This window comes from Amblyomma americanum, chromosome 2, assembly GCF_052857255.1.
Source record: "Amblyomma americanum isolate KBUSLIRL-KWMA chromosome 2, ASM5285725v1, whole genome shotgun sequence".
Taxonomy (NCBI): domain Eukaryota; kingdom Metazoa; phylum Arthropoda; class Arachnida; order Ixodida; family Ixodidae; genus Amblyomma; species Amblyomma americanum.
Window position 1 is genome coordinate 78370570 of NC_135498.1, and position 72089 is coordinate 78442658.

Genomic DNA, 72089 nt, shown 5'->3' on the forward strand with positions numbered 1-72089 from the left:
CATTACTCCCCTCTCAAAGAAGCATCAACCTGATGTATAATAAAACAAATAATGCGACTAGTAAGAGAAAAAAAAACGGATCTTGCGAGAATAGAGCATGGAAATGCAGCGGCCTTTAGCCGCATAATACGGCTTCAGACGGACTACATGGACAACTTCTGGACGTACGCGGCGTCGCTGGGCTGCAGTCCTTGCGTCCGGGATGACTTCATAATCCAGCTCACCTAGCCGACGAAGAACCTTGTACGGGCCGAAATAGCGGCGCAAAAGCTTTTCACTGAATCCACGGCGGCGAATGGGCGTCGACACCCAGACTTGGTCTCCTGGCTTGTATTCCGCGTTGCGTCTTCGTAATTTGTAGCGTCTGGCGTCGGACCGCTGCTGATGTTTCATCCGTAATCGGGCAAGCCTTCGAGCTTCTTCTGCGCGTTGAAGGTAGGCGGCAACGTCGACGTTCTCTTCTGTACGTTGGGCAGCATGGCGTCTACCGTTGTCGTTGCCTCCCTGCCATGGACGAGACTAAAAGGCGTTCTGAGTGGTCTCCTGCACTGCGGTGTTGTAGGCAAAGATGACGTAAGGCAGGATGACATCCCAGGTTTTGTGTTCGGCATCGACATACATGGCGAGCATATCGGCGATGGTTTTGTTCAGGCGCTCGGTCAGTCCGTTGGTCTGCGGATGGTATGAAGTTGTCTTCCGGTGGCTGGTTTCGCTGTAACGCAGGATGGCTTGCGTTAGTTCCGCCGTGAATGCTGTTCCTCTAACCGTGATGAGCACATCGGGGGCGCCGTGTAGAAGAAGAATGCATTCCACGAAAAAATTGGCGACTTCTGCTGCTGTTCTGTTCGGTAGGGCTTTCGCCTCGGCGTAGCGGGTCAGGTAGTCGGTGGCTATGATGATCCACTTATTTCCAGATGTTGACTTTGGAAAAGGGCCAAGCAAGTCCATGCCGATCTGCTGAAAGGGCCTTGAGGGAGGTTCAATGGGGCTACGAAATCCTGCTGGTCGTGTGGGAGGAGTCTTTCGTCGCTGACAATCTCGGCAGGTTTTCACATAGTGTGCGACATCGGCAGACAGTCGGGGCCAGTAATACTTGTCTTTAATGCGGCGGAGGGTGCGAGTAAACCCGAGATGTCCAGCGGTCGGCTCGTCGTGTGAAGCCTGTAGAACTTCTTCGCGGAGACAAGTAGGTACAACAAAGAGGTAGGCTGTTTTGTTCGCTGCAAAGTCCATCTTCACGAGGACCTCACTCTGCACACAGAAGTAAGACAGTCCTCGCTTGAATGAAGCGGGGAGTGAAGAAACCTTGCCTTCCAGGTACTCGATGAGGCGTTTGAGGTCGAGGTCCGAGCGTTGCTGCTGGGCAAAAGAGCTGGGGCTGATGGGTCCCATGAAGGCGTCCTCATCGTCGTCCGGCGGCGGTGTATCTACAGGGGCTCGTGAGAGGCAATCGGCGTCAGAGTGCTTGCGTCCGGACTTTTAAACGACGGTGACGTAAAACTCCTGGAGACGCAGACTCGATCGAGCGGGTCGGCCAGAGGGACCCTTCAAATTGGCGAGCCAGCACAGCATGTGGCGATCGCTGACCACCTTGAATGGTCGTCCGTACAGGTAGGGGCGGAATTTTAACGTGGCCCAGATGATAGCAAGGCACTCCTTCTCAGTTGTCTAATAGTTAGCCTCGGCCTTGGAAAGGGAACGGCCAGCGTATGAGATGACCTTCTCCAGCCCGCCGCCTTTTTGAACGAGAACGGCAGCTAGGCCCACGCTGCTTGCGTCGGTATGAATTTCTGTATCGGCGTTTTCATCAAAATGTGCGAGGATCGGTGGGGACTGTAAACGACGCTGAAGTTCCTTGAAGGCTTCTGCTTGCGGTACTTCCCATTTAAACGGCACGTCTGTTTTCGTCAGTTGGGTCAGGGGCTCGGCGAAGCGCGAAAAGTTTTTCACAAATCGTCTGTAATATGCGCATAGTCCGAGAAATCTGCGCACTGCTTTCTTATTGGCCGGTGGTGGAAACTGTTCAATAGCAGCTGTTTTCAGCGGGTCCGGGCGTACTCCCTCCTTGCTAACGATGTGGCCTAGAAACAGTAGCTCTTCGTAGCAGAGTGTCAATTCTCTGCCTTCAAGGTTAGGCCAGACGACTTGATGGCGTCTAGTACTGTTCAAAGTCTTTTGAGGTGCTCTTCAAAGTTAGAGGCGAAGACAACGACGTCATCTAAATATACAAGAAAAATTTTCCACTTCAGGCCTGCCAGCACGGTATCCATTACTTGCTGAAACGTCGCTGGTGCGGAACAGAGACCAGGTGGCATCACCTTGAACTCAAACAGCCCACCCGGAGTGATGAATGCTGTCTTCTCGCGATCTTTTTCGTCGACCTCAATTTGCCAGTAGCCGCTCTTGAGGTCCATCGATGAGAAATATTTGGCGTTGCAGAGGCGGTACAGTGTGTCGTCGATGCGGGGGAGGGTGTTCACGTCCTTCTTTGTTATGTTGTTCAAGCGGCGGTAATCCACGCAAAATCGAAGTTCGCCGTCTTTCTTTCTCACTAGAACAACCGGTGCCGCCCATGGGCTGTTTGAAGGCTGGATGACGTCGTCACGAAGCACATCTTCGACTTGGTCCCGGATGGCTTGTCGTTCTCGCGGTGACACACGGTAGGGGCTTTGACGGGGAGGTCGGACGTGTTTTCCCGTTATAATGCGATGCTTGGCAATTGGCGTGTGTCGCACCTTCGGCGATGTCGAAAAACACTCACTGTAGCTTTGAAACAGATTGCGGATCTGGTCTTGTTTGTTCCGGTGCAGGGCTGGGTTGATGTCGAAAGTGGGCGAGTTCTCTTGGTCAGGCGAGTCTTCTGCGGAGGGGTCGAAGAGGGCGAAGGAGTCCCGTACGTCGGATATTTTGTCGAAGAAAGCAATCGTTGTTCCTCTTTTATAGTGTCGGTATTCTTCGCTGAAGTTAGTCAGCAGTACTTCGGCCTGGCTAACGCGGAAATGTGCGATGCATCCTGCGATGCTGATTCCTCGGTCTAGAAGCAACTGCATGTTGCCCTCGATGATGGCTTCAGCGTTGATGGCTTTCGTGGCGCCTACGGTCACGATAATGCTTGAACGGGGTGGGACGCTCACTTCTTCCAGGATACTCAGGGCAACGTGATTTTCCCGAGTTTTTATCGAAGCGATGGCTTCGTCCGTCGAAAGCGGGATCAGCTTGGATCGCAGGTCGATGATCGCCTGGTGCTCGTTAAGGAAATCCATACCCAAGATCACTTTGCGGGAGCATTGCAGTAGCACAACAAAGGCCGCAGGATAGGTATGTCCTTTGACAGTCACTCGCGTTGTGCATCGTCCGGATGGCGTAATGAGGCGGCCCCCTGCGGTGCGAATTTGTGGACCGTCCTAAGCCGTTGTGACTTTTCTTAGCAGCGCAGCGAATATTCCATTCATCACCCAGTAATCGGCTCCTGTGTCGAATAGAGTGGTAACATTCCGGCCGTCGATAGTCAATTCTAATTCGGAGGCCCTGGCTCTTGCATTGCATGTCGCTCTCAGCGTCGGGTCACGGGTTCGTCTCATATGCGAGTCTCGGGTGGGGCGTGTGGTCGAAGCTCTTCTGGGTGGCGGCGTCGTTTTCAAGACAGTTTGCGTCCTGGTCGGGGTTCTCATTGTGTGCGGCGTCGGTGCAGGGAGTGTCGGTTCTTCATGCGGCGTCGCGAGTGCAGCGTCTTCATCGGGCGTGGTCAGAGGAGGATCTACGGCGTTTCGCTCGTGAGCAACCTCACCTCGAGAGGTTGCTGCCTTTAGTTTCCCCTACGGGGGCTGGCAGACCTTCCTCGTACCGCGGCTGCGTAGCTGCGGCGTGGCGACGCAAGGCGCGAGGTTGACGGCGATGGTGAGCGCGAAAAGCGGTTCGCGTGTTCTCTTCTCGACGCAAGTACTCGTCAATTTCCTGCGGACGCGTCCGAAGCGTGGTCGTGGGGAGTTAACGGCATATCCTCGAAGAATGATACGTCGGTACGGGCAGTGACAAAGAATATGGCCGGCCTCACCGCAATGGAAGCACAACGGCCGGTTGTCGGAAGTCCTCCAGGCGTCGCCTTTCCTGGGGCTTGAGAGTCTCTCATAGGCTGGGCCGGCGGGGGCTGGGAGGCGGTGTTGTGGAACAAGTGGCTCATCTCGGGGAGGATGTGGGGGTTGTCGTTGGGGCTGAGCAGTCCTTACTGCAGCGGCGTAGGTCATAGCCTGGAGTTCTGTGGCCGCCGGGGTGCCAAGTGCCTGTTGCACTTCTTCCCGCACCACATCCATCAGAGTCGCTGCTTGTGGCTTTGGGGAGGATGGCACGAATTAGCGTAGCTCCTCTCGGACGATTTCGCGGATAACTCCGCAAGCTGTCGCTGGTGGTGGCCGGCGTGTCCGAACGAATTTCACAGACAGAGGAAAGGCGATTGTACTGCCGAGCTCGGACGTCGAGGGTCTTCTCAATCGTGCAGGCTTCTTGCATGGATTCATCTACAGTTGTTGGCAGCTGGCGGACGAGGCTGCCAAAGAGTTGTTCTTTTACGCCACGCATTAAAAACTGAACTTTCTTTTCCTTGGTCATATCGGGGTCGGCGCGGCGAAATAGGCGCTTCATCTCCTCGACGTAACCGCGGACGGGCTCATTCGGATGCTGGATCCTGGACTCGAGGAGTCGTTCGGCTCTTTCTTTCCTCGCGACACTGGTGAATACCTTCAATAGTTCTCTCTTGAATAGCTCCCATGTCGTAAGGGACGACTCGTAGTTCTTGTACCACGGGCGTGCGGAGCCATCCTATGAGAAAAACACGTGTCCAATTTTTGCCGCATCATCCCACTCGTTGAATGACGCAACGCGCTCAAATTGGTCCAACCATTCTTCGGGGTCTACGCCTAGGGATCCATTGAAAGTTGGCGGCACCCGCGGCTGCTGCAGTATGATCGGTGTCGACATCTTTGGCGAGCTTGTGGTGTCGTAGCAGCGTCTTTTCGCTGTCTGGAGCGGTCCTGCAGTTTCCCTAACTCAGGCTCCTCTCCCTGGAGACGTCGGCTTGCTCGCTGAGCTGCTGGCTCGTCCTCGGGTGCGAAGCGCTGAGGGCTGGCTTCACGAGTTGAAGGAGGCGTCCGGAACATGGAAGGCCACCCAGCACCCGCACCAGATGTCACGTAGTGGTGACGGCAGTCGATGCAGCGATGAAGACGGACAAAAGGGTCCTCTAAAAGAAAACTGTTTACTGGCCTGATTTGTACCCAAAATGGTGCTGCTGTGCAAAAGAGCTTGGGCTGATGGGTCCCACGAAGGCGTCCTCATCACCGTCCGGCAGCGGCACATCTACAAGGTCTCGTGTGAGGGAATCGGCGTCAGAGTGCTTGCGTCCGGACTTGTACACGGCGGTGATGTCAAACTCCTGGAGGCACAGACTCCATCGAGCAAGACGGCCAGCGGGGTCCTTCAAATTGGAAAGCCAGCACAGCGCCTGGTGATCTCTGAGCACCTTGAATGATCGTCCGTACAGGTAGGAGGGAAATTTCGACGTAGCTCAGATGAAGACTAGGCGCTCCATCTGAGTTGTTGAATAGTAAGCCTCGGCCTTGGAAAGAGAACGGCTAGCGTATGCGACGACTTTCTCAATCCCGCGGCTTATTTGAACGAGGACGGCGTTTAAGCCCACGCAGCATGCGTCGGTATGAACTTAATTATCGTTGTTTTCATCAAAATGTGCGAAGATTGGTGGGGACTGTAAACGGAGATAAAGCGTTTGGAGGACTTCTTCTTGCGTTGCTTCCCATTTGAATGGCACGTCTGCCTTCGTCAGTTGGATCAAGGACTGGGCGATGCGCGTAGTGTTTTCCACAAATCGTCGGTAATATGCGCATAGTCCGAGAAATCTGCGCACTGCTTTCTTATCGGCCGGTGATAGAAACTGTGCGATAGGAGCTGTTTTAAGCAAATCTGGGCGTCCTTCCTCCTTGCTAGCGATGCGGCCTAGAAACAGGATATCTTCATAGGCAAAGTGGCACTGTTCTGCCCTCAAGGATAGGCCAGACGACTTGATGGCGTCTAGTTCTGTTCGAAGTCATTTTAGGTGGTCTTCAAAGTTCGAGGGGAAGACAACGACGTCATCTATATATACCGAGACAAATTTGCCACTTCAGGCCTGCCAGCACTGTATCCATTAGTCGCTGAAACGTCGGTGGTGCAGAACACAGACGAAATGGCATCAACTTGAAATCTAAGAGGTCATCCGGAAAGATGAACGCGGTCTTCTCGCGATCTCTTTCTTCCTCAATTTGCCAGTAGCCGATCTTGAGGTTCATCGATGAGAAATACTTGGCGCTGCAGAGCCGGTCTAGTGTGTCGTCGAAGCGGGGGAGGGGGTGGACGTCGTTCTTTGTTATGTTGTTCAAAAGGCGGTAATCAACGCAGAATCGAAGTGCGCCGTTTTTCTTTCTCACTAGAACCACCAGGGCCACCCATGGGCTGTGTTATTCGTGGATGATGTCGCGAATCATTTCTTGCGTTTGGTCTCGGTAGGGGCTTTGACGAAGAGGTCGGACGTGCTGGTCGGGTATAATGCGATGCTTGGCAACTGGCGTTTGTCGGACCTTCGGCGATTACAAAAAACACTCGCTGTAGGTTCGAAGCAAATTGCAGATCCGGCTTTGTCTATTCCATGGCAGGGCTTGATTGATGTCGAAAGTGGGCGAGTTCTCTTTGTCAGGCGAATCTTCTGCGGATGGGTCGGAAGGGCGAATGAATCTCGTACATCGGATATTACGTCGAAAAAAAACAATCCTCGTTCCTCTGTTAATGTGCCGGCATTCCTAGCTGATGTTAGTCAGCAGTACTTCTGCCTGACCATTGCGGGAATGTGAGATGCCTCTTGAGAGGTTTATCCCTCGGTCTAGAAGCAACTGCATGTACCCCTCGATGATGGCTGCCGCGTTGATGGCTTTCGTGGTGCCTACGGTCAGGATAACGCTTTAACGGGGTGGGACGCTGACTTCTTCCTTCAGGACACTCAGGGAACGTGATTTTCCCGTGTTCTCATCGAAGGAATGACCTCGTCCGTCGAAAGCGGGATCAGCTTGGATCGCAGGTCGATGATCGCCTGATGCTCATTAAGCAAATCCATGCTCATGTGGGTGCAAAAACTATTTTCTTCAGAACGCATGTGCGAACGATTCCGGGCTAGATGGCCATCAACTTACGGCAACCTCGGTGGCTGACGGCGGACGGCTCACGGCAACATCGGTTGCCCAATCGATGGCCCTGGTCTAGACGACAGGGTCCGAGCTGGCCAACACGGCCTCCCACTGCTAGAGAGAAGGATCGCGCATAATATCTGCCGGTGGCGGCTCTATGTTAAACCTCCACAATATGTGGACATAGGTTCCCAGTACCTGACACCATTTTCATCACGGCTGAATGTCCGGGTAGATATTGTTTAACACGTATGGGTTATAGTAAGACCTTGTCTGCTATCTTCGCCAGACGCATTCTTGCGCCTTCATCAATTGCTTGTCCGCGGCCGTGTAAAGTCTTCGCTCAAGTGTGCAATGGTTAGTAATGTCGTGAAACGACACAAGCTGATCTATCCTGGACATCGCCGGAACGTCCGGCACACCTGCTCGGCTGACGAAACCTCGAGCATCCATGTGAGCCGCCTCGTTCCCAGTGTTTTCAGAGTTTGCCGGCACCCAGACAATTTCCACCTCCGTAGTCCCTCACTCCCAGGCCAGATTTAACAATCGTGCCGCTGTGAAGGATATTCTGCGCCTCACCAAATTTCGGATAGCTGCTTTAGAGTCGTGAAAATCAGGTCAGGTTTAGTATTAGCTATAGCTAGCGCTATCGCCGCCTCCTCTGCATTTTGTGAGGAAAGGGCTTTGACTGATCCAGAGTTGACCAAGCGTCCCCGCCCATCCACCACTGCAACTGCAAATGCGTCCTTGTTCTTACACTAGGCGGCATCTACGTAGACTGCTCCGTTGTACTTCCCGTACTTATCATGTAAAGCTCTGGCTCTTGCCTTCTTGCGGTTATCATGATGTATCGGATGCATATTGTGCATTTCTCGTTTCACCTGAATTTTTATGTCCCCGGCTTGAGCATTCATTCCAATGCTGATCCTCTCCAATACGTCCCTTCCTTTTCTCGTTTTTGAAAGCCTACTGAGTTGCATCACCAAGTGCGCCTCCCGTAGTTTTTCCAGGGTGTTGTGCACAGCTACTCCCAGCAGCCGTTCGGTAGACGCATTGTTAGGCAACTCAAGGGCCGCCTTATATGTCTGCCTAATCATAGCCTCCACCTTGCCTTTCTCCAGCGCGTCGATCTTCATGTAAGGCGTTGCATATAATATTCTACTGAGCGCAAATGCCTGTACGAGCTTACACAAGTGCTTTTCCTTCACCGCATCACTTACGATTGGCGATTCTCCTAATTAGCCTCATGGTAGCATTGACCGTATTTTTAAGCCGTTCCAAGGACCCCCATTCTTCCTGTTAATCTGCATATGCAGACCCAGGATCCTGATCGCTTGGACCTCAGCGACCGGTGCACGAGCAACTTTCACCTCTAGCATTGGTGGCGGCACATAGCGTCTCGCATGTATCCCTCTTCGTTGATCTCTAAGTACATAAAGCTCTGATTTGAGCTGAGAGCACGAGAGTCCTGCCCCCTCCCCCCCCCCCCCCCCCGCTATCTCCTCCACAATATCCACTGCCTATTGTAGAGTTTCCTCCAATTGTGCGCTGCTTGCCCTTGTTACACATACAGCAATGTAAATCCCATAAATTGTACGTTTATGTCCCGATATTCCTGGCAGCCTCAGCGTTATCTTGATCAAGGCGAGATTAAACAGAAACGGAGATAAAAACGACCCTTGTGGTGTCCCCCTGCTCCCCCAACGGGAAGGAATCCGATTTAACTTCTCCGACGACAATCTTCGCAGTCCTACCCTCAAGAAATTATCTGACGTACTGGTAGGTTCTACCCGCCGGTGCTATGTCCGATAGGTTCCTTAATATTGCCTCACGGGTAACATTGTCAAAGGCCTTAGTGAGGTCGAGCCCCAAGATAGCGTTGATGTCCGTGCCATACGCAGGATCAACCACGTCCTTTTTGAGGCTATATCATAACGTCCTGCGTTGAAAAATTAGCCCTGAAACCAATAATCGCTTTAGGCATCAACTCATTGTCCTCCACATAACTGTGAAGCCGGTTGAGGGCCTCGTGCTCCATCAATTTGGCGATGCAGGATGCCAGCGAGATGCGGCAAAGATTCTCAATACAGACCTTCTTCCCTGGTTTAGGAATAAATGTAATCCTAGCGTGCTTACACTCAGCCGGGATCTCCCGTGGCGCCCATTACTTGTTCATCAAGTTCGTGAGCGCCCCCACTGACCATAAATGCAGGTTCCTCAGTATTTTATTACTAACCCAATCCGGACCCAATGCCGACGCAGTATGAAGGTGCCCCATTTCAAACTTCACCTCCGCCACCGTGAAGTCCACATTTAATTCTAGGTTCCCCTCTCCCGAGTAATCCGACAAGCAACCGCTCGCTTCGCTGTTTATGTAGCAAATTCGGAGTTCGTGAATGAACTCCCTAGCCGTGCGTCGAAACCGATGCACTAACCTAGTAATTTTCCCCTTTTGCGCCGATTTGATTGCCGCTGGATCTAAAAGGTGCCTCAACTACTGCCATGTTTTTTTGCATCCGAACTGCCCTTTCATAAAGTCGCAAATCTGCCTCCATTGTTTGCACTGCAAGTCTAACGTGTAGGTTTAGATTTCTCGTTCTAGCTTGGCCACCTTCCTACGGTGAACACCATTATGCCTTTATTTCGTTTGCCTCCGAAGGAGACTCGAATGCGCTTCCCTCATGTGTCACAGTCCGCCGTAAAGCCCTTATCATTCGTCGAAACCTTTTCTGTGGTGCCCTTCACGTCCTGCTTGAGCGCCGCAACCCAGGTTCCCAAGTCCTCGATTTCCCCTTTCACGGTGTCTTTCCTGACTTTCCGAAATCTGTCCCAAGCCGTCGCTCTAGTTCCTTTCAGACTGTCTTTGTGCTTAGCAGCATAAATAACATGGAAATGATATAGTGATCACTACGCAGTGGCTGTCCCGTGTTTACCCACTTTGCATCCTTAACACCCTTCAGATATGTGAGGTCCGGAGAGGTGTCTATGCTCCCGCTATTGCCTATCCTCGTATTATCTAGCGGGTTGTTCAAGATCATCCTTTGCAAGTCCTGAGCTACCTGCCAAAGCCTATTTCACTTTGGGCTGGCTCGGACGTAGCCCCATTCCGGATGAGGCACATTTAAATCCCCAACCACGATGAGTTGAGCCCTGGTGGCTAGCCGTTGCGTCTTTATCAAGAGGTTTGGCAAGCCCACCCCATTATGTTTCGGAGAACAAGATACATTAGGGACAAAGGGACTCTTGTCCTTTCTTTTGGACAGAAACTCTAACAGGACGTAGTCCTCTCTGCTACTATCTATGGTATGCTGGATAGCCGTGGTGTTCCGATGGACTAGCACGGCCGTGATTACGCTCGATACGCCCCTCCCCTTCCCTGCGATCAGTATCTGGCGATATAAACGCCTTAAATCCCGGTAATTTTACCGAGCCTCTTGCCTCTTGCAAGGTTATAAGGTCTGCCTTACTGTCCAGATTTTGTATGTGCAACTACAGGTTTCCCGCTTGCGACAAAAGCGCCTGCAGTTCCACTGCTAAACCTCAATTTGCTGTCGAGGGGCCATAAATTGGCACCAGGCTCAATTACATCAGCCCTTGGCTGACTATGGGAGGCAATCTAGTCTATATCGTAGCATTAAGCTGTTGAAACATGCCCATAACCTGGGTTTGGAAAGCCTGCATGTCACTAGGGAACGCGTCAAGTTGCACCTCAATCTTGTCTAGTCTGGCTTCGATCCGGTCAACCCAAGCTTACAACCTATCCTGTCTTTCCTCCAGTTTTCCTACTCTCTCCGCAAGGGCAGACATGTCCTCCCTACGACTAGTGACTTTAACTACTGGCTGCGGCGTGTCCGCCGTCGAAGTTTCTGCCACTCTCTTTGCATCAGCTCCCTCATCCGCCTGCGGTTGCGTCTTTACCGTCCCCCGATTCTCCATTTCCATAGCTGTGCTCTCGCCTTCGCGAGAAGCGGTAGCCTTCACCGTTTTCAGTGCGGCCTGGACAACCGGCTCCTGTACCCGTTCTCCTTTACCGCTTTTAAGCGACCGTTCCATTTCTGCCATCCTGGCTTCCATCTTTTCAATCGTCTCGGCCTGCTACTGCACCCACCTAGGTAGCTCCTTCTCTCGAGCAGTCTCACTCTGGGAGGCCGCGTTGGGCCATGTCACCTTTTTCTTCGCGCCACTTGGACTTCTTCAATCACTGGAACCCGGTTCTCGGTCCTTTGCCGCGTTCTGGTCCGAACAGTTGTGGAAAAGAACCCGTCGGCAGATCCGTCGGCTGCTTACGGCAAGACGAAATTTGCAGTTCCGGCTGCCCGTGTTGTGTGCCCCATGGCACACGATGCAGTCCGGGTGCAGGTCAGCGACTGTCCTTCCGGCGGCGCAGGATGGTTCTTTCCGCAACGGCGACAGAGATTAGTCTTCAAACAATAACAAACGTCCGCCTGATGCCCCACTCGTATGCAGTTATAGCAGATCATGACTAACTCTCTATATGGAATCACAGCATACAAACAGTTCCAGTAAATGACTTGCCGTGGAACATGCTTGCCCCCTAATGTGATCTGAATCTCCTGCGACTTTTTCAAAGGCCTGGCATCTAAAATTTGTGTGAATTCATTCCTCTTCAAGAACCCCGCCCGAATTTCTGCCAGTGGCCATGCGTTGTACGCACTGTAAATTACTCCGCACAGAGAGTTCTCTAGCGCCGCCACGTACACCGAAACCTTGAGGTCATGAGCGCTCAGTTTGAGCGTCTTTACATTCGCATATGCCCCACAACGATGCATACAAGGCGTGCGCACCGTTACCGTGTTGTTTGTCTCGCTGACCGGCACCAGGTCTTCCTCTGCTGCAGTCGCATTCTTCAGCTCCGTTGCCGCTCTCAAGGCATATCCCACTTCTCTCGACGTCACCAAACTCTAGTCCCATTTCTTGGACCGGTACACAACCTTGAAATCTATTGGCTGGCATCTTCAGAAACACTCCCCGTTTCTTCCACACCGGCGATTTCCCGCGCTTGACTTGCTCTTCTCTGTGCGCATTACGCACATCGCTGCCCACCTGTTTCTCGCTAGGCCTACTCTCGGGGTGGTCCCCGTACACAGGTTTCTTGAATCTATCTTGCGCCTTCAAAACCCAGGCCTATTCTCTCGGTATATGAGATAAATGATATATGAGACAAATACTGCGCCAGTTCCTTCCCCAAAAACCAATTATTATTATAAATTATCGGGTTCAGTAGCCGAACGTTCTAACCACTGACCGAGCGGGTACCCCGAAGCTCTGGCTCAGTGGTTAGAGCGCTCGGCTACTGATCCGGAGTTCCCGGGTTCTAAGCCAACCGCGGCGGCTGCGTTTTTATGGAGGCAAAACGCTGAAGCGCCCGTGTGCTGGATTTTCCCCAGGGACCGCGGAAGTTTTCGTGTGACCCCACCAAAACTGTCACTATCACCATCCCAACATCGATAGGAACCTGCTGGTCCAGGTCCATAGAAGGTAGGCCCGAAAGTAATTGTTCTATGACCATTTTTGTATCATCGCCACCCCGCGGAACGCTATGGCGACCACTATTCAACGCGGATACAATCCCTCTGCAATGGCGTGGGCTGAAATCGACATTCAACAACCCGAAGACAGGTCCCTACCCATTGAAGATGAAGGACTCTTTACGCTGATTTCCATGCGTAAGCGGACCCAGCGTTCCAAGGCATCCAAGGACGGCACCACGATGGCGTCGCTCAAGCAAACACAGGCAGCTGGGCTCACCGGCCGCCTCAACTCCGGGAGCGATTGCGCTGCGCTGCCGCTGGATAACAAGACTGCTTTATGGCGCCCGAAAGAGACGCCGAAAATGAGCTCAGAAGATATAATCGTGGTTCTCAAGCCAAGGCAAAGCATGAACCTCAAGGCAATTTTCCAGCACGAGGAGCTGGGAGCGGCTATTGCCCCGTACGTGAAAGGCGACGCTGGCGTCGCGCTCAGCCAATTTCCAGTTTGGATAAAGAACTCCGTCGTTTGTGGGATCCAACACATCGAAGCAGCCAATAAGCTGACTAAAGACTTTTACCCCAACACCGGAGCGGACTCCCATCCATTTCGGGGTTACGTGAAGCTTAATGGTGAGCTGTGCCGAGGTGTGATCGGGGTGCGGGCTGATGAGACGACGGCTACCCTCAGGAACAAGGTGACGTGGCGCGAAGGTGAGATAGCCTTTGTGCGCAAACTGGGAAAATCAAATCTAGCGGTGCTCACCTTTGTGGGCCGCAAGGTGCCACGCTACGTGCACTACAATTGTGAATGCACCCTTATGCGAGAATACAAACGGACAATCCCTGCATGCTTCCGCTGCGGGACCATCGGCCACCGGGTTGACAACTGCCCACACCTGCACATCGGAAGATGTGGATTTTGCGGGAAACATGTAGGCGCCCCCGAGCATGGTCTAAACGAACACCACTGTACCCCATGCCGCATGATCTTCGGACAGGCCCACCTGACTGGCTCCGATTGCACGGGCAAGTTTCGGCGTCTCCAACGATCGAGACCACTAGCCCAACAGCACCAAGGGGAGCAACCAAGCAAGTCAAGCAATTCCCCTGGGAACAAGACGGGCAAATCTGATCAAGCTGCCGGGAAACAAGGCAGCAGAAAACAATCACCTCCCGCTTCCAAAAAGGCGAAATCTGGGACCAGTGCCAAGCCACCAGCTTTCCAAGCCGGGGACTTTCCCCCCCTTGGCAACAGCCCAACTTCACCATCAAAGGTAAGCTGCTAGGCGGGCGCCGCCTCTATTTCCTCTCCCTCCCCTTCCCCCCTCGAACTTGGGCTGAGAAAAGAGCTAGCGTTCTCAAAAACCGGAACGCGCAGCTAGAATCCAAATTGAACGCACTAAAAAACGCTAGGGCAGAGCCACCTTTCTCGGAAACAATGGAGGGCGCTGATGAATCGGCGTCTGCGTGCTCGAGCGTCACTCCGTTGTCAGGTGCTCCGCTCACTGCAAATTTGGAAAGCCGCATGACGGACATTGAGCAAAATGTGGCTGATCACATGACCAAACTGCCAGCGATTATTACACGTCATCCAAACTCAAATGCAGCAGCTGGTAACAACCTTTACTCAGCAACTGACTGTGTCCGTTATGCAGCAAGTCACCCAAAACACTAAAGCCTGGATACAGGCTAAGCCAAAATTACGTAAGCGGGCAGGACCAGTAAGGGAATTAGGCCGCCCATCCAAAATTTGCCGCGAAAATATTGAGGAACAAAATCAAGATAACCCCCTCGCTACCATGCAGGGCACCAGCGCAGTGGGTGGCGTGAGCCAGCCAGCATCAAGCCTTCATCATTTCTCAGGGCACTAAGCGGACACCTCGTAAAATAAAACAGGAACCTTTGGGCATAATACAATGGAATTGTAGAGGCTTTCGCGACCGCGCGAAACGAGCACACCAACGTCTTTACCTTGAAACATTGGACTTTCATGCCGCCATTGTCGCGCTTCAAGAACCTGGGGCATCGGCAAAAATTTCTGCATACAACACTGTTCAGCGGGACGCATCCACTTGTACTCTTGTAGTTAAGTCGGACACAGCACAGGATTTAGATCTCGACACAGAGATAACATACTCTTACTTTATAGTCACCGTGTTACCTCTGCGACGCTCTGACCCCCCTGTACACATATTGAACATATACTGTCCGCCCAAGCTCAAACATATTACTTTGTCAGATATCTTAAGCCAGGCACTGAAGATAGCGGGTCGGTACCCATTTTTGATTGTGGGAGATTTCAATGCTTCCAGCTAATTATGGGGCTACGAAAAGGAAGGGGCACGAGGTAGAAAGCTAGCGGAGGTTATCTCTATGCTAGGCATCACCCTCCAGACCGACCCTGCGCATCCCACACGAATAGGAATCTCTGTGACTCGGGACACGTGTCCTGATGTCACACTTTCCAAACACATCCAACACGTGGAATGGAACAACACGGAAGAGACACTAGGCATTGACCACTGCATCATTAACACACTTATTCACACGCGGCCACTCAAAAAGCCGCTCACACAAGCTCGACTCCCAGACTGGTAGGCTTTCAGAAAGTCCCTGCCCTCAGCCAACCTGATTAAAGATGGATACAATCAGTGGGCCTAAACACTTATGACAACACTCATGCAACACAAGACACAGATACAGACCACGGAAGACTGTACGGCGGTGGACAAACATCTACTACACATCTAGGAAGCCCGCCGCAGCCTCATCAAACGTTGGAAAAGACAGAAACATAACAGAATACTCAAGAAGCGCATCCTACATCTCACTCACAAAGCAGCTCAGTATACCTCCCAGCTTGCTGACGCCTACTGGATAGATCGCTGTACTATGGCTGCCACGCAGATGTCCGGCAAGAGCACTTAAAGGCTCTTCCGCAGCCTTATAGAGCCCGCACAGACCCGGGGCGAAACACAGCGCCACTTACAACGAGCACTCCATAATTTCAAGGGGAGCACCACACAACTTGCAGAGACACTCAGGGACAAGTATCTCTGCTGCAAACAGGACCCTCGCCGTCAGGAGTATCTCTACGAAGGCAAAGATAATCCTGAGTTGAACCAACCGTTCTAATTATTTGATCTCAATGCAGGCGTGACCAAAATGAGGAGAGGCACTGCGCCAAGACGGGACAAGGTCACAGTTAAGCTGCTGGCTAATCTCCCTGACCAGGCGTATGAGGCCCTTCTGAAATACATCAACACTATATGGAAGGGCGAGAACCTGCTCCCCCTTGAATGGAAAACTGCCCTAGTAACCTTCATCCCCGAGGCGGGAAAGGAAATCAACACAGGCAACTTGAGGCCTATCTCGTTCACCTCGTGTGTGGGCAAGCTGATGGAAACCGTGGTGCGGGATAGGCTCTCCGAATACTTGGAGTCACGAAACACATTTCCAGACACTATGTTCGGGTTTCGCTCACGTAATCGGCACAGGACGTACTCCTCCAACTCAACAGAGACATAATACAACCAGTCGAACACCCGCATATTGACAAGGTCTTCCTGGCCTTGGACTTGAAAGGAGCCTTCGACGACATCAAACGCAGCATCATACTGACACACCTCAATGAAACGAACTGTGGCCGCAAAACTTTCAACTATATCATACTTCCTGATCGACCGAGCCGCACTAATCAGAATCCAAGAGGCAGAATTTGGTCCGTATCAAATGGGTACGCGGGGGACACCACAAGGCGCGGTGCTATCCCCCCTACTCTTTAATTTGGCGATGCTCCATCTGCCGGACCAGTTGAATGGTATCGAAAGCATACGGCATGCGCTGTATGCCGATGATATCACGTTCTGGGCCACAGAGAGAAACTTAGGGCGCATGGAAGAATGCCTGCAAACAGCCGCTCGCGTAGTGGATCGCTACGCACGGCACTGTGGTCTCCAATGCGCGCCCAACAAGTCTGAATTTGTGCACCTTAGGGCCTACGCTAAGGACACTGCCCAAATACATCTCACCTTAATAAATGGCCTCATACACGAGGCCAAAGAGATTCGAATACTCGGGCTCTTAATCCATAACCAAAGAAGAGTAGACACAACATTGCACAATCTCCGCAAAGTTGGAGACCAAGTAGGCCGTATAGCCCGTTGCGTCTCCAAGAAGAGAGGGGGTTTGCGAAGTAGGGATGCCGTGCGGCTGGCCCATGCTTTCGTAATCTGCCGAATCCTCTATTCGGTCCCTTATCTACACTTGCGGAAACACGACGAAGACAAAGTTGAGGTAATACTCCGCGAAATGATGAAGAGGGCACTTGACCGTCCTGTGTCCACCTCCAAAGCGAGACTTCTTGCATTGGGAGTGGTGAACCGTTTTCAGGAGCTCAAGGAATCCTATCTAACAAATCAATACACGAGGCGAGCCCAAACGAAGTCGGGTCGGCACTTGCTAGTCCGCCTTCACATCCAACATGATTTTCACATTCAGGAGCGGGTCTGAGTGCCTGAACTCTGGAGACGCGTCGTTAAAGTTCGACCCCTCCCCACTTAGATGGACAAGGAGGATTACAGTGGTCGTCGACAGGCAAGTTCGGAAGCCTTAGCGCACCACTATGGCAACAAACATGGTGTGTTTTACGTAGATGTAGCTGGGCCGACCCACGGGGGGTGGTACACGGCCGCGGTCATACATCAAGAAATACAGGTGGATGGGCTTTCCTTTCGAGCCCCAGGCACAACACAAGCTGAAGAGGTTGCCATCGCCCTAGCTGCTTCTGATTCAAAATCCAAACACATAATAACAGACTCGCGTTCGGCATGTCGCAATTATGAGGCTAGCTGGATAACTCCACTAGCTGAACGAATACTAAGGAACTGCAGCCGGGATACCGATCCTACACCCCGCTGCCTGGTTTGGACTACGGGCCATCAGGGCCTAGCAGGAAACGAAGCTGCAGACGCGGCGTCCCGAGCACTCATAATAAGGACTCCACTAAGGAATAAGGACTCCACCTATAGCGGGGCTCTTTAAATAGCCTCACCTCTTTCATTCAATAAAGGCTTTTCACCACCACCACCCCTGTGCTGTGCGACGTCTGTGCGCGTTAAACATCTCCACGTGGCCGAAATTTTTCCGGAGCCCTCCACTACGGGACCTCTTTCGTCCTTTCTTTTTTCACTCCCTCCTTTATCCGTTTCCTTACGGCGCGGTTCAGATTTCAGCTGACCCGCCGCGGTGGCTCAGTGGTTAGGGCGCTCGACTACTGATCCGGAGTTCCCGGGTTCGAACCTGACCGCGGCGGCTGCGTTTTTATGGAGGAAAAACGCTAAGGCTCACGTGTGCTGTGCGATGTCAGTGCACGTTAAAGATCCCCAGGTGGTCGAAATTACTCCGGAGCCCTCCACTACGGCACCTCTTCTTCCTTTCTTCTTTCACTCCCTCCTTTATCCCTTCCTTTACGGCGCGGTTCAGGTGTCCAACGATATATGAGACAGATACTGCGTCATTTCCTTTCCCCAAAAACCAGTTATTATTATTATTATGATATATGAGATAGACACGGCGTCATTTCCTTTCCACCAAAACCAACGATTATTGTTATTATTATTGGGCAAGCAGACACGGCTTTTCGTCTGTAACGTTCAGTGCATGCCGCGCACTGGATAGGCTGCGCACACACCCTGGCGTCCTCCGCCGTGGAGGCTCAGTGGTTAGGACACTCGCCAATTGAGCCGGTGTACCCACGTTCGATCCCGACTGCGGCAGCCGTGTTTCGAGGGAGGCGAAACGCAAAGGGGCATGCGTGCTGTGTGATTTCAGTGCACGTGAAAGATCCCTTGGTGGTCCCAAATATCCGGAACCCATGCCCCGCCGCGGTGGCTCAGTGGTTAGGGCGCTCGACTACTGATCCGGAGTTCCCGGGTTCGAACTTGACCGCGGCGGCTGCGTTTTTATGGATGAGAAACGCTAAGGCGCCCGTGTGCTGTGCGATGTCAGTGCACGTTAAAGATGCCCAGGTGGTCGAAATTATTCAGGAGCCCTCCACTACGGCACCTCTTCTTCCTTTCTTCTTTCACTCCCTCCTTTATCCCTTCCCTTACGGCGCGGTTCAGGTGTCCAACGATATATGAGACAGATACTGCGCTATTTCCTTTCCCCCAAAACCAATGAATATTATTATCACCATGACACCTCTCTTTCTTCTTTCACGCCCACCTTTCTTCATTCATTTAGGGCGAGCTTTTGCTGTCCACCGAGATTAGAGAGACAATAACTGCGCCGTTTCCTTTCCTGAAAAAAATTCAAATTTTTCACCCGCAGCGGTGGCTCAATGGTTAGGGCGCTCGACTACTGATCCGGAGTTCCCGGACTCGAACCCGACCGCGGCGGCTGCGTTTTTATGAAGGAAAAACGCTAAGGCGTCCGTGTGCTGTGTGATGCTAGTGGACGTCAAAGCCCCAGGTGGTCAAAAATATTCCGGAGCCCTCCACTACGGCACCGCTTTCCTCCTTTCTTCCTTCACTCCCTCCTCTATCCCTTCCCTTACAACGCGGTTCAGGTGTCCATAGATATATGAGCCAGTTAATTCGCCATTTGCTTACCCAAAAACCAATTATTATTATCATTCCAATTTTTCACCCTGCCACTCTGCCTGGTAATGGTTTATCACGGGTGGCTGGTGACACAATGAATGCTGCGGCGCGCGTGCGCGCGCGCTGTTGCTGATAAGAACAAAGAATAGGAAAGTGCTTAGGCCTGCCTACTGGCTCAAGCAGAACCACGCTCGCCGCCGTGTGCTGAAAGCAGGAGAGTAAAACAATAGGATAGTAAAGATAGAAAGAAAAGGCGCGAGCTAATATGACCCGGGCCGATCCCGGAGACAGCGCAATACCGAGCCGACTAGTGCCAGAGTGCTTCAATCTAAGCATTCTGCTATATTCCAAAAATAAGTTTAATATCTTGGGTCTCTTGGGTCCAAGGACCCGCAGCAGATATTAAATCAGGTAGCAGATATCATGGTGGTGACAAAGGCAACGCTACAGCCTATTTAGGCGAAAGCCTGTATAGGCTCACGGCTTACCAGCGGGACTGTTCGCAGAAAAGTGTCACACTACAGCTGTAAATCAAACGTGATTGAGGTGTCCACCGCGATCCTTTCCTCAAAATCTTTTCCTTTCCTCACAACACAGTACCATCTCCTCGTGTACACCGACGGCTCAGTGGCCCGCGATCACTGCTCCCTTGCAGGAGCGGCCACCATCGCCCCCCTGCGACTGCATAGCCGGCAACACGCAACCTTCCTCGGCTCCTACACCACGGCGGATCCGAGTTGATGGGGATACGGCTCGGGCTGGACCTTCTACTCACCCTTTGCCCTTCGCCCCACAGGAGTGCTCTGCTGTTCGAATCCCGCACCGCCCTGAGCCGCCTGAAATCTAACGGCAGCGGTGCCCCACTAGTGCGGGAAATTTGCTCGCGCAGAGAGGATGCGCCGTGCGTGCACCGTGGGTGCCCGGTCACTGCGCAATCGCCGGCAACGATGAAGCTGACGACTTCACGACCACCGCACATCAACTACCTCCCAGCGATCCGCTCTTTGCGCTGGAGGGCGTGCGTGCGGTTATCCGGGACAATCTCTGAAAGCAGCATCCCGACCCACGCATCTCAGGAGGTGAGCGCATCGACAGCATCACCGGCTGTCGCGCACTTACGCGGTCGCAACGTGCAATGATCCTCCGCGAGCGCATTGGCTGCGTGTTACCTGGGGAACGACGGCAGCGTCCCGGAATCGCGACAAGTGATGTATGTGACGGATGCGGTGCAGTGGAAACACCATTGCACCGGCTCCTTCACCGTTCCACGTTCGCCGAAGCTCGTCGCGATATCCTTGCGGCCTATATGGTCCTGGGCATGCTACCAGACTTCCTCAAGGCGGTATTGTGGCCGCAGGGCAGTGCGGGAACCCGTGACCGAGCCTTGGTGAGCCTCCGTACATTCCTCGAACAGACGGGCTTGACGTTCCGTGTGTTCTCCGCCAGGTGGTAACACGCAGTGACCGAACGCTACGCGAGTTCTACCCTGGACGAGTAACAACAGGACGCCCCACTCCAGTTGTAACCAACAAAGTGCTGTGCTCGTGTGTTTTTAATGCTCCATCAGGAACTAATCACGTCCACAACCTGGACACATTTCTTATTGTGTAATAATTTGTGTATATTACCTTTCCCCCTATCCTCTCTTCCTGTGCCCTCACCTGTTTCATTTCATTTCTCCATTCTGCCTGCTATCCTTTCTTTCCGCTCACCATCTCAGGTGCTTCAGTATTCATGGCAGATGCTCGGGCAAGCAAAAATCTTTTCCTTCCTTTCTGTTATTATTTTAATAAAAAAACTCATACTACTACTACTACTACTACTACTACTACTTTCCTATGCTGTGCAGCGAATGTTCCATTCGTCACCGAGTAATCGGCTCCTGCGTCGAGTAATGCCCCATACTCATCTTGTGCCCTAATCCAGGGGCCTTTGATGTATTCAATTAAAAAAAAAGACTTTCCGGCCGTCGATAACTACTTCTAAGCCGGACGTCCTGGTTCTTGCGTGTCCCGTCGTCCTGGGCGTCGGGTCACGGCTTCGCCGGGTATGGGGATCGTGGGTAAAACGTGTCGGCGAAGGTTTAATCGGTAGAGGCGACATTTTTAATGCGGTTCGCATCGTGGTTCGGATCGTTCGCATGCGGAGTCTTTTTGAAGGCGGTTCCCATCGTGGTCGAGGTTGTCATTTTATGTAGCCTCGGCGTGTCGGCGGCGTCTTCGTGCGGCATGGTCGCTGGAGGATCTTGGGGGTATCGCTCGGGAGCAACTCGCCTCCAGAGGTTGCTGTATTTAGTTTCCCCTACGGGGGCTACGAGACCTCCCTAGTACCGCGGCTGTGTAGCTGCGGCGTGGGGACGCAAAGCACGAGGCTGACGGCGATGGTGAAAGCGAAAGGCGGTTCGGAGAGTACTCACTCCTCTCGACGCAGGTACGCGTCGATTTCTTGTGGACGTTGGCCGGAGCGTGTTCGTGGCGCGTCAACGGCAAATGCACGAAGTCCGATACGTCGCTACGGGCAGTGACAGAAAATATGGCCGGCCTCACCGCAATCGAAGCATAACGGTTGGTTGTCGGAAGTCCTCCACGCGTCGCATTTCCTGGTGCTTGAGCGTCGTTCGTAGAGTGGGGGGGGGGGGGGCGGAGGCAAGGAGGCGGCGTTCTGGAACAAGTGGCGCATCTCGGAGGGGACGTAGGGGTGTCGTTGGGGATGCGGAGTGCGTACTGCAGCGGCGTAGGTCATGGTCTGGGGTTCTGTGGCTGCCGGGGTGCCAAGTGCCTCTTGCACTTCTTCCCGCACCCCATCCGTGAGAGTCGCTGCATGGGATGTGTGCGGAGGATGGCAGTAATCGGCGTAGCTCCTCGCCGACGATTTCGCGGATAACTTCCCGCAAGTTGTCGCTGGTGGTGGTTGTGTCCGGTCGTATTGCACCGACAGATAATGGGCGGTTGTTCTCCCGAGCCCGGACGTCCAGGGTCTTCTCGAACGCGCAGGCTTCTTGCATGAATTCCTCGACTGTCTTTGCGGCAGGCGAATGAGGCTGGCAAAGAGTTGTTCTTTTACGTCGCGCATAAAAACAACTTCCTTTTTCTCGGTCATCTCGAGGTCGGCGCGGCGAAAGCGGTGCAACATCTCTTCGACATAACCACGGAGGGGCTCGTTCGGACGCTGGATTCGTGACTGGAAAAGTCGTTGGGCTGTTTCGTTCCTTACGACACTTGTGAATACATTTATAAAGTTCCTTCTTGAATAGCTCTCATGCGGTTACGGCCAACTCCTGGTTGTCGTACGACCTACGGGCTGAGCCCTGCATTGAGAAAAATACGCGTCCAATTTTTGCCGCATCATCCCAGTTGTTGAATGACGCCACGTGATGAAATTTGTACAACCATTGTTGGGCCTTCGCCTAGGGACCCACTGAAATTTGGCGGCACCCGCGGCTGTTGCAATATGATAGGTTTTGACATCTTTGGCGAGGTGGTGTTGCTCGTAGCAGAGTCTTCTCGTTGTCGGGTGTGGTACGGCAGGGTGCCGAACTTAAACTTCTCTCCCTGTAGACGTCTCCATGCTCGTCGTCCGGTGGGAAGCGCATTGGCTGGTGTCACGAATATAATGGGGCGTCCGGAACATGGAAGGCACCCCGCATTTCCACCAGATGTCGCGAAGTGGTGACTGCAGTCCGGAGAGCTGAAAGCCTGCGAAAACTGCGTCCAAACGAGTCTCTTTATATGGGGCTGACTTGCGCCTACAATGGATTCAATCACTCGGCGGCGGTGTAGCCACAAGCGTGCTCGGCGGTCGTCGGACAGAATGCCCGCCGCTCTCGGCCGTGCTCAATTTAAAACTGATAGCGAACTTTCGAGATAAAGCGTGCAAACTAGAATATTCTGGAACAACGCAGAATCATCTCCGCCTGGATGCGATCAATGGAGATTAATCTTGTCGCGTCTTCTATCGGAAACAAAGTCGTAAAGCGGCGGGTCGGCAGCTTTGAAGAATGAACAAACACTGCAAAGATTCGCGGCAAACCAGACCGTCGGCGTTCTTTGTGTTAGTGGCGTCAGCGCTGGAAACGCTCTAGACTCCGATGATTTTTTAGGAAAGGAATGCACCTAACCAGCTCTCTGGGGCAGTGGACGCCCCAATCACGCTTTGAGGTACGTGGCGGTGGGGAGAGAGAGATGTGGGCTGCATGCAATAACGATGACAAAGTTGTGGCAGAAACGCGCCACTGCAGCAATAAGCCGCAGCATTCATTGGGTGACGAAGTTTTCACGATCAATCATTAGATTAACCTCCACCTGGCAGGCTAGGCGCGTTGCCTATCCAGTGTACGGAACACCCAACGTTAGAGGCCAAGCCGTGTCTACTTACCCGATACACCACAGCTTTCGCTCTCCGAACAGGTTCAGCAGTAGTTGAACCACTGGTATTTCTTCTTTCACTCCCAAGTTTCCCGACAGCGCGGTTGAGGTTGTCCACCAAAAAATGAGAGAGCTACGGCGCATTTCCTTTCTTCAGAACCAATGTTCACGCGCACGCGATACCGGATAATCCCACTTAATGACGGACTATAGTTGCCTGCTGAACTATAGTTGTCTGCTTTCCTTAAATTGCCCAACGGTAGAGTGTACTAGAAAGGTTTCGAGTGGGCCGAATAACCGGCTCCGCGCTTGCTAGGAGGTGAGGCGCTCCGCGTTGAAAATGCTGCGGTGGCGCTGCGGTCGAAGTGGATTGGGTTGCGCCGGAGCAGACGAAACGTCAGGAATGTTCTAGAGCAGCTAGCGGCGGCGGTTTTCTTTGCGTAGCTCGTTCTTTTGTGATCACTGTTTTATCCTGCAGTTACCATCAAAGTGTTTGGCATGCCTAATCGAAGGCATCGTCACGGCTACGCACCGGGATGTCGCACCGGCTACGCGGGCGTCCCAGCCGAGAAGAAGCTGTCGTTGCTCAGCGTCCCGAAAGATGCGGTTCGAAGGAAAGCCTGGGAGCGGAACCTCCATCGCGCTGACAAGCCTCTGGATGAGAACTGCGCAGTTTGTGAGCTGCACTTTGAAGAACGGTACATACTTCGTGACTACGTGCATGTAGTGGCCGGCAAAGAAGTGAGAATCGCGCGCGGAGTGCCCGCGCTCACACCGGAAGCAGTGCCCACGCTTTTGCCGAAGTATTTGAGCTCAAAGGCACCCCCGAAACGTGCACCACGCAAGCGTGGCACGTCTACCGTGCTCGAAAGCCCGGGCTGCAAAAGGAAGAAAGCCTGCACGAGTGTACCTACGGCCGTGCACGACATTGGAAACTGCGACGACGAGTCGGCAGTGGAGTGCACGCCAGCTCTTGACTCAATCAATCTCAGGGACCTGAAGACCCCTTCAGCGTACTGGTCAGTGCATAATTTTTCCGACTACGAAGGCACTGTTTATGCACTGTCAAGCTTGGAAGCAAGTTCTGGCACGGTGACCTCTGAAAGGGCTGTTCTGTTCAGCCTGAGTGCGACCGAGATTGCGTACAGAACATTCCTCAAGCGAAAACTCGTTGCTGAAGGTGCTGCGAAGACTGTGCTCGAAGCAGAGCGAGTTATTTCTGAAGCCTGCGATTTTCTTGCATGTCCTGGTGCGCACTCTACCTCTGCTATTTTAGAGAACGATCTCACTGCAAAACTTCTGGAAAAAACAACAGTCATTCATGGGGCCTTCCACAGCAAGACATGCACAGGGATGACAACAACCAAAGGTAAATTTGTGAAGCGAAGTGACAGATGCAGAGTAGTACACTATTTCATGTGCAGTAAACTGTGAAGGTCACGCCCTGTGCTACTGAGGGCATGATTAGGTTAAAAGCCTAATCACGATGATTAAGATGCGCGCTACATGTGGTAGCAACAGTCCAGAAATTAAGCAACAAGCGTATTTTGCAATTTGTGTTGCTTTGTATCGCTGACCGAGGCATATGCAATGCAAAAGTGCTGTGATAAGATTTGGAATAGGAGTTTTGTTAATATTACTAAAATATATCAAATTACCCAGGTGTGTTTGCTCAAGCATGCGAACAAAACCTTTTATTGTTCATAAAGCCCTTTCACGCTATAGTGCACTTGCATAAGTAGAATGATAAGTGATAACAAATTTCTCAAGTATTTTGCAATGAGCTAAGGTAGTAGCTTCACTACTTTTGACATTCATTCTTATTTCAAACAATATTGCTCTCCTTACATAATTGTGACTAACTGGTGTGTGACATGAGGGCTTAACAAAATACCTAATTTCTTTTCAGGAGTCCCATGCCTTTCATGCCGTTATCTGCGCAAGACCCTGCTGACACGGATGTCTCGGCTCAGAAACCGTCGTCACAAGCAAATAACGACAGTGGGCCAAAAGCTCAGGTCTATGTTGCAGAAGCACAGGCGCCTGTACAAGAGACTAATAAGCCTGAAGGGACAAATCGAGAGCATGAAGGCACGAAATTCTGCAATAAAAGAAGAGACTTTGGCGGAAAGCATTGCTATGTTGCCCAAAAAACAACAGGAAAGCGTGCGGCACTGCTTTGATGCCTGCGAAAGAAAGAGTACAAGGGGCATGAACTTTACTAAATAATGGGTGCTTGAGTGCATTTTAATGAAAATGAGGAGCCCGAAACTCTATAGGCACATCAGGAAGCACAACATTCTTGTACTTCCAAATAACACCACTTTGAAGAAGTACACTGCAGCATACAAAAGTGGCTTTGGATTCAACAAGAAGGTGATGGAAATCCTCAAACAAAAAACAAGCAAAATGGACAGCTTCAGTCGTCATGGGGGCCTTCTGATTGATGAAATGAAGTTGTCAGAGCACCTATCAATGGAAAAGTGTGCAAAGTTGCGTGGATTTGTTGATCTCGGCCCATTCACACCTCCCGAAGATGCAGGGCTTCCATGCGACCATGGAATGGTTGTGATGTTTGTCCCGTTCACTGGGCGGTTTTCGCAGATAATAGTGCCGCCAATATTTGCAGTGTTTGTTCGTTTTTCAAATCTGCCGCGACACCACCTTATCGCTTTGTTTGCGACGCAAGACGCGACTAGATTTATCTCGATTGATCGCAGCCAGGCAAAGCTGATTCTACGTTGTTCCGGAATGTTCTAGTAACTTTGCGCCCTTTATCTCGAATGTTCGCTATCAGCTTTAAATTGAGCACGGCCGACAGCGGCGGGCATTCTGTTCGACGACCGCCGAGCACGCTTGTCGCTTCGCCGCCGCCGAGTGATTCAGTCCATTTTGGGTGCATGTCAGCCCAATAAACAGTTCTTTTAGAAGACCCTTTCGTCCGTCTTCATCGCTGCTTCGACTGCCGTCACCACTACGTGACATCTGGTGGAGGTGCTGGGTAACTTCCATGTTCCGAACGCCCCCTTCAAGTCGTGAACCCAGCCCTAAGCGCTTCACACCCGAGGACGAACAAGCAGCTCAGCGAGCCAGCCGACGTCTCCAGGGAGAGGAGCCTGAGTTCGGGAAACTGCCGGACCGCACCAGACAGCGAAAAGACGCTGCTACCAGCACTGCAACCTCGCCAAAGATGTCGACACCGATCATACTGCAGCAGCCGCGGGTGCCGCCAACTTTCAATGGATCCCTAGGCGAAGACCCTGAAGAATGGTTGGACCAATTTGAGCGCGTGGCGTCATTCAACAAGTGGGATGATGCGGCAAAGATTGGACACGTTTTTTTCTCATTGGATGGCTCCGCACGCACGTGGTACGAAAACTACGAGTCGTACCTTACGACATGGGAGCAATTCAAGAGAGAACTTTTGAAGGTATTCACCAGTGTCGTGAGGAAAGAAAGAGCCGAACGACTCCTCGAGTCCAGGATCCAGCTTCCGAATGAGCCCGTCCGCAGTTACGTCGAGGAGATGAAGCGCCTATTTCGCCGCGCCGATCCCGGGATGACCGAGGAAAAGAAAGTTCAGTTTTTAATGCGCGGCGTAAAAGAACAACTCTTTGCAAGCCTCGTCCGCCAGCCGCCAAAAACAGTCGAGGAGTTTATGCAAGAAGCCTGCACGATTGAGAATACCCTCCACGTTCGAGCTCGGCAGTACAATCGCCCTTCCTCTGCCTGTGCAATCCGTTCGGACACGCCGGTCACCACCAGCGACAGCTTGCGGGAAGTTATCCGCGAAATCGTCCGAGAGGAGCTACGCCGATTACTGCCATCTTCCCAACAGCCACAAGCAGCGACTCTGATGGATGTGGTACGGGAAGAAGTGCAACAGGCACTTGGCACCCCGACGGCCACAGAACCCCAGGCCATGACCTACGCCGCTGCAGTAAGTACTGCTCAGCCCCAGCGACAACCCCCACGTCCTCCCCGAGATGAGCCAATCGTTCCACAACGCCGCCTCCCAGCCCCCGCCCGCCCAGCCTATGACCGACGCTCAAGCCCCAGGAAATGCGACGCCTGGAGGACTTCCGACAACCGGCCGTTGTGCTTCCATTGCGGTGAGGCCGGCCATATTCTTCGTCACTGCCCGTACCGACTTATCGGTCTTCGAGGATATCCCGTTAACGCCCCACGACCACGCTTCGGACAACGTCCGCACGAAATCGACGAGTACCTGCGTCGAGAAGAGTACACGCCGAACCGCTTTTCGCGCTCACCATCGCCGTCAACCTCGCGCTTTGCGTCGCCACGCCGCAGCTACGCAGCCGCGGTACGAGGAAGGTCGCCCAGCCCCCGTAGGGGAAACTAAAGGCAGCAACCTCTGGAGGTGAGGTTGCTCACGAGCTAAACGCCGAAGATCCTCCACCGACCACGCCCCATGAAGACGCTGCACCCGCTACGCCGCATGAAGAACCGACACTCGCTGCACCGACGCCGCACACAATGAGAACCTCGACCACGACGCAAGCTACCTTGAAATCGACGCCGCCACCCAGAGGAGCTTCGACCACACGCCCAACCCGTGACTCGCATACGCGACGAAGCCGTGACCCGACGTCGAGAGCGACATGCAATGCCAGAGCCAGGACCTCCGACCTAGAAGTGACTATCGACGGCCGGAAAGTTACCGCTCTAGTCGACACAGGAGCCCATTACTCGGTGATGAATGGACCATTCGCTGCGCAGCTCAGAAAAGTCACAACGGCTTGGGACGGCCCACAAATTCGCACCGCTGGGGGCCACCTCATTACGCCATCAGGACGATGCACAGCGCGAGTGACTGTCAAAGGACATACCTATCCTGCCACCTTTGTTGTGCTACCGCAATGCTCCCGCGAAGTGATCTTGGGTATGGATTTCCTTAATGAGCATCAGGCGATCATCGACCTGCGATCCAAGCTGATCACGCTTTCGACGGACGAAGCCATCGCTTCGATGAAAACTCGGGAAAATCACGTTGCCCTAAGTGTCCTGGAGGAAGAAGTGAGCGTCCCACCCCGTTCAAGCGTTATCGTGACCGTAGGCGCCACGAAAGCCAAAAACACTGAAGCCATCATCGAGGGGAACATGCAGTTGCTACTAGACCGAGGAATCAGCATCGCAAGAGGCATCGCACATTTCCGCAATGGCCAGGCCGAAGTACTGCTGACTAACTTCAGCGAAGAATACCGGCATATTAACAGAGGAACGACGATTGCTTTCTACGACGAAATATCTGACGTACGAGATTCCTTCGCCCTCTCCGACCCCTCCGCAGAAGATCCGCCTGACCAAGAAAACTCGCCCACTTTCGACATCAACCCAGCCCTGCACCGGAACAGACAAGACCAGATCCGCAACCTGCTTCAAAACTACAGTGAGTGCTTTTCGACATCGCCGAAGGTGCTACAGACGCCAATTGCCAAGCATCGCATTATAACGGATCACCACGTCCGACCTCTCCGCCAAAGCCCCTACCGTGTGTCTCCGCGAGAACGACAAGCCATCCGGGACTAAGTCGAAGAAATGCTTCGCGACGACGTTATCCAGCCTTCAAACAGCCCATGGGCGGCACCGGTTGTTCTAGTGAGAAAGAAAGACGGCGCACTTCGATTCTGCGTGGATTACCGCCGCTTGAACAACATAACAAAGAAGGACGTCTACCCCCTCCCCCGCATCGACGACACACTGGACCGCCTCTGCAACGCCAAATATTTCTCATCGATGGACCTCAAGAGCGGCTACTGGCAAATTGAGGTCGACGAAAGAGATCGTGAGAAGACAGCATTCATAACTCCGGATGGGCTGTTTGAGTTCAAGGTGATGCCATTTGGTCTCTGTTCCGCACCAGCGACGTTTCAGCGAGTAATGGATACAGTGCTGGCAGGCCTGAAGTGGCAGATTTGTCTGGTATATTCAGATGACGTCGTTGTCTTCGCCTCGAACTTTGAAGAGCACCTCAAAAGACATCGAACAGTACTAGACGCAATCAAGTCGTCTGGCCTAACCTTGAAAGCAGAGAAATGCCACTTTGCCTACGAAGAGCTGCTGTTTCTAGGCCACATCGTTAGCAAGGAAAGAGTACGCCCAGACCCGCAGAAAACAGCTGCTATTGAACAGTTTCAACCGCCGGCCGATAAGAAAGCAGTGCGCAGATTTCTCGGACTATGCGCATGTTACCGACGATTTGTGAAAAACTTTTCGCACATCGCCGAGCCCCTGACCCAACTGACGAAGGCAGACGTGCCGTTTAAATGGGAAGCGCCGCAAGCAGAAGCCTTCAAGGAACTTCAGCGTCGTTTACAGTCCCCACCGATCCTTGCGCATTTTGATGAAAACGCCGATACTGAAGTTCATACCGACGCAAGCAGCGTGGGACTAGGCGCCGTTCTCGTTCAAAAAAGTGACGGGCTGGAGAAGGCCATCGCATACGCTAGCCGTTCCCTTTCCAAGGCCGAGGCTAACTATTCGACCACTGAGAAGGAGTGCCTTGCCATCATCTGGGCTACGTCGAAATTCCGCCCCTACCTCTACGGCCGGCCGTTCAAGGTGGTCAGCGACCACCACGCGTTCTGCTGGCTTGCCAATTTGAAGGATCCCTCTGGCCGACTCGCTCGATGGAGTCTGCGTCTCCAGGAGTTTGATGTCAACGTCGTTTACAAGTCCGGACGCAAGCACACTGACGCCGATTGCCTCTCACGAGCCCCTGTAGATGCACCGCCGCTGGACGACGATGAGGACGCCTTCCTGGGACCCATCAGCGCAAGCTCTTTTGCTCAGCAGCAACGCTCGGACCCCAACCTAGAAGGCCTCATCGAGTACCTGGAAGGCAAGGTTTCTTCACCCCCCGCTTCATTCAAGCGAGGACTGTCTTCTTTCTGTGTGCAGAATGAGGTCCTTATGAAGAAGAACTTTACAGCGAACAAAACAGCCTACCTCCTTGTTGTACCTACTTGTCTCCGCGAAGAAGTTCTACAGGCTTCACACGACGAGCCGACAGCTGGACATCTCGGGTTTACTCGCACCCTCCGCCGCATTCAAGACAAGTATGACTGGCCCCGACTGTCTGCCGATGTCGCACACTGTGTGAAAACATGCCGAGATTGTCAGCGACGAAACACTCCTCCCACACGACCAGCAGGATTTCTGAACCCCATTGAACCTCCCTCAAGACCCTTTCAGCAGATTGGCATGGACTTGCTTGGCCCTTTTCCAAAGTCAACATCTGGAAATAAGTGGATCATCATAGCGACCGACTACCTGACCCGCTACGCCGATGCGAAAGCCCTACCGAACGGAACAGCAGCAGAAGTCGCCCAATTTTTCGTGGAGTGCATTCTTCTTCGACACGGCGCCCCCGATGTGCTCATCACGGACAGAGGAACAGCATTTACGGCGGAACTCACGCAAGCCATCCTGCGCTACAGCCAAACCAGCCACCGGAGGACAACTGCATACCATCCGCAGACCAACGGACTGACCGAGCGCCTGAACAAAACCATCGCCGATATGCTCGCTATGTATGTCGATGCCGAACATAAAACCTGGGATGTCATTCTGCCTTACGTCGTCTTCGCCTACAACACCGCAGTGCAGGAGACCACCCAGATGACGCCTTTTAGGCTCGTCCATGGCAGGGATGCCACGACCACGCTAGACGCCATGCTGCCCAACGTTACAGAAGAAGAGAACGTCGACGTTGCCGCCTACCTTCAACGCGCAGAAGAAGCTCGAAGGCTTGCCCGATTACGGATCAAAGATCAGCAGCGGTCCGACGCCAGACGCTACAACCTACGAAGACGCAACGCGGAATACAAGCCAGGAGACCAAGTCTGGGTGTGGACGCCCATTCGCCGCCGTGGATTGAGTGAAAAGCTTTTGCGCCGCTATTTCGGCCCGTACAAGGTTCTTCGTCGGCTGGGTGAACTGGATTATGAAGTCATCCCTGACGCAATGACTGCATCCCAGCGACGCCGCGTACGACCAGAAGTTGTCCATGTAGTCCGTCTGAAGCCGTATTACGCGCTCTAAAGGCCGCTGCATTTCCATGCTCTATTTTCGCAAGATCCGTTTTTTTCCCTTACTAGTCGCATTATTTGTTTTAATGCATCGGGTCGATGCTTCTTTGAGAGGGGAGTAATGCCGCCAATATTTGCAGTGTTTGTTCGTTTTTCAAATCTGCCGCGACACCACCTTATTGCTTTGTTTGCGACGCAAGACGCGACTAGATTTATCTCGATTGATCGCAGCCAGGCAAAGCTGATTCTACGTTGTTCCGGAATGTTCTAGTAACTTTGCGCCCTTTATCTCGAATGTTCGCTATCAGCTTTAAATTGAGCACGGCCGACAGCGGCGGGCATTCTGTTCGACGACCGCCGAGCACGCTTGTCGCTTCGCCGCCGCCGAGTGATTCAGTCCATTTTGGGTGCACGTCAGCCCAATAAACAGTTCTTTTAGAAGACCCTTTCGTCCGTCTTCATCGCTGCTTCGACTGCCGTCACCACTACGTGACAATAGGAACATTTGCAGCGAATGGAAATGTCAAGGGAAGCCTGCTATGCAAAATACTTATTGAAGCCGTGATTTTGGCTGAGCAAGCGGGACTCTTTGTAGATTTCGTGACCTGTGACGGTGCCTCATGGAATCGGAAAATGTGGACACTAATGGGCATTAAGGCATCTGCCAGCAAGATTACGTGCGGAGTGAAACATCCTGTTGACGCCAAAAGGAACCTGTATTTCCTTTCAGACTTCCCGCATCTACTGAAATGCCTTCAAAACTCACTGCTGAAAGGTGGCTTTAATACACCAGACGGACGAGTAAGATTTTATCTGCTTTGAGTGTTCCAGCGTAGTTATCCTGCAAAGTGACTAACAATGTGCTTCTTTTTTATGATGCAGGTTTCAACATATTTTGTTAAAGAAGCGTTCAACTATGACAAAGATAATGTGACGCTGAAGGCGATGCTAGGGCTGACTTTAAGCCGTCTGGACCCAAACAATTTTGAAAAAATGCGGGTCACCCTCGCATTCCAGCTCTTCGGTGACCGCGTTTTACGTGGCTTGCATCATTATAAGGACAGACTTGAATCAAGTTATGGAAAAGGAGCCATAGATGCTACGGAAAAATTCTTCAGGTAACGTGTTTTGTACTCTCAATCTGTGCATGTGATAAGGCAGCATGTGCGACAAAAAGTTGTCTTCAGTTGTGAAAATAGTATTGCTCTAACCTGTAGTGACAGCAGATCATTATTTTTTTCAGAATGATCAACGAACTGATCAAAACAATAACATCGCGCTACAAGTCTGAAGCTCTCTGGCCAAACTCAAGAGGTGCTGCTGCGTTGTCGGCTTTCCTGGAATACATCACTAAGTGGGAGGAGTGCACCGTCAACGGGGTTGGCTACATAAGCAAGACAACGGCTGTCGGCTTTAGAGTGACATTGTCTGGAGTGTTGCGACTTTTGGAGCATTTAACCAAAGAAGTTGGATTTAAGTACTTAATGACGGCCAAGTTAAGCCAGGATCCAGTTGAAAACTTGTTCGGGGTTGTACGGCAGTCATCAGGGTGTAATGACCATCCTACACCTGAGCAGTTCTTGATAACTGTTAACTGCCTCAGCTTTTACAGCCTGGCCAGACCTGTTGATGGTGCCAGTGTTGAGCCCCTAGTCCTCACAGCGCTACTTGACACAGAAAACACAGACCTGTCAAATTCCACAACCTTGGAAGACACAATTGACAGCTATATTTCAAGGGGGGGACCTTGATTCCCTAGAGGACGCTGCCAGCCAGAAAGGCAACGGTGTTCCCAGTGAGCACAAAAGTCTAGTTCAAAAAAGAAGTGACTCTCACCTTATCTACCACATAGGAGGATATGTCGCCAGGAAATTTGTGAAAAAAACTGGATGTGATGCATGTCGCACTCTTTTGCTTGTGAGCAATGCAGAGGGGAGGTCAGACCTGTACTCTGGTTTTACCAACCTCGCTGACACAGGTGTACTGCTGTATCCATCTAAAGAGCTCTTTGAGTTCATTAACTACTTAGAGAGTGCCTTTAGGGGCTGCTTCAGCATGAATCAATTACATGCTGACAGCATTCTGGATGTGCTGTCAATGCTCAGGACCAGAACAAAAACAATTGGATGCACAGTCCATGAAGGCGAAGTAAAGTGCAAGGTTGTGAAGTTTTATATTGTAACACGGCTCCACTTCCTGATAAAGGGCCTAAACAAATCAATGATGAAAGGCGTCAAAGGATGAAGCACCTAAATGTGCGCAGGTGCCTGTGACACTGACAAGCAGTACTGCTGGTTGCTTTCGCGAAATAAATGTTGACATATTTTGCATTTGAGTTGCACTTGCCAGCAGTGGTTTATAATATATATCATTCCTGTCCAATTATTGGCATGTTTCTCGGCCTTTTATTGCCATAACCAAAAATGTATTCATCCTTGTGCAACACCAAGAAAATATTTTGCTTGTACAACAGAACTTTGCTCACAACGAAAAGGTTCAGAGAGAAGTAAACTGAGCGCTGAGTGGTGTTCGAATCCCAGTCTTGCACTCAGCTGTTGCGATTTGCTTACGCGGGGGCCCTTGAGCGCTCCGACTTTGTAACATTTCTCGACTCTGCGATTCCAGACTTTCATTTGGAATCGCGCCCGAACGCATTCCTGCGCGTCCATGCATTCCGTGTAAATCTATTTCGTTCTCGCGCTGACAGCATGCTTTCGCGATTCCACTGCCTAATACACATAGTCTGGTTAAGGACTTTTTTTTATTACCTTTGCATGACGACGGAAATTTCATCAGTATTCGAAGAACAAAAGTTATGGTAGACTCCGTGTAAGCTGCCAGGCCAGACATACACTCGATCTTGTGGAGTGCGTGGCAGTTGAAACTCGCCTGACGCGCACACGGAGGGGACGGTCAAGCGACTACAAGCGTTCCGAAACACCTCGGGGCCTATCTTGTGCCGTACTGCGCCAATGACCCCTGTTTGAATAAAAAGAACCAACCCGTACAGCCAAGACACCGCAGAAGGGGCCGCAGCGCACAGCTTGCGCCGCGTCTGCCGGCGCGCCCAGCCAATCCACTTCGATCACAGCGCCCTCTATTCTCTCGACAGCCAGCGCCTCGCTTTGAGCGCCTCGTTCGTCTCACTCAGATCTTTCTAGTACACTCTATCAACGGGCAAGGCGTCGCGCTGAACTGGCGATGGGGTTCCGTGGAGCCCTTGGCAACGCTGCAACACGCTGTCGCGTCCCGTTGTGAAAAGACGAAGCTTGAGAGTCCTGCAAATTGTCATTTATTTTTTGCATTTTTCTGGTGTTTATTTGCTATTTTCTGCTACTTTTGTTTTGTTTAAAATATATTTATTTATTTTGCCTTTTCTTTTTATTTTTCAATACTGTTTCTTTATATTTTATACATGATGCTTAAGAACTGTTGCTTAATCAACGTTTTCATTTTTTCTTGTTTTAGCACACAACTTGGGGTTGAAAGTTGGTGCGGACAACTTCCGTCTAGAGCTTTCGTCTATAACTTCGTCTACAACTTCCGTCTAGAATTTCTGTCCACGCCGCTCATGAGAAAAGAAAGGCATTCGCTTTAAAAACACCCCACTCATCCAAAACGAGCAATGATGGTTGCAGTACACAGGGGAGATACTTTTCGTTTTGATATAAATATAGTGCTATCTTCTGCCTCAAACGTGGGTTGAAAATAGAAACCTAGCGCAACCAGCGGAGTGGAAGGCATCTTTGAGCATTCAAGACAAGCAAATCCTATCCATCCGCGCGATGTCCATGTGAATCCGCGTTAAGAACTCGTGTGCTAATGATGGCTCTTTATCGGAACATGAAACCTCTTTAGGATGAATGCACTGGCTCCATTCGCAGTGCACCTCTGTTCATGGCTTGTCATGACACGGTAAAATTCAACGACACGGCCATTCACATTTATTCGCTGTATGTGTTCACCTGACCATACACTTTTGCTGTCAATCACGGTATATGTATTCATTCCTATGATGAATTCGCAGTGTATTGTTTCACGATTATCGCTGCTCTATTGAATGCGCTCTATGTATATAACTTCATGACCTCCACCAGCATATATATATATATATATATATATATATATATATATATATATATATATATATATATATATATATATATATATATATATTTATAATTATAAAGCAGGAGAAAAACAACCATCCCGCCGGTGGGATCCGAACCGACGACCTCCGTATATCGCGTCCGGTGCTCTACCAACTCAGCTACGGCGACGGCTGTCCAGTTTGCTGATTTCGTGGGTATTTATGATTTGCGTGTAAGCGAACCTTCAGAGTTCTCTCCAGCGCCACCGTCGTCTAAAGCGGTGGACGTAGCACGTCCTGTTATACCGCGAGTGTGACGTAGAACATCATCTAACGGCGAGGGCGGAAACTGTGCGAGAGCTCCCTTATTCTACCTATGACATCAATACTGCCAGAACCGAGACCCCCGTTAAGCTATTGCAGACAAGGCAAATGAAATGAGGGGCTCATTTGACAGACAGACAGACAGACAGACAGACAGACAGACAGACAGACAGACAGACAGACGGACGGACGGACGGACGGACGGACGGACGGACGGACGGACGGACGGACGGACGGACGGACAGACAGACAGACAGACAGACAGACAGACAGACAGACAGACAGACAGACAGACAGACAGACAGACAGACAGACAGACAGACAGACAGACAGACAGACGGACGGACGGACGGACGGACGGACGGACGGACGGACGGACGGACGGACGGACGGACGGACGGACGGACGGACGGACGGACGGACGGACGGACGGACGGACGGACGGACGGACGGACGGACGGACAGACAGACAGACAGACAGACAGACAGACAGACAGACAGACAGACAGACAGACAGACAGACAGACAGACAGACAGACAGACAGACAGACAGACAGACAGACAGACAGACAGACAGACAGACAGACAGACAGACAGACAGGCAGGCAGGCAGGCAGGCAGGCAGGCAGGCAGGCAGGCAGGCAGGCAGGCAGGCAGGCAGGCAGGCAGGCAGGCAGGCAGGCAGGCAGGCAGGCAGGCAGGCAGGCAGGCAGGCAGGCAGGCAGGCAGGCAGGCAGGCAGGCAGGCATGCAGGCAGGCAGGCAGGCAGGCAGGCAGGCAGGCAGGCAGGCAGGCAGGCAGGCAGGCAGGCAGGCAGGCAGGCAGGCAGGCAGGCAGACAGACAGACATAGTATGGTGGAGCTGCCATAAAAAGAATGTAAACCAATAAGCTCCTGCCTGCACCACTGACGTATAACAGGCTTGACCCAATCGTAAAATAAATGAAAAGGCCCGAAGGCAATCCATCGTTTTGCCACCCGTAGGTGGAAAAATAAAAGAAAAGGGGGAAATGCTACAAGCGACCCATCGCCGGGGGAACGGGCCCGGGGAGACTCCCCTGATCTCCCCTAGAACGTAGCGGAGGGGGTGGGATGAATGGTATGGGAAATTGGAATTGGGAAAGGGTTATGGGAATTGGGATGGAAATGGGGACAGCGAGATTTTGCTCTGATCCTTCGTTTGACATCGACTCCATTTCTGGCCTGCCTTGCCATGACAGGTAGGGCATCGAGCTTTTCCGATGGTGCGGCTCCCCCACGGGATGGACGACCACCCCTGGCTCCGACCGTCGGAGACAGGAAAGAAAGAAAAAAAAATTCCTAACTTGGAGTCCGCAGCCACCTGCTCCTCCACGATTTTAAGGGTTGGATCGGACCGGCCGGTTACTAGCCGTCGACTGTGTTTCGCTTTTTTTCAGACTCCGGAAGTGTGTGTGGTGTGATCCGGCCAACAGAGGCCCACGTCGTCAGCCTATCGGCGCTTCGCCCTCGGCACCATTACGCGGTAACCCTGGGGGACCCACCTGTGCTACCTTCCAACCACCATGCACTTATTTCCTCCCGTTGCTTGCTCCACACCTACTGAGGAGGGAGTATTCAAGGCCGGGCACCCGGGCCACGAAGCAAGAATCGGGCATAGGGTGAGATAAGCCGGGCCTACTCCACCGGTACTCCACACATCGACGGTTTTCGCACTGGTCCTACTGCACACCCTCTACCTCGGCGTACCCGTTGGTCCCCAAGACCGGGTCAGCCTCGGCGTCCGCAATATGCCACCCATCATAAGCGATCCGCAATGAGACTGCTTCCCCGAGGACATCGATTCCGAGGAGCTCGGGCTGTCGGAACCCCCGCGCGGACCTGGCCTCTATGTAGCGAGAAACCGTGCGTCGCCACGCTACCGCGCGGACCTGACCTCTTCGCAGCCAGAAACCGAGCATTAGTAGCCGTGCTCGTTCCCGTGAGCGGAGGTTTTTGATTTTTGACATTCCTTTACCGGATTTCGTGGGTCCAACCTGGTCTGCCTTCAGGCCTGCCTCCGCACAGACAACGGACCTCACGATTCGGCTGGCCGTCACAGCCGTGGGAGTCGCTGCAGCTCCCAAGAGGATGGGCCCCGGACAACCCATCCCCACTTCTGGCGTTGCACCGGAACAAAGCCTAGTAGCCAAAACTACACCGGCCCGTATCCGGTGGCAGGGGGGGCCACGGGCAGGCCGCACAGTCGGATTTCCCCCCCAGACAGACAGACAGACAGACAGACAGACAGACAGACAGACAGACAGACAGACAGACAGACAGACAGACAGACAGACAGACAGACAGACAGACAGACAGACAGTCTAGTTCAAAAAAGTCTAGTTCAAAAGTCTAGTTCAAAAAAGAAGTGACTCGCGCCTTATCTACTACATGGGAGGATATGTCGCCAGGAAATTTGTGAAAAAAACTGGATGTGATGCATGTCGCACTCTTTTGCTTGTGAGCAATGCAGAGGGGAGGTCAGACCTGCACGCAGGTTTTACCAACCTCGCTGACACAGGTGTACTGCTGTATCCATCTAAAGAGCTCTTTGAGTTCATTAACTACTTAGAGAGTGCCTTTACGGGCTGCTTCAGCATGAATCAATTACATGCTGACAGCATTCTGGATGTGCTGTCAATGCTCAGGACCAGAACAAAAACAATTGGATGCACAGTCCATGAAGGCGAAGTAAAGTGCAAGGTTGTGAAGTTTTATATTGTAACACGGCTCCACTTCCTGATAAAGGGCCTAAACAAATCAATGATGAAAGGCGTCAAAGGATGAAGCACCTAAAAGTGCGCAGGTGCCTGTGACACTGACAAGCAGTACTGCTGGTTGCTTTCACGAAATAAATGTTGACATATTTTGCATTTGAGTTGCACTTGCCAGCAGTGGTTTATAATATATATCATTCCTGTCCAATTATTGGCATGTTTCTCGGCCTTTTATTGCCATAACCAAAAATGTATTCATCCTTGTGCAACACCAAGAAAATATTTTGCTTGTACAACAGAACTTTGCTCACAACGAAAAGGTTCAGAGAGAAGTAAACTGAGCGCTGAGTGGTGTTCGAATCCCAGTCTTGCACTCAGCTGTTGCGATTTGCTTACGCGGGGGCCCTTGAGCGCTCCGACTTTGTAACATTTCTCGACTCTGCGATTCCAGACTTTCATTTGGAATCGCGCCCGAACGCATTCCTGCGCGTCCATGCATTCCGTGTAAATCTATTTCGTTCTCGCGCTGACAGCATGCTTTCGCGATTCCACTGCCTAATACACATCGTCTGGTTAAGGACTTTTTTTATTACCTTTGCATGACGACGGAAATTTCATCAGTATTCGAAGAACAAAAGTTATGGTAGACTCCGTGTAAGCTGCCAGGCCAGACATACACTCGAACTTGTGGAGTGCGCGGCAGTTGCAACTCGCCTGACGCGCACACGGAGGGGACGGTCAAGCGACTACAAGCGTTCCGAAACACCTCGGGGCCTATCTTGTGCCGTACTGCGCCAATGACCCCTGTTTGAATAAAAAGAATCAACCCGTACAGCCAAGACACCGCAGAAAGGGCCGCAGCGCACAGCTTGCGCCGCGTCTGCCGGCGCGCCCAGCCAATCCACTTCGATCACAGCGCCCTCTATTCTCTCGACAGCCAGCGCCTCGCTTTGAGCGCCTCGTTCGTCTCACTCAGATCTTTCTAGTACACTCTATCAACGGGCAAGGCGTCGCGCTGAACTGGTGATGGGGTTCCGTGGAGCCCTTGGCAACGCTGCAACACGCGGTCGCGTCCCGTTGTGAAAAGACGAAGCTTGAGAGTCCTGCAAATTGTCATTTATTTTTTGCATTTTTTCTGGTGTTTATTTGCTATTTTCTGCTACTTTTGTTTTGTTTAAAATATATTTATTTATTTTGCCTTTTCTTTTTATTTTTCAATACTGTTTCTTTATATTTTATACATGATGCTTAAGAGCTCGTGCTTAATCAACGTTTTCATTTTTTCTTGTTTTAGCACACAACTTGTGGTTGAAAGTTGGTGCGGACAACTTCTGCCTAGAGCTTTCGTCTATAACTTCGTCTACAACTTCCGTCTAGAATTTCTGTCCACGCCGCTCATGAGAAAAGAAAGGCATTCGCTTTAAAAACACCCCACTCATCCAAAACGAGCAATGATGGTTGCAGTACACAGGGGAGATACTTTTCGTTTTGATATAAATATAGTGCTATCTTCTGCCTCAAACGTGGGTTGAAAATAGAAACCTAGCGCAAGCAGCGGAGTGGAAGCCATCTTTGAGCATTCAAGACAAGCAAATCCTATCCATCCGCGCGATTTCCATGTGAATCCGCGCTAAGAACTCGTGTGCTAATGATGGCTCTTTATCGGAACATGAAACCTCTTTAGGATGAATGCACTGGCTCCATTCGCAGTGCTCTCTGTTCATGGCTTGTCATGACACGGTAAAATTCAACGACACGGCCATTCACATTTATTCGCTGTATGTGTTCACCTGACCATACACTTTTGCTGTCAATCACGGTATATGTATTCATTCCTATGATGAATTCGCAGTGTATAGTTTCACGATTATCGCTGCTTTATTGAATGCGCTCTATGTATAATGACCTCCACCAGCATATATATATATATATATATATATATATATATATATATATATATATATATATATATATATATATAATTATAAAGCAGGAGAAAAAAACCATCCCGCCGGTGGGATCCGAACCGACGACCTCCGTATATCGCGTCCGGTGCTCTACCAACTCAGCTACGGCGACGGCTGTCCAGTTTGCTGATTTCGGGGGTATTTATGATTTGCGTGTAAGCGAACCTTGAGAGTTCTCACCAGCGCCACCGTCGTCTAAAGCGGTGGACGTAGCACGTCCTGTTATACCGCGAGTGTGACGTAGAACATCATCTAACGGCGAGGGCGGAAACTGTGCGAGAGCTCCCTTATTCTACCTATGGCATCAATACTGCCAGAACCGAGACCCCCGTTAAGCTATTGCAGACAAGGCAAATGAAATGAGGGGCTCATTTGAGACAGACAGACAGACAGACAGACAGACAGACAGACAGACAGACAGACAGACGGACGGACGGACGGACGGACAGAGAGACAGACAGACAGACAGACAGACAGACAGGCAGACAGACAGACAGACAGACAGACAGACAGACAGACAGACAGACAGACAGGCAGGCAGGCAGGCAGGCAGACAGGCAGACAGGCAGGCAGGCAGGCAGGCAGGCAGGCAGGCAGGCAGACAGGCAGACATAGTATGGTGGAGCTGCCATAAAAAGAATGTAAACCAATAAGCTCCTGCCTGCACCACTGACGTATAACAGGCTTGACCCAATCGTAAAATAAATGAAAAGGCCCGAAGGCAATCCATCGTTTTGCCACCCGTAGGTGGAAAAATAAAAGAAAAGGGGGGAAATGCTACAAGCGACCCATCGCCGGGGGAACGGGCCCGGGGAGACTCCCCTGATCTCCCCTAGAACGTAGCGGAGGGGGTGGGATGAATGGTGTGGGAAATTGGAATTGGGAAAGGGTTATGGGAATTGGGATGGGAATGGGGACAGCGAGATTTTGCTCGGATCCTTCGTTTGACATCGACTCCATTTCTGGCCTGCCTTGCCATGACAGGTAGGGCATCGAGCTTTTCCGATGGTGCGGCTCCCCCACGGGATGCACGACCACCCCTGGCTCCGACCGTCGGAGACAGGAAAGAAAGAAAAAAAAATTCCTAACTTGGAGTCCGCAGCCACCTGCTCCTCCACGATTTTAAGGGTTGGATCGGACCGGCCGGTTACTAGCCGTCGACTGTGTTTCGCGGTTTTTCAGACTCCGGAAGTGTGTGTGGTGTGATCCGGCCAACAGAGGCCCAGGTCGTCAGCCTATCGGCGCTTCGCCCTCGGCACCATTACGCGGTAACCCTGGGGGACCCACCTGTGCTACCTTCCAACCACCATGCACTTATTTCCTCCCGTTGCTTGCTCCACACCTACTGAGGAGGGAGTATTCAAGGCCGGGCGCCCGGGCCACGAACCAAGAATCGGGCATAGGGTGAGATAAGCCGGGCCTACTCCACCGGTACTCCACACATCGACGGTTTTCGCACTGGTCCTACTGCACACCCTCTACCTCGGCGTCCCCGTTGGTCCCCAAGACCGGGTCAGCCTCTGCGTCCGCAATATGCCACCCATCATAAGCGATCCGCAATGAGACTGCTTCCCCGAGGACATCGATTCCGAGGAGCTCGGGCTTTCGGAACCCCCGCGCGGACCTGGCCTCTATGTAGCGAGAAACCGTGCGTCGGCACGCTACCGCGCGGACCTGACCTCTTCGTAGCCAGAAACCGAGCATTAGTAGCCGTGCTCGTTCCCTTGAGCGGAGGTTTTTGATTTTTGACATTCCTTTACCGGATTTCGTGGGTCCAACCTGGTCAGCCTTCAGGCCTGCCTCCGCACAGACAACGGACCTCGCGATTCGGCTGGCCCTCACAGCCGTGGGAGTCGCTGCAGCTCCCAAGAGGATGGGCCCCGGACAACCCATCCCCACTTCTGGCGTTGCACCGGAACAAAGCCTAGTAGCCGAAACTACACCGGCCCGTATCCGGTGGCAGGGGGGGCCACGGGCAGGCCGCACAGTCGGACTTCCCCCCCAGACAGACAGACAGACAGACAGACAGACAGACAGACAGACAGACAGACAGACAGACAGACAGACAGACAGACAGACAGACAGACAGACAGACAGACAGGCAGACAGACAGACAGACAGACAGACAGACAGACAGACAGACAGACAGACAGACAGTCTAGTTGAAAAAAGTCTAGTTCAAAAGCCTAGTTCAAAAAAGAAGTGACTCGCGCCTTATCTACCACATGGGAGGATATGTCGCCAGGAAATTTGTGAAAAAAACTGGATGTGATGCATGTCGCACTCTTTTGCTTATGAGCAGTGCAGAGGGGAGGTCAGACCTGCACTCTGGTTTTACCAACCTCGCTGACACAGGTGTACTGCTGTATCCATCTAAGAGCTCTTTGAGTTCATTAACTACTTAGAGAGTGCCTTTACGGGCTGCTTCAGCATAAATCAATTACATGCTGACAGCATTCTGGATGTGCTGTCAATGCTCAGGACCAGAACAAAAACAATTGGAGTCACAGTCCATGAAGGCGAAGTAAAGTGCAAGGTTGTGAAGTTTTATATTGTAACACGGCTCCACTTCCTGATAAAGGGCCTAAACAAATCAATGATGAAAGGCGTCAAAGGATGAAGCACCTAAAAGTGCGCAGGTGCCTGTGACACTGACAAGCAGTACTGCTGGTTGCTTTCGCGAAATAAATGTTGACATATTTTGCATTTGAGTTGCACTTGCCAGCAGTGGTTTATAATATATATCATTCCTGTCCAATTATTGGCATGTTTCTCGGCCTTTTATTGCCATAACCAAAAATGTATTCATCCTTGTGCAACACCAAGAAAAAATTTTGCTTGTACAACAGAACTTTGCTCACAACGAAAAAGTTCAGAGAGAAGTAAACTGAGCGCTGAGTCGTGTTCGAATCCCAGTCTTGCACTCAGCTGTTGCGATTTGCTTACGCGGGGGCCCTTGAGCGCTCCGACTTTGTAACATTTCTCGACTCTGCGATTCCAGACTTTCATTTGGAATCGCGCCCGAACGCATTCCTGCGCTTCCATGCATTCCGTGTAAATCTATTTCGTTCTCGCGCTGACAGCATGCTTTCGCGATTCCACTGCCTAATACACATCGTCTGGTTAAGGACTTTTTTTTTATTACCTTTGCATGACGACGGAAATTTCATCAGTATTCGAAGAACAAAAGTTATGGTAGACTCCGTGTAAGCTGCCAGGCCAGACATACACTCGAACTTGTGGAGTGCGCGGCAGTTGCAACTCGCCTGACGCGCACACGGAGGGGACGGTCAAGCGACTACAAGCGTTCCGAAACACCTCGGGGCCTATCTTGTGCCGTACTGCGCCAATGACCCCTGTTTGAATAAAAAGAATCAACCCGTACAGCCAAGACACCGCAGAAGGGGCCGCAGTGCACAGCTTGCGCCGCGTCTGCCGGCGCGCCCAGCCAATCCACTTCGATCACAGCGCCCTCTATTCTCTCGACAGCCAGCGCCTCGCTTTGAGCGCCTCGTTCGTCTCACTCAGATCTTTCTAGTACACTCTATCAACGGGCAAGGCGTCGCGCTGAACTGGCGATGGGGTTCCGTGGAGCCTTTGGCAACGCTGCAACACGCTGTCGCGTCCCGTTGTGAAAAGACGAAGCTTGAGAGTCCTGCAAATTGTCATTTATTTTTTGCATTTTTTCTGGTGTTTATTTGCTATTTTCTGCTACTTTTGTTTTGTTTAAAATATATTTATTTATTTTGCCTTTTCTTTTTATTTTTCAATACTGTTTCTTTATATTTTATACATGATGCTTAAGAGCTCGTGCTTAATCAACGTTTTCATTTTTTCTTGTTTTAGCACACAACTTGTGGTTGAAAGTTGGTGCGGACAACTTCTGCCTAGAGCTTTCGTCTATAACTTCGTCTACAACTTCCGTCTAGAATTTCTGTCCACGCCGCTCATGAGAAAAGAAAGGCATTCGCTTTAAAAACACCCCACTCATCCAAAACGAGCAATGATGGTTGCAGTACACAGGGGAGATACTTTTCGTTTTGATATAAATATAGTGCTATCTTCTGCCTCAAACGTGGGTTGAAAATAGAAACCTAGCGCAAGCAGCGGAGTGGAAGCCATCTTTGAGCATTCAAGACAAGCAAATCCTATCCATCCGCGCGATTTCCATGTGAATCCGCGCTAAGAACTCGTGTGCTAATGATGGCTCTTTATCGGAACATGAAACCTCTTTAGGATGAATGCACTGGCTCCATTCGCAGTGCTCTCTGTTCATGGCTTGTCATGACACGGTAAAATTCAACGACACGGCCATTCACATTTATTCGCTGTATGTGTTCACCTGACCATACACTTTTGCTGTCAATCACGGTATATGTATTCATTCCTATGATGAATTCGCAGTGTATAGTTTCACGATTATCGCTGCTTTATTGAATGCGCTCTATGTATAATGACCTCCACCAGCATATATATATATCTATATATATATATATATATATATATATATATATATATATATATATATATATATATATATATATATATATATATATATATATATAATTATAAAGCAGGAGAAAAAAACCATCCCGCCGGTGGGATCCGAACCGACGACCTCCGTATATCGCGTCCGGTGCTCTACCAACTCAGCTACGGCGACGGCTGTCCAGTTTGCTGATTTCGGGGGTATTTATGATTTGCGTGTAAGCGAACCTTGAGAGTTCTCACCAGCGCCACCGTCGTCTAAAGCGGTGGACGTAGCACGTCCTGTTATACCGCGAGTGTGACGTAGAACATCATCTAACGGCGAGGGCGGAAACTGTGCGAGAGCTCCCTTATTCTACCTATGGCATCAATACTGCCAGAACCGAGACCCCCGTTAAGCTATTGCAGACAAGGCAAATGAAATGAGGGGCTCATTTGAGACAGACAGACAGACAGACAGACAGACAGACGGACGGACGGACGGACGGACAGAGAGACAGACAGACAGACAGACAGACAGGCAGACAGACAGACAGACAGACAGACAGACAGACAGACAGACAGGCAGGCAGGCAGGCAGGCAGGCAGACAGGCAGACAGGCAGGCAGGCAGGCAGGCAGGCAGGCAGGCAGGCAGACAGGCAGACATAGTATGGTGGAGCTGCCATAAAAAGAATGTAAACCAATAAGCTCCTGCCTGCACCACTGACGTATAACAGGCTTGACCCAATCGTAAAATAAATGAAAAGGCCCGAAGGCAATCCATCGTTTTGCCACCCGTAGGTGGAAAAATAAAAGAAAAGGGGGGAAATGCTACAAGCGACCCATCGCCGGGGGAACGGGCCCGGGGAGACTCCCCTGATCTCCCCTAGAACGTAGCGGAGGGGGTGGGATGAATGGTGTGGGAAATTGGAATTGGGAAAGGGTTATGGGAATTGGGATGGGAATGGGGACAGCGAGATTTTGCTCGGATCCTTCGTTTGACATCGACTCCATTTCTGGCCTGCCTTGCCATGACAGGTAGGGCATCGAGCTTTTCCGATGGTGCGGCTCCCCCACGGGATGCACGACCACCCCTGGCTCCGACCGTCGGAGACAGGAAAGAAAGAAAAAAAAATTCCTAACTTGGAGTCCGCAGCCACCTGCTCCTCCACGATTTTAAGGGTTGGATCGGACCGGCCGGTTACTAGCCGTCGACTGTGTTTCGCGGTTTTTCAGACTCCGGAAGTGTGTGTGGTGTGATCCGGCCAACAGAGGCCCAGGTCGTCAGCCTATCGGCGCTTCGCCCTCGGCACCATTACGCGGTAACCCTGGGGGACCCACCTGTGCTACCTTCCAACCACCATGCACTTATTTCCTCCCGTTGCTTGCTCCACACCTACTGAGGAGGGAGTATTCAAGGCCGGGCGCCCGGGCCACGAACCAAGAATCGGGCATAGGGTGAGATAAGCCGTGCCTACTCCACCGGTACTCCACACATCGACGGTTTTCGCACTGGTCCTACTGCACACCCTCTACCTCGGCGTCCCCGTTGGTCCCCAAGACCGGGTCAGCCTCTGCGTCCGCAATATGCCACCCATCATAAGCGATCCGCAATGAGACTGCTTCCCCGAGGACATCGATTCCGAGGAGCTCGGGCTTTCGGAACCCCCGCGCGGACCTGGCCTCTATGTAGCGAGAAACCGTGCGTCGGCACGCTACCGCGCGGACCTGACCTCTTCGTAGCCAGAAACCGAGCATTAGTAGCCGTGCTCGTTCCCTTGAGCGGAGGTTTTTGATTTTTGACATTCCTTTACCGGATTTCGTGGGTCCAACCTGGTCTGCCTTCAGGCCTGCCTCCGCACAGACAACGGACCTCGCGATTCGGCTGGCCCTCACAGCCGTGGGAGTCGCTGCAGCTCCCAAGAGGATGGGCCCCGGACAACCCATCCCCACTTCTGGCGTTGCACCGGAACAAAGCCTAGTAGCCGAAACTACACCGGCCCGTATCCGGTGGCAGGGGGGGCCACGGGCAGGCCGCACAGTCGGACTTCCCCCCCAGACAGACAGACAGACAGACAGACAGACAGACAGACAGACAGACAGACAGACAGACAGACAGACAGACAGACAGACAGACAGACAGACAGACAGACAGACAGACAGACAGACACACAGACAGACAGACAGACAGACAGACAGACAGACAGGCAGGCAGACAGACAGACAGACAGACAGACAGACAGACAGACAGACAGACAGACAGACAGACAGACAGTCTAGTTGAAAAAAGTCTAGTTCAAAAGCCTAGTTCAAAAAAGAAGTGACTCGCGCCTTATCTACCACATGGGAGGATATGTCGCCAGGAAATTTGTGAAAAAAACTGGATGTGATGCATGTCGCACTCTTTTGCTTATGAGCAGTGCAGAGGGGAGGTCAGACCTGCACTCTGGTTTTACCAACCTCGCTGACACAGGTGTACTGCTGTATCCATCTAAGAGCTCTTTGAGTTCATTAACTACTTAGAGAGTGCCTTTACGGGCTGCTTCAGCATAAATCAATTACATGCTGACAGCATTCTGGATGTGCTGTCAATGCTCAGGACCAGAACAAAAACAATTGGAGTCACAGTCCATGAAGGCGAAGTAAAGTGCAAGGTTGTGAAGTTTTATATTGTAACACGGCTCCACTTCCTGATAAAGGGCCTAAACAAATCAATGATGAAAGGCGTCAAAGGATGAAGCACCTAAAAGTGCGCAGGTGCCTGTGACACTGACAAGCAGTACTGCTGGTTGCTTTCGCGAAATAAATGTTGACATATTTTGCATTTGAGTTGCACTTGCCAGCAGTGGTTTATAATATATATCATTGCTGTCCAATTATTGGCATGTTTCTCGGCCTTTTATTGCCATAACCAAAAATGTATTCATCCTTGTGCAACACCAAGAAAAAATTTTGCTTGTACAACAGAACTTTGCTCACAACGAAAAGGTTCAGAGAGAAGTAAACTGAGCGCTGAGTCGTGTTCGAATCCCAGTCTTGCACTCAGCTGTTGCGATTTGCTTACGCGGGGGCCCTTGAGCGCTCCGACTTTGTAACATTTCTCGACTCTGCGATTCCAGACTTTCATTTGGAATCGCGCCCGAACGCATTCCTGCGCTTCCATGCATTCCGTGTAAATCTATTTCGTTCTCGCGCTGACAGCATGCTTTCGCGATTCCACTGCCTAATACACATCGTCTGGTTAAGGACTTTTTTTTTATTACCTTTGCATGACGACGGAAATTTCATCAGTATTCGAAGAACAAAAGTTATGGTAGACTCCGTGTAAGCTGCCAGGCCAGACATACACTCGAACTTGTGGAGTGCGCGGCAGTTGCAACTCGCCTGACGCGCACACGGAGGGGACGGTCAAGCGACTACAAGCGTTCCGAAACACCTCGGGGCCTATCTTGTGCCGTACTGCGCCAATGACCCCTGTTTGAATAAAAAGAATCAACCCGTACAGCCAAGACACCGCAGAAGGGGCCGCAGTGCACAGCTTGCGCCGCGTCTGCCGGCGCGCCCAGCCAATCCACTTCGATCACAGCGCCCTCTATTCTCTCGACAGCCAGCGCCTCGCTTTGAGCGCCTCGTTCGTCTCACTCAGATCTTTCTAGTACACTCTATCAACGGGCAAGGCGTCGCGCTGAACTGGCGATGGGGTTCCGTGGAGCCTTTGGCAACGCTGCAACACGCTGTCGCGTCCCGTTGTGAAAAGACGAAGCTTGAGAGTCCTGCAAATTGTTATTTATTTTTTGCATTTTTTCTGGTGTTCATTTGCTATTATCTGCTACTTTTATTTTGTTTAAAATATATTTATTTATTTTGCCTTTTCCTTTTATTTTTCAATACTGTTTCTTTATATTTTATACATGATGCTTAAGAACTGTTGCTTAATCAACGTTTTCATTTTTTCTTGTTTTAGCACACAACTTGTGGTTGAAAGTTGGTGCGGACAACTTCCGTCTAGAGCTTTCGTCTATAACTTCGTCTACAACTTCCGTCTAGAATTTCTGTCCACGCCGCTCATGAGAAAAGAAAGGCATTCGCTTTAAAAACACCCCACTCATCCAAAACGAGCAATGATGGTTGCAGTACACAGGGGAGATACTTTTCGTTTTGATATAAATATAGTGCTATCTTCTGCCTCAAACGTGGGTTGAAAATAGAAACCTAGCGCAACCAGCGGAGTGGAAGGCATCTTTGAGCGTTCAAGACAAGCAAATCCTATCCATCCGCGCGATGTCCATGTGAATCCGCGTTAAGAACTCGTGTGCTAATGATGGCTCTTTATCGGAACATAAAACCTCTTTAGTATGAATGCACTGGCTCCATTCGCAGTGCTCTCTGTTCATGGCTTGTCATGACACGGTAAAATTCAACGACACGGCCATTCACATTTATTCGCTGTATGTGTTCACCTGACCATACACTTTTGCTGTCAATCACGGTATATGTATTCATTCCTATGATGAATTCGCAGTGTATAGTTTCACGATTATCGCTGCTTTATTGAATGCGCTCTATGTATAATGACCTCCACCAGCATATATATATATATATATATAATTATAAAGCAGGAGAAAAACAACCATCCCGCCGGTGGGATCCGAACCGACGACCTCCGTATATCGCGTCCGGTGCTCTACCAACTCAGCTACGGCGACGGCTGTCCAGTTTGCTGATTTCTTGGGTATTTATGATTTGCGTGTAAGCGAACCTTGAGAGTTCTCACCAGCGCCACCGTCGTCTAAAGCGGTGGACGTAGCACGTCCTGTTATACCGCGAGTGTGACGTAGAACATCATCTAACGGCGAGGGCGGAAACTGTGCGAGAGCTCCATTATTCTACCTATGGCATCAATACTGACAGAACCGAGACCCCCGTTAAGCTATTGCAGACAAGGCAAATGAAATGAGGGCTCATTTGACAGACAGACAGACAGACAGACAGACAGACAGACAGACAGACAGACAGACAGACAGACAGACAGACAGACAGACGGACGGACGGACGGACGGACGGACGGACGGACGGACGGACGGACGGACGGACAGACAGACAGACAGACAGACAGACAGACAGACAGACAGACAGACAGACAGACAGACAGACAGACAGACAGACAGACAGACAGACAGACAGACAGACAGACAGACAGACAGACAGACAGACAGACAGACAGACAGACAGACAGACAGACAGAGTATGGTGGAGCTGCCATAAAAAGAATGTAAACCAATAAGCTCCTGCCTGCACCACTGACGTATAACAGGCTTGACCCAATCGTAAAATAAATGAAAAGGCCCGAAGGCAATCCATCGTTTTGCCACCCGTAGGTGGAAAAATAAAAGAAAAGGGGGGAAATGCTACAAGCGACCCATCGCCTGGGGAACGGGCCCGAGGAGACTCCCCTGATCTCCCCTAGAACGTAGCGGAGGGGGTGGGATGAATGGTATGGGAAATTGGAATATGGAAAGGGTTATGGGAATTGGGATGGGAATGGGGACAGCGAGATTTTGCTCTGATCCTTCGTTTGACATCGACTCCACTGCGCCATTTCCTTTCTCCAAAAACCAATTATTATTATTATCGACTCCATTTCTGGCCTGCCTGGCCATGACAGGTAGGGCATTGAGCTTTTCCGATGGTGCGGCTCCCCCATGGGATGCACGACCACCCCTGGCTCCGACCGTCGGAGACAGGAAAGAAAGAAAAAAAATTCCTAACTTGGAGTCCGCAGCCACCTGCTCCTCCACGATTTTAAGGGTTGGATCGGACCGGCCGGTTACTAGCCGTCGACTGTGTTTCGCGGTTTTTCAGACTCCGGAAGTGTGTGTGGTGTGATCCGGCCAACAGATGCCCAGGTCGTCAGCCTATCGGCGCTTCGCCCTCGGCACCATAACGCGGTAACCCTGGGGGACCCACCTGTGCTACCTTCCAACCACCATGCACTTATTTCCTCCCCTTGCTTGCTCCACACCTACTGAGGAGGGAGTATTCAAAGCTGGGCGCCCGGGCCACGAACCAAGAATCGGGCATAGGGTGAGATAAGCCGGGCCTACTCCACCGGTACTCCACACATCGACGGTTTTCGCACTGGTCCTACTGCACACCCTCTACCTCGGCGTCCCCGTTGGTCCCCAAGACCGGGTCAGCCTCGCCGTCCGCAATATGCCACCCATCATAAGCGATCCGCAACGACTGCTTCCCCGAGGACATCGATTCCGAGGAGCTCGGGCTGTCGGAACGCCCGCGCGGACCTGGCCTCTATGTAGCGAGAAACCGTGCGTCGGCACGCTACCGCGCGGACCTGACCTCTTCGTAGCCAGAAACCGAGCATTAGTAGCCGTGCTCGTTCCCGTGAGCGGAGGTTTTTGATTTTTGACGTTCCTTTACCGGATTTCGTGGGTCGAACCTGGTCTGCCTCCAGGCCTGCCTCCGCACAGACAACGGACCTCACGATTCGGCTGGCCCTCACAGCCGTGGGAGTCGCTGCAGCTCCCAAGAGGATGGGCCCCGGACAACCCATCCCCACCGCTGGCGTTGCACCGGAACAAAGCCTAGTAGCCGAAACTACACCGGCCCGTATCCGGTGGCAGGGGGGGCCACGGGCAGGCTGCACAGTCGGATTTCCCCCCCAGACAGACAGACAGACAGACAGACAGACAGACAGACAGACAGACAGACAGACAGACAGACAGACAGACAGACAGACAGACAGACAGACAGACAGACAGACTTTATTGAGCAAGTGAGTTTTAGACCCAGCTGGGTGCCTGGGCCACTGCGCGGTCCCGCACTACATCAAGTAGGTCATGCCGGGACATGACGTCGGCAGCCCGAGTCACCGCAGCAAGCTGCGATGTCGGGTCTGCAGACATAAGCAGGACATCGCAGTCCTCCCAGCTCGAGATGGCGTGCTGTCCCCGCGGGGGAGGGTCAGCAGGGCAGCCGAAAAGGATATGGGAGAGTGTGGCGTGGGGGTCACCGCATAGGGAGCATGCAGGGGATGTGCCGCAATAGTGGGATAAAAGCTGAGGGGATGACAGAGAGCGGCTCTGGAGGCGTCTGAAGAGGATCTGTTGGGAGTGTGTAACAGAGGGGTGGGGAGGAGGGTAAGTCCGACGGCAAAAACGGGGTATTTGCGTGAGCTCCGCAAAGGTGCGCGCCCGCTCCCTCAAGAATCCTGGACCGAGACTGTCCTGAGCCCGGCAAATCAAACCTCGGGCCAATTTATCGGCAGCCTCGTTTCCAGGGTTCCCAGAGTGAGCCGGCACTACAGTGCTCTAGAATATGGGTAGTGGGTTCAGGAGCCGGCACGCTCCATGCGATGCGGTGAGGCTGCGAGTGTCGACAGGTCCCGGATGTAAGCGGTGGCGCTGTTGTAGCGTGGGCTGTAGGCTCGGCGCGCCCGCGCGCGCGGCTAGCAGTCCCGCCAAGCTGCCTGCAGCTGTTTGTTGCTTTTTGTGCGATGCATTTTTTCTCTTTGTGAGTTCGCGGCGTTAAGACTACGGTCATGCCGAATCGTCGGCGTCAACGGCATTGTTTTGCTCCCGGGTGCAAAACGGGATACCAGTGGACGAAAGGCGATCAGCCGTCGCTCTTCGCTGTGACAAAGGATGAGAACCGACGGAAGCAGTGGGAACGCAACCTTCATCGAAAAGATAAGGTTTTGGACGAAACCTGCTGTGTGTGTGAGCTACATTTCGAGCCATCATGCATTGTGGGGGACTTTATACACATCATGACGGCAAAGAAGTCCGCATCCCGCGTGGAATGTAGAAACATTTACCCAATGCGGTGCCAACTTTGCTGCCGAACGCGCCGAGCTATCTGTCAAAGAAAACACCGCTACAGAGACCGCCTAGAAAGAGGAAAAGCACAAGTACATATCCTAATGAAGCGAAAAGACCACAAAGTAATGCTTCCGACGTTAACAAGGAATCGAGGTGTCCGGGCATTGACACTGAGAGTAGCGTGTTGGCGAACGATCAAGACCCTTGTGAAGTTGACGAAACATCTGTGCCGGACGATTTTTCTAAGCTGGATGTTCCTTCAGAATACTGGAGCTGCCATCGCATACCTGATTACAGTGGTACTGTGTACTGCAAGCTAATAATGGGCGAAAATTAATGCGTGGAGTCAGAGAGGGTGGTGATGCTTTCACGCGATGATGGGCCCGGCGCCGCATATAGTGCGCTCCTTATGCACTAACGTTGAAATATGGGAGCCGTACCTGCAAAAGAGCACGATCAGCGTTGCGAAGCATTAACGGGGCCGCTCGTCCGCACCACCGCGCTATCGGCTGTTGGCTACTACTACATCTAATTTTCTTGATTCGCCGACAATATCTGTGTACAGCTTCACCTATTTGTAGCACCTGTTTTAAAAGACAGAGCCTTGCTTATTTTTCCGACGATTCTATGCACAGCGCGCATCCACGGCGCGGCGCGCCGCATTTCATACAACCCATGCTCTGGTGGCGCCATCTGGTATCGTTGACACAAGTCGCCTTACCGCTGGCCGCTCCCTGAACCCACTACCCATATTCTAGAGCACTGTACCGGCACCCAGTGAAGCTCTACCCTGCGCGGTAAATTTTGGGGAGGGGTGTTCAACAATTGCCAGGCAGGGGCGTGAATCCTGTCCCTGGCAAAGTTGGACAGAGCCGTTTTGAAGTATATATATACCTATAATTGGTTTTGGGGGGAAAGGAAAATGGCGCCGTATCTGTCTCATATATCGTTGGACACCTGATCCGCGCCGTAAGGGAAGGGATAAAGGCGGGAGTGAAAGAAGAAAGGGAGAGAAAGGTGCCGTAGTGGAGGGCTCCGGAATAATTTCGATCACCTGGGGATCTTTAACGTGCACTGACATCGCACAGCACACGGGCGCCTTACCGTTTTTCCTCCATAAAGACGCAGCCGCCGCGGTCGGGTTCGAACCCGGGAACTCCGGATCAGTAGTCGAGCGCCCTAACCACTGAGCCACCGCGGCGGGGCACCATTTTTGAGTCGCTGAAGATGTATTGGGCGTCCAAATGTGCAAGGCTAGGGCGATGTCGGTCTCTGCCTCCTCAGGCGCAGAGCCCGAGGGCAGACGGTGAGTTAGGGGGTGAGGTAGGGTTGGATTGTAGGCAACTGCTACCGCTTCATGCGCTGTACATGCGGCGTCTACCCAAACGGCATCGTGGGCTTGCCCATAATACTTATGGAGGGCATTAGCGCGAGCTACGCGGCGAGGGATGTGATATTGGGGATGGACGTTTCGAGGAAGGGGTTTCACAACGAGAGGTGTATGGATGTGTCGAGGGATGGCTATAAGGGTTTACTGGTTAGCGGGTATGTTGATGCGAAGGGAGGAGAGTATATGGCGGCCAGTGGCGCTCGTGGCAAGTCTAAGGTACTGTGTCTGAAGGTGCACGTCAACTAGTTCCTGAATGATGGTATGCATGCCTAGTGCAAGAAGTTTGGCTGTGCTAGTGCTACGAGGTAGGTTTAGGGCTGCCTTAGTCGCAAGGCGGATCATTGCGTTCACGCGTTCGGTTTCCGTGCGGTTCAATTTGTGATATGGGGTTGCGTACAGAATGCGCCTAAGCGTAAATGCGTGCACTACTTTCATGTTGTCCGCTTCGTCTAAACCCTTGTTAAGGGAGGACACTCGGCGTAGAAGGTGCAACATGGATTGCGTGGAGACCTTGAGTCTTTTAAGGGTGCGTTCATTTCGTCCAGAATCCTGCAAGTGGAGGCCAAGAATGCAGAGGGCGGGTGTGATGCGGATAGGGAATCCTTTTAAATTGATTTGGATGGGCGAGTTAGCGCCAGAGTTTGGCCTAATAAGGAAGAGCGCGGACTTAGATGGGGAACATTCGAGCCCGATGGATGACGCGTGAGAGGAGATGGTGTTTGCTGCTAACTGAAGAGTTTCCTCAATTTCCCCGTCAGAGCCATGAGTGGTCCTTGTGGTAATATCATCAGTGTACAGGGTATGCTTTAGGTGTGGGATTAGAGCCAGTTTGTGAGCTAGGGGATGAGAGTAACGTTAAAAAAAGGGGAAAAAGGGCCGCCACTAGAGGGGTTCCGAGCTCTCCGAGTGTATAAGGGGATGTGGTAACCTGATCTATGTGCAGGGAGGCAGTGCGGCCCGAGAGAAACGCCTCGAGCTTAGTTGTAGGTTTTAGGGCCTACCTGAAGAGCCTGCAGTTCCCGTGAGATATTAAGGATATTAAACAGATATTAAGGATATTAAAAGATATTAAGATATTAAACATATTAAGGAAGCCAACAGACACCGAAACCAAGGTGTATAGGGGAATGTTGGTAATTTTTTTTTAATTTGTAGTGCCAATAAATTGGTTTAAAGAAAATTACTTATAAAACAGCAGAAAAAACAACCATGCCGCCGGTGGGATCCGAACCCACGACATCCGAATATCGCGTCCGGTGCTCTACCAACTGAGCTACGGCGACGGCTGTCCAGTCTGCTGATTTCGCGGGTATTTATGTTTTGCGTGTAAGCGAACCTTGAGAGTGCTCACCAGCGCCACCCTCGTCCAAAGCGGTGGACGTAGGACGTCCTGTTATACCGCGAGTGTGACGTAGAACGTCATCTAACGGCGAGGGCGGAAACTGTGCGAGAGCCCTCTTGTGCTACCTATGGCATCAATACTGCCAGAACCGAGACCCCCGTATAGCTATTAGCAGAGAAGGCAAATGAAATGAGGGGCTTGTTTGACAAACATATTAAGGAAGCCAACAGTCACGGAAACCAAGGTGTATATTGGAATGTTGGTAATTTTTTTTTACTTTGTAGCGCCAATCAATAGACCATATGCGAAATGCGCAGCTGCATCTTGTTCACAAGTTGAGAGTTAGGTCGGCCATCTTGGTAGCGGCGAGGAAGCAGCATAACCGCCATTACTCCATGGGAAGCGCAGACTGTATGCGCAAGACCCGCGCGGATTCATAAGCCGCAGATCGACCCACATCGTATAGCGAAAATGCCGACGCACTGCTGTGTCACCTGGTGTAAACAGCGAGGGCCCAAGGATCCCGGCGGTAACAAGGTGCGTGGTATTTACTTTCACACCCGTGTAATCCGTGCCCGAGAGGTAGGGAAACATCGGACGTACCCAGTACCTTTTATTAATAGTCGTCTCGGGGAAAAAAAAATAACCTCGAGTGTACTACAAATGACAATACCGGTTAGAGCAGTACCCTTTTGTACCTTAACCGATGTTCGTGAAAGTTGTGAAAGGCTTCCTTTCCTTCTCGCGTCACCCCGCGGTGTGTCCGTGTTATCTGGATGTACAGCAGCACGACCTTTTTTTTTTACCCAACAGCGGTGGCAGCAGCCGTGTCATGTCGTTAGAGCAAATTCAGATGCTGTGAATGTGCAAATGCTGTAAATATTAGGGACACGGCGCTCAGTTTTGTAAGCCCGTGGTCACAAGGGCCTGCATTAATGCTGAGCTGTGCTCAGGTACAGGCTAACCTTCGCGGTGCGATTGAGGTGCCGGATAGCGCGGATAAAGCGGTGGACGCACATTCTCGCGCCGGTGGCACACGGGGACTTACGATCGTGATCAATTATCGCTCTTACGCGGTCCAACTAACCGAACCGCACTGAGTTTGCCGAGCTCTACACGATCGCCTACGATTGCGGCCGCTCGCAATTTGTTTAATAATCCGCATCGCGAAAAATCGCGATCGAAAGTGCCCGCTGGAAAAATATGCATATTGACCACAACAGCCTGGGAACAAACACTTGCACCGTTGCCGTTCAGCTACGTTTATCATCAGGCGGAGTATTATTAAATGTCACGCGCTGTTCAAAATATCCATGCATAGCAAATATAGGTTACTGATGAATGATTTGTTGATACAAGTTTTAACTACATGTACATTTCTTGAAAGTTGCAGGCTTTTTATCATCGCTTCCCAAGAGATGCCACATTATACAAAAAGTGGATCATCGCCATCAAGCGGGACGAAGGGAAATACTTCAAGGTGACAAAATGCACACGAGTGTGTTCAAGGCATTTCCTTCCATCAGACTTTATTCCTGGTGCATCATGCGGCAACAACTTATTGCGACAAACAGCCTGCCCCAGTGTGTTCAGCTTTGGCAAAAAGCAACAGCTTCGCAAATCACCCAACATTGAGCGCCTGTCCACTGGCACGTCAGATTTCAGGTCAAGCTGTCGCTTAAGCACTGACTGTAGAAGACAGTGCAGCAGACGTTTTTGATGACCAGTCTAGTGATCGATCTTCTGCAGCATCTCTAGAGTCCGAAGCACCTGAAACAGAGAGGCACCGCCTGCTGTTCACCTGCTTCTGGTACAACCCCTTTATTAGGTAGTGGCGAGCTTATCAGTGAAGTGGAACGTATCGAGGGTGTGGTTGCCGCACAGGCAAATGAAATAGACAGACTGAAATATGAATGTGAAGTCCTTCAGGAGCAGCTGCTCTAGACGAAGACAGAGGTGCACTTTTCACTCAAAGAAAATCGCCGCCTCACTGCACGTCTTGAAGAAGAAATTAGAACAAGCTTTGGCATTGACCGTTTTAAACACTCAAACGAGGACTTCCTTGCTTACACAGGAATACCATCATACCAGCACTTTCTGTCATTGATGACTTACATCAAACCCCGAAAGAATGGGAGTAAAGTTTTGAGGAATGCTGAGATCAAAGCCAGCGGAGGCCGACGGCGGAAGCTGACAGCAGAAAATGAACTGTTCCTCGTACTTGTAAGGCTTCATCTCGGCCTCTTCGAGGAAGACCTGGCACACATATTTGGGATCACTCAGTCAACAGTGTCACGTATATGTGTGTCATGAATTAACTTCATGTACATAAGACTCTGCAAACTACCACTCTGGGTATCAAGAGCTGTAATAGACGCAACAATGCCTGCAGCATTCAGCACGTATTCAACAAGGGTTATTTTGGATGCAACAGAGATAAAGTGTGAGGTGCTCTCCTCACTGTCTCTCCAATCGAGCTCCAGCTCTGCTTATAAGTCTTCTTCAAATACCATTAAAGACCTCATTGGTGTTTCACCAAACGGCTTGGTGAGCTTTGTGACACAGCTGTACACAGGTTCTATCTCAGACAGGGAGGCCGTACTGAAAAGTGGATTTCCCAACCTCAAGTTTGGCAGAAATGATTCTGTCATGGCAGACAAGTAGTTCTTGATTGAGGACCTTTTGGAAAGTAAAAATGTTAGCTTAACATTCCATCATTTCTACACAGGAATGCCCTCTCTGAACAACAAGTCAGGGAAACTAAGGAGATTGCTTCATTGAGAATCTATGTAGAAAGGAGAATAAGAAGGGTCAAATTATTCCATATATTTGATCGGCCAATCCCACTCACACTGGCTCCCATAATCAATCAAATCAGGACTGTGGCTGCTATTCACACAAACTTTCAAAGCCCTTAGAGCAAACTTTCACAACCAAGCAGGCAACAGCTGGCACCTCCAACAGAAATAATGAATGAATAACTTAGAGGATAACCTCTGTTCACTGCCTCAAACAATGCAGCAAGATAACAAAGGAGCAGAAACTTCCCTCACCCCCCCAATCAGAGGGCGCAAGGACTAGAGTATTACGACTCAGATTCTGTGCAATCCTGTACGAAAAAAAAGTGTAATAAAAGGAAACTAGAGTGATGCACTAAACTGTGCTGTACTGATGGGTCGCACTTATGAAAGCGACCGCTTGGCATCTAGATGTATGAAAAAAATTTTGCTCCTTAAAAAAGGCTGGTGCCATCATGGCGGTAGGAATTTCGGTTCATTTTGTTTGGGAAGTGGCCACAAAATGCAGGCTTGCAGACTATGCAGGCCTCACTGCACAGTGAGGCCTATGTATATGTATATATATATATATATATATATATATATATATATATATATATATATATATATATATATATATATATATATATAAAAGGCTGGTCCTCCAGCCGAAACGTCGTGAATTAAATCCTGTTGTGTATCTTCAATTTTTGGTGACTTTATATATATATATATATATATATATATATATATATATATATATATATATTCAAAGTTGAAAACGCTTCATTTAGCCATAGATTTATTTTGAGTCGACGTTTCGGACAGAGCCTGTCCTTTCTCATATATATATATATATATATATATATATATATATATATATATATATATATATATATATATATATATATATATATTACAATGATGTATGCCAACCGTCTGTGAATTGTGATGACCAAATGTGCCTGTTGCACTGTATGCCTTGTAAGGGAGCGCAGACCTCGTCAAGCCTTGTTTGGCTTTTTGTCTGCGTTTTACTCAGTATTCGTAATACTGAAATATACTTGATTGATTGATTTTGATGAAATTTCAAGTAATCAATAAGTGAGTATCTTTCCCATTTCTTTCCTGCCCCCTTCAGTACAATATTCTTCACAAGATAGCCCAAAAATCAACCGTTTTATTCTATATCACAAATCCTGCTTTCAACTAGAGCTAGTTTTTGAAGGTGTAATTTGCTGCTCATCTAGTTAAACTAAAAAATGGCTTTCATGTGTCTTTATTTATTCAGGAAATGCGAAAATATAGAATGGGTGATGAAATGAAAAGATAAGGAATGGCCAGGAATACAAAGGAAGCCATTGTCTTGGACAGAAGCCATATATATATAAAAATCACTAGCAGCAATAAGTGTAGATCACTACAATGAAGAAAAACGAGTGTTAAAACCACAGATGAATGCAATCTCAGTACAACACATTCTCAGAATTATACCACAGCATTGTTGTGAGCAGCAAAGTAAGGCACAACAGTATTAAAAAAGAACTCATCCAACTGTGCCTTAACATTGTCCCACCTCCCTTGATCAAAATAAACGCGCTCCACAGCCATCCACTTTACAGAAAAGACTACAAAGTCTGACCATTTGCATTCTGTGACAGCAATCTGTCCTAAAATTTGGTAAAAATTCTCATCATCTGTCTTGAGCCGAGGTGTACCATAATGAAATGCAAGACAAGTTTTCGCTGGTTACAGTGTTAGCTTCACTGTCCTTCAAAGAGTAGGGGCATTTTATCTCTACAACACCATAATTGCCTTCTTCCGGGTCAAAAAGCAACCTATCCGGGCTTGCACCTCCCATAGAAAGCCAGGGTGCTCAGCAAGGCCACAATATTCCAAAATCACGTTGTGTCCGGCAGCTCTCATTGTAGCGGCATACCGCTCTGCTGCAAGAGCCTCATTTTTTCCCCATACTGTACAGCCTGTACCCTGGAGAGATCCTTTGGTTCCAAGAGATTCCTTAAACCTTTCTCTGTCCATTCTTTCCGCTGTAAATACTGTGAGGCGGTGTCGTCGTTCCGAGTGCCACTTGTCGCTCAGGGCCTGCTGCATGGTATTTGCTTTTAGCTCCTGGGCTTCTTCAGGACCAAGCTGAAGGTTATAGGAAAGAAAAACGATATTATGTATTTCCCACAAGTCTTTACTTTATAGCATTTAAGCAGTTCTCAATAATCCTGCTTGGTGCACATCCAGTCTTTTTCGACTTTTGCAAGTAAAAGTGCATCAGATGACGCTAATGTGAACATGCAAATTGTTGATCGATTCAATGGCCAAACTGAAATTTTCACAATTCACTGCAACCAAGTCATTTTAAATGCCTTTTGTCAGCCGCCGCACAGCTGTTGGTGTTGTTATATCATGCTGCAGAGTTATTTCAGATTTTTGGCCTATTCTATGAAGTGTTAACAAGACATCGCCTTACACTAGGCCATCTACAAGGGATGGAGCAGGAGAAATAAATCACCCTCTGTCGCAGGCACCATAATCACTGTGCAGCATTTGGCTGCGAGAATGGCAACAGAAAGTTAGAACTGTTGGCTGTGCAAACATGAGCCATGCACTAGAAAGTTCAGACTGTTGGCTGTGCAAACATGCGGCATGCTTCACGGCTTAGTATTCTCAAACACTTCAATCTGAGAGAAAACATGAGCCATGAACTGGGTGGTCACCTTGGCTGTAAATGGAAATTACAAGACCGCAACCAGAGAGAAGAAAAGTGCTGCTTCATTATGAAATTTAAGTTCACTTCCACCACTAACTGAAATTTTGTGAATTATTAAGCTACAGTGCCTTTAGCAAAGGGCTGATTGCATGGCTTAACATGGCTATCACTATGGTTGCTAAATAAGCATATTAAAATTCCGGTCACCATGCTGGTTCTTTAGCCTGTACGACTGCCCTGGCACTCGTCAAAAGTAACACGGCAGCTAGGTGAGCTCTGACTGATGCTCATTACTTTCAATGCACATTATGTGAATGACAAATTGCACCAATAAAAAACCGGAAACGCAACAGAAAAAGAGCAAGAACACGCAGCTGGCTGTGAATTAGTAAATAAAGTGAGCAGTTTTAGCTGTGCACATAGGAGGCGAGAACAGCAATCGTTCCGTAAGCCAGTTCATGTGATAAAGAGCACTTTATGTCCAGTGATTAAGAGCAGCAGGTCTAAATATATAGCATAGTCAGACATGCATGCTTTGAACACTATCATACTATACGGCCATCGCCAGACTAAATGACCTTGTAGCCTGGATCACAGCCAGTGAACTTTGAGAGATTGCACTTTAAACCTTTTAGCAAAATCAGCAGCAACACTTCCCATGACCTGGCATGAAGATGGCGTGTAAGTGCCAGCAATGCCTCGTCAATGAATATCAAATATTTACCAAACATGGTGCTCAATATGTGCTCTTATTCACACAGACCTGAATGTAAATAGACAGTATGCACTAATGGCACAGTTAGGGCAGCAGAAGCATTTCAACATGCATGCTTACTGTCATATGTAGAAAGAAGTCACTATATGCTGGACAAACAACACTTTTGCTACCACAAACACATGGAAAACCTGCAAAAGCACCCGATAAATGCAGTGAACGAAAGCAACAACTAATGTGTTAACCATCAGAATTTGTTGTTCATCAGGTGTGAAGACAGCGGGAAATGTGTGCGGCACTGCACCAGTAAACAGCTCCAGTTCTGGGACAGCACAACTGGTGCCTGCACCAGGGGCTATGGTGCATGATATCCAGGTCTTAAAATCGTGTAGACTGTCCGACTGTTGGTATGTCAGTGGAGAGCTTACTAGAGCAAGGCCTGCCTTTGTCTTTACTAGAGGAACCTGCACGTCCCGCAAAACAGCGGCAAAAGGAAGGTGACCCAGTGCCTCCAGCTCAGCACCAAGTGACTGGATTGCGGCTAATTGGCTAGTTTCATCCTGGTAGTCCAGGCTTGCACCTGAAAGGCGAGCAGTCACTGGCAGCTACGCACCGCTTTCTCGAGGGGCTCGCCAGTCCACGTCGAGAACACTTGCAGGCTTGATGCCTTTCTGTCTTGGGCGTCTCCACTTCTGAGGCAGCTCCGTGCAGACACGCTCTGGTGGTGGCTCTGCAAATCCCTGCTCCTTCAATAGGGCTAGCAGGCGTACTGCTGCAAAGACGTGACTGCAGGCTCCACTCTTTTTTGCTGGGTTACACAGGCAGTGGTACCAGGGACGGCGGTGGTAATGTGAAAAGACATCTGCACATTGTACGGACGGCCACTTTTCTTCTGACTGCGGAAACATGTGCAATGCACGTGGACTATGCCGAGTCTGAAAAGAAAATCCAAAACAGTGCTGTGGTACTCATTAAGTTCAAAACTTATCCTGTAACGCTGGTATGTGCATTGATGGGAGAGTGCCCAAGAACAGAGACATCTCAATGCACATAAGATACAACTCTTGCATAAAGACCTTACGACCAGTGTTTGTTTTATGATTAAAACTGCAATTAAAATTTGGCTCTAGCAATCAATAAACGTTAGTCTGGTAACAAATACTTGTTTCTGTATAAGTAACGTTACCACTCGACAAACCACGAGGTGAAACTAAATATCAAATCCTGGCGTTTGAATATTGAAACCATCATATCATTATAAGGCACGCTGTAGTGAAGTGCTCCGGATTAATTTAGACTATTTGGGGTTGTTTAACGTGTCCTAGAACGCAAGTGCATGTACAGTAAAAGGGCGTTTTTGCATTTCGACTCTATCGAAACGAAGCCCCCGCGAACGAGACTCGATCCCCCAATCTCGCACTTAGCAGCAGAGCACCTTAGCCGACTAAGCCACTGCGGTGGTTGATAGCAAACTGCAAAAACCGATTTGCAAAGCAATATGCACCGCTCTGGGCACGCGGCCATTCGATTGCATCGGTACGTCTGTTTCGCAAAACGTTTCTGCGACGATTCGGCGTCCGCCCCTTCAACATATAGAAACCGGTCGCATCTTAACATAACGTTACTGGCATTTGTTGCTTCCGCCCACAAACGCTCCTTGAAACGAAGAGAAGCTCCCACTATTCGGTTGCGACGAAACTTCCATATCAAGTGAGCGAGTTCCGACTTTGGGTATGCGTGTAATGGAAGTGTACAGAGTGCCGGGGCAAGGCTGGCGTCGGACGCCGTTCGCAGAGTATGCCTACAGCAAAAAGATTGCTTACCCCGAGTCACAAGTGTTCGTGCGAAACGATGACGGCGAACAGTAGGCCTCGGTGGCAAAGCTGTACGCCTTGTTGCGTTGAGGGGCAGAGGGGCCTTTTTGGTCGCACAACCATTCCAATGTGCGCTCCGAAATATGCGGAACGACGGTCAAGTTCGTCGTCCAATCTGAGCTGCTCAGACTCGGACAGCATAGCCGCTGATACGTGACGAGAGGTTTTGCCATCGTATAAAACTTTCGCTCAAATACAAATAGACCTCAATGCGGCGAACAGGCTGGCGCATGGGCTGGCAGCTGAACTGGCCGATCACTCGCCGCAACAAAGATGGCGACCAGATTTTCGGTGCCCAGTGCTGGCAGATGACCAAGCAGTTTTGCATATGGTCCATTGGTTTATAGAAAATTACTTATAAAGCAGCGGAAAAAACAACCGTGCCGCCGGTGGGATCCGAACCCACGACCTCCGAATATCGCGTCAGGTGCTCTACCAACAGAGCTACGGCGACGACTGTCCAGTCTGCTGCTTTCATGGGTATTTATGTTTTGCGTGTAAGCGAACGTTGAGAGTGTTCACCAGCGCCTCCCTCGTCCATAGCGGCGAATGCCGCATGTCCTGTATTACCGCGAGTATGACGTAGAACGCGATATAACGGTGAGGGCGGAAACTGTGCTCGAGCCCTCTTATGCTACCTATGGCATCAAGACGGCCAGAACGGAGACCCCCGTTAAGCTATTAGCAGACAAGGCAAATGAAATGAGGGGCTCGTTTGACAAACATAATAAGGAAGCCAACAGTCACCGAAACCAAGGTGTATAGGGAAATGCTCGTAACTTTTTTGAAATATGTAGTGCCAATTAATTGGTTTAAAGACAATTACTTATAACGCAACAGAAAAGACAACCATGCCGCCGGTGGGATCCGAACACACACACACACACACACACACACACACACACACACACACACACACACACACACACACACACACACACACACACACACACACACACACACACACACACACACACACACACACACACACACACGCACACGCACACGCACGCACACACACACACACACACACACACACACACACACACACACACACACACACACACACACACACACACGCGCGCGCGCGCGCGCGCACGCGCACGCGCACACACACACGCACACGCACGCACGCACGCACACGTACACGCACACACGCACACACACGCACACGCACACACACAAGCACGCACGCACACACACACACACACACGCGCGCGCGCACACGCGCACACGCACGCACACGCAGCACGCACACACGCGCACGCACGCGCACACACACACACACACACACACACACACACACATATATATATATATATATATATATATATATATATATATATATATATATATATATATATATATATATATATATATATATATATATGGCGACTTATTCTGTGTTGTGTGATTTTCCCGTCTTCTTAGGTGTGACGGGTGCGTACTTTTCAATTATCACTGTTCTGTGCTTTCGTCTTTCTTGTACCTCGTTGCTGCTCGTTACTGTTGTCAACGTCAAAACAGTTTCTAAGCACTTCCGGCAAGCGCTTTAAAGTTGGCAGAAAGAAGAGGATGGTGCTTTCGACTGGCGCCAAACTAAGCTTAGCGGCTTGGCGCATTAATCAGGAAAAGGTGATTGGCATTGTCGGCCGAGAGGTCTGGAGGGCCAGGCTCATATTGACGTTTCACAGCGACTGTGCCCGGTTGTCCGTCTCACGGGCCCGTTTTAGCTGAAGTGCGAGCTCGGCCTTCGCTTGCTGTCTTCCATTCGACTGCGATCCCGGCACACTTCAGTGACTCCAGGATACGCTTGCAGGAAGCAAATAGTCTAGTTCCAAGTGCTGTGCCATTCATTCTAAACTTTCCGTTGGCTCTAAGAAAAGGAAATGTGCATAACTGCCCCAGTTTGTTGGTGGAAACCGCCGCCAACCCGGCGCGGTAGCACAGTGGTTAGGGCGCTCGGCTACTGATTCGGAGTACGCGGGTGCGGACCCGACCGCGGCGGTCGCCTTTTGATGGAGGCAAAATGCAGAGGCGCTCGTGTGCCGTGCGATGTCAGCGCACGTTAAATATTCCAGCTGGTCGAAATTAATGCAGAGCCCTCCATTGCGGCAACACTTTCTTCCTTTCTTCGCTCATTTTCTCTTTATCTCTTCTCTAACGGTGCTGTTGAGGTGTCCGTCGAGATGTGACAGAGATGTGGACTATGCGTCTCTGCATTTTCAGTCTTTTTTTATAGATCTTTGAATTTAGTTAAAGGTTTTTTGCTAAATATGAGCATCGCGACAAACTTGTTCGTAAGATGTGAAGTCTTATGACCGCTGTTGGGAAAAGAAAAGTCCGGTAATGTCGTTTAATGGGGCCCTGAAACACCTTCCGATGAGAATAAATCAACTTTCTCAATCACTGCATTATGTTGTCATTAACACCTGAGCCAAATAATACAATTCTACAAGCAGCAGAGAACCTACAATCACGCCCAAAAGTTGGCGATCTCTTCCCGGCGAATTTTTCATGCTCGCACCCTCCTCCCTCGCTCGAATCTACGTATACATGTTGAGAGATGGCGATTGGTGAGATTCTTTCAGGCCTCAGGCAGCTACCATGGCCTCGGCGAATAAACCGCGTTGCTTCGGTGGGTCAGGAACCTCTCTCCCAGAGGTGGGGCCGGGGGAGGAGCGCCGACTTTCCATTGAGCAAAAAGTGACGGCAGGAGAGGGATATGTGCCAAGACGCTGACATTAAAATTTTGACCTCAGATAACTCCGTTTATACAAAGCGGATTAGAAATATCTTCCTGGACAATATTCGTGAAGCGGCGTGCTTTCACATCCCAAGCATACCACTGATTTTTTAGAGCCCCTTTCAGATCCCTGTTAACCTCGTCATCGGCTTGGCTTCACCGCACAGGAGCCACTGATTTCTCTGCACTGTGCCGCGCAGGAAGGAGGAAGCGGGTTCTTTTTTTTGGGGGGGGGGGGGGGGTGGAGGGGGAGAATGACTCTATATTGCCACGCTGCTGACTTTCTGCCGGCGCCACCTGGAGGTCGAACTCTGTTCCCGAGCGCGTGGCCGAACGTCTTCTTTGTCCAGAACGAGCGCGGCGGTGTTGGCAAACCTCGCCCGAGTGAACAGCTTTGTTCTCTGTATTTTCGCCGGTGACATTTTTGGTGGAGCCGTGCTGGGTATCATCCCATGTACGCTGACCGGGACGATAGCCCTGACGCTTCTCCCCGACGAGCAGACGCCACACCTGTCCACAAAGCGAGCCGTCGCCTGCGAGGCCTGCAACCCGAATTTGAGCCACTCACGATTCCTGCTCGGGCCATGACTTCCGCCACTGGCAGCCAGACAGGTCAGTCCTTCGGCAGTGCCCCGCCGTTCGTCTTTCTTGCACCTCGGTCGCCACCATCCTTCCACGGCGACCGGTTCGAGGATGTAGAAGATTGGTTGGCCGGTTTTGACCGTGTGGCCGCATTCAACCAATGGGACGACGAGCGAAAGCTGCTGAACGTGTACTTCGCACTGGAAGACTCGGCGAAAACGTGGATCGAGAACCACGAGGCGTCCTTCTCTAACTGGGCAGCTTTTCGCCGCGAGGTGCTCGCCACGTTCAGTTCGAGCGAGCGAAAGGAGAATGCCGAACTTGCCCTTCGCTCCAGGTCACAGCAGTCCAACGAGAGCGTGGCCATGTTTATTGAGGACATGACCCGCCTCTTCAATCGGGCCGACCCAGCCATGCCCGAAGCTACAAAGGTGAGGCACCTTATGCGTGGGGTAAAGGAGCAGCTGTTCGCTGGCCTCATGCGCGATCCTCCGAGAACTGTCGCCGCCTTTGCCAAGGAAGCGACGACCATAGAACGTTCCTTGAAGGAACGGAGTGCCCAATACGGCCGTCAGGCAAATGTAGCGGCCGCTCAGTACTGCACGTCCTTGCCAGGCCCCGGGGATGAGGCGCTGCGAGCGCTTGTGCGGAGCATTGTCCGCGAAGAACTGCGACACCTCCACTTGAGTGCTCCGTCAGAAAGCGTACCTTCGACAGGCGATGTTCTCCGTGACGAAATCCGGCGAGCGGTGCAGCCACCCCCAGCACCCCTTTCGGAGCCGCACGTAATGTCCTACAGCGATGCCCTGCGCCGACCTGCCTCGGCGCCGCAAGCGTTTCGCCCCGTTGCCGAACAACCACCACCCCATCGTTACGTGCGTCCCATCGAGCAGCAGCAGGACCCGTGCCCTCCATTCCGCAAAGCGTACGTGTGGCGAACGTCCAACGATCGTCCGCTCTGCTACCACTGCGGGGAGCCCGGCCATGTTCTGCGGAATTGCCCGTACCGGCGGATGGGTCTGAGAGGATTCCCACCGGACGCGCCTCGACCGCGCTATGGTGAAAGACCGCGGGACATAGAGGAGTACCTGAACTCTCAAGTGCCGCCCCCGACCTCACAGCGGCGACAGTCGCGATCGCCATCCCCGAGGCGCTTTGCTACGCCCAGTCGGCCCTCAACCTCCGGTCAGTTCGGAGGCACGTCCCCTCGGCGGGAAAACTGAAGACGGCGTCCTCCGGGGGTAGGGCCGCCGCCGCTGCACGAAGTCAACAGCCTCCACCCGACGATTGGACGCGACGGCCCGAGCGTCAACGACCCGATCCGACGACCTCACCGACGTGCTGCGAACGATTAGTTTCCGCTGAAATTTTAGTAACCGTCGACAGTTATGAACTGACCGCACTCGTCGATACCAGCGCTGATTTTTCTGTGATGAGCAGGGAGCTAGCCATGACACTCCGTAAGGTTCTGACGCCTTGGTGTGGACCCGTGATCCGCACTGCCGGTGGCCATGTCGTGACACCAATCGGCGTCTGCACTTGCCGCATCCAAATCCGTGGTCTTACTTTCACCTGCTCCTTTGCCGTGTTAGCTGACTGTTCAAAGGACCTCATACTGGGCATGGATTTTCTTCACGAGTATGGTGCGATCATAAACCTTCAGGAACTCATGGTATCTTTTTCCGCCCAGCGAGCCGTTAACACAACCACCGAGCCCTGTAAAGTAATGTTGCGCATATGTGACGACCACATAACAATCCCTCCGCGAGCCAGCAAGTTCGTCACAGTCGAGTGTACTGACAGCACCAGCGCTCTTGGCATTGCTGAAGCGAACATGTCCCTGCTACTCGCTCGGCAAGTTTGTGTCGCCCGAGGTCTAGTAGACCTTGCCAATGGTCGTACCGAAATCTTAGTCACGAACTTTACTCGTGAACCGCAACATTTGACGAAGTCAGAAGTCGTCGCTTATTTTGACCAGCTTGGAGAGTGTATGAGGCAGTGCTCTTTATCCACCACGTCAGACCTCGCCGACGCGACGGCTACAGCCATTCCGACTGACGTGAACCCGCACCTCTCGGCCAGTCAGAAAAACTGCGTGCAAAGCCTAATCTATTCCTTCCGCGACTGTTTTGCGGAAACTTCCAAGGTCCGACAGACGCCGCTTACCAAGCATCGAATTGTCGTTGCTGACGACCAAAGACCAATTTGCCAGCGCCCTTATCGCGTGTCTTCCAAAGAACGCGATGCCATCCGCCGCCAAGTTACACAGATGCTCCAGGACGACGTCATCCAACCTTCCACGAGCCCCTGGGCATCGCCTGTTGTTCTCGTCACGAAGAAAGATGGCACCCTCAGGTTCTGCGTCGATAACAGGCGCCTGAATACCGTCACGAAAAAAGATGTGTACCCTCTGCCCCGCATTGATGATTCCCTAGACCGCCTGCGCCATGCCACCTTCTTTTCATCCCTTGACCTCCGCAGTGGGTATTGGCAAATAGAGGTCGACGAACGCGACCGAGAGAAGACCGCCTTTATTACGCCTGACGGTTTATACGAGTTTAAGGTACTCCCTTTTGGCTTGTGCTCGGCCCCTGCCACGTTCCAACGAATGATGGACACCGTGCTGTCCGGTCTGAAGTGGCAGACATGCCTCGTATATCTTGACGATGTCGTGATCTTCTCTGACACGTTTGATGAGCACCTGAAACGCTTGCGTGCTGTTTTCGAGGCCATACGTTCCGCTGGTCTCTCTCTCAAGCCAGAGAAATGTCACTTTGCATTTCAAGAGCTGAAGTTTCTTGGTCACATTGTCAGCGCACGAGGTGTTAGTCCAGATCCCGAAAAGACGGCCGCCGTAGCTGCCTTCCCTAAGCCAACAGACAAACGGAGCCTGCGTCGTTTCTTGGGCCTCTGCGCGTACTATCGCCGGTTTGTTCCCAATTTCTCCCGGCTAGCCGAGCCATTGACCCGCCTGACGAAGGATTCTGAACCCTTCATCTGGGGCCAAGACCAGGACAGCGCCTTCACAGAACTCAAGTCCCGTCTGCAGTGTACGCCTGTGCTTGGCCACTTCGACGAAGAGGCCGACACTGAACTGCACACTGATGCTAGTAACGTTGGCCTCGGCGCGGTCCTTGTTCAGCGGCAGGATGGTCTAGAACGCGTGATTGCTTACGCCAGTCGCACTTTGTCCCGTTCAGAAGTCAATTATTCCACAACGGAAAAGGAATGTCTAGCTGTGCTGTGGGCCGTTACGAAATTTCGTCCGTACTTGTATGGCCGCCCGTTTCGGGTCGTGAGCGACCACCATTCACTCTGTTGGTTGGCGAACCTGAAGGATCCCTCGGGGCGGCTTGCTCGATGGAGTCTTCGGTTACAAGAATTTGATGTCACCATCGTGCACAAGTCTGGCCAGAAACACAGCGATGCTGACTGTCTATCCCGCGCCCCAATCCTGTGCCCCACTGACGAGTCCGACGACGATTCCGCTTTTCTTGGTGCTCTCACCACGTCCACCCTTGCCCAACAACAAAGGGCCGATTCTGACCTGCTGCCCCTCATAGAATACCTTGAAGGAATCGCCCCATCTCCACCTCGGCTCTTCAAGCGCGGACTGTCATCGTTTTGCTTGCGCGATGGGGTACTCTACAAAAAGAACTACGGCCCAACGGACACTCTATCTGCTTGCAGTGCCAGCTGCGCTTCGTGACGAAGTTCTGCGCGCGTGCCACGACGACCTTTCTTCGGGCCATCTCGGGTTTTCCCGCACGTTGGCGCGCATACGCACCAAGTACTACTGGCCCAAGCTTGCTGCGGTTGTCCGCCGTTACGTCCGAACCTGCCGAGAATGTCAGCGCCGGAAGACGCCACCGACTAAACCAGCCGGGCTCCTGCAGCCTATCGATCCCCCGCGCCTCCCATTTCAACAGGTCGGCATGGACTTACTTGGTCCGTTTCCGGCGTCTTCCATGGGTAACCGGTACATTTCTGTTGCCACTGACTATCTCAGCCGCTACTGTGAGACCAAGGCTCTTCCCCGTGGTACCGCCGCCGAAGTCGCAAGTTTTTTCATTCATAACATTGTGCTTCGTCACGGAGCTCCAACGGTCGTATTAACTGACAGGGGAACCCCGTTTACGTCGGCACTTACGAACGAGGTACTTCGACTCAGTGGCACCAGTCATCGAAAGACAACAGCTTACCATCCGCAAACCAACGGACTGACTGAGCGGCTTAACAAGACAATTGCCGATATGCTTTCTATGTATGTCGACGATGACCACGCGAACTGGGACCGGATACTTCCTTACATAACGTTCGCGTACAACACTGCGCTTCACGAAACGGCGCGCTTCACTCCTTTCCATTTGGTGCACGGTCGCGAAGCCTTGACCATGCTGGACGCCATGCTTCTTCCGGATCCTACTCCCTCTTCTGTCGTGGATGCCGATCAATTTGTCCGTGACGCCGAAGTTGCTCGCCAAGTTGCTCGACAGCGAATCCGGTGCCAACAACAACGCGACGCCGAGCGTTACAACCTCCGCCGCAGGGAGGTGATTTACACACCCGGTGACCAAGTCTGGGTGTGGAGCCCAATCCGTTTGCGAGGGCGCTCCGAGAAGCTTCTTCGCCGTTACTTTGGTCCGTACCAGGTGTTACGCCGCCTCAGCGCGGTGACCTACGAGGTGCTCCCTCAAGGAACTGTCCGGTCCTCTCGACACCCGACGTCCGAGGTCGTCCACGTGGCGCGAATGAAGCCGTTTTATTCCCGTTAGCCCCGG

General features: G+C 51.2%; 1 pseudogene; it reads left to right on the forward strand.

Annotated features, from left to right (window-relative positions):
• The first annotated feature begins 24185 nt into the window (after positions 1-24185).
• Positions 24186-58556, forward strand: LOC144119810 (uncharacterized; annotated as a pseudogene).
• The last annotated feature ends 13533 nt before the right edge of the window (positions 58557-72089 follow it).